Here is a 72,089-nt window from a genome sequence, read left to right as displayed (position 1 = left end):
CACTGCTGCTACTCTCCCTAGGAGTGGCCATCCTGTAAAGATGACTGCAAGAGCACAGCGCAGACTGCTCAATGAGGTGAAGAAGAATCCTAGAGTATCAGATAAAGACTTACAAAAGTCTCTGGCATATGCTAGCATCCCTGTTAGCGAATCTATGATACATAAAACACTAAATAAGAATGAATTTCATAGGAGGATACCACAGAGGAAACCACTGCTGTCCAAAAAAACATTACTTCACGTTTACAGTTTGCACAAGAGCACCTGGATGTTCCACAGCAGTACTGGCAAAATTTTCTGTGGACAGATGAAACCAAAGTTGAGTTGTTTGGAAGAAACACACAACATTATGTGTGAAGAAAGAGAGGCACAGCACACCAACATCAAAACCTCATCCCAACTGTGAAGTATGGTGGTGGGGGCATCATGGTTTGGGGCTGCTTGGGGCTGCTTTGCTGCATCAGGGCCTGGACGGATTGCTATCATCGAAGGAAAAATGAATTCCCAAGTTTATCAAGACATTTTGCAGGAGAACTTAAGGCCATCTGTCCACCAGCTGTTGCCCAGTCAGAGTCCTGACCTCAACCCGATTGAGATGATGACCTCAATAAAGAGATTCACACCAGACATCCAAGAATTTTGCTGAACTGAAACAGTTCTGTAAAGAGGAATGGTCAAGAATTACTCCTGACCGTTGTGTACATCTGATCTACAACTACAGGAAATGTTTGGTTGAAGTTATTGCTGCCAAAGGAGGCTCAACCAGTTATTAAATCCAAGGGTTCACATACTTTTTCCACCTGCACTGTGAATGTTTATATGGTGTGTTCAATAAAAACATGGTAACATTTAATTCTTTGTGTGTTATTAGTTTAAGCAGACTGTGATTGTCTATTGTTGTTACTTAGATGAAAATCAGATCACATTTTATGACCAATTTGTGCAGAAATCCATATCATTCCAAAGGGTTCACATACTTTTTCTTGCAACTGTACATTTGGGTTAGATTCAGAGAATTGAAATACCGCCATTTGGTGCACCAATCTTTAATTCAGGCTTAATGTGAGTCAGGCCGTGTGAGATACACCCTGTATATACAGGGCTTATATTCTTTAATTAATAAAGCACCCCTTTTGGGTCAAAATACACACTATTTCAGGCCTTGCAGCATAAGCACGTTTGAAATTCCTGGGTTATATACTGGTGCCATATTGAGTTACTCAACAAACACCCGTTTGGGCAAAAAAAGTTTATTTGGCAGCCTTTGCTGCATATGTCATTGTGAGATACACCCTTAAAACATTTGGGTTAGATTCAGAGATTTGAAATACCGCCATTTGATGCACCAATATTTAATTCAGGCCTACAGTGGTTCAGGCAATGTGAGAAACACCCTTTACATACAGGGGTTTGATTCAGGCATTTGAAATACAGCCATTTTGGGCAAATACATCTTTTACTCAGGCCTACAGTGGGTCAGGCCATGTGAGATACACCCTGTATACACTACGTGCAGAATTATTAGGCAAATGAGTATTTTGACCACATCATCCTCTTTATGCATGTTGTCTTACTCCAAGCTGTATAGGCTCGAAAGCCTACTACCAATTAAGCATATTAGGTGATGTGCATCTCTGTAATGAGAAGGGGTGTGGTCTAACGACATCAACACCCTATATCAGGTGTGCATAATTATTAGGCAACTTCCTTTCCTTTGGCAAAATAGGTCAAAAGAAGGACTTGACAGGCTCAGAAAAGTCAAAAATAGTGAGATATCTTGCAGAGGGATGCAGCACTCTTAAAATTGCAAAGCTTCTGAAGCGTGATCATCGAACAATCAAGCGTTTCATTCAAAATAGTCAACAGGGTCGCAAGAAGCGTGTGGAAAAACCAAGGCGCAAAATAACTGCCCATGAACTGAGAAAAGTCAAGCGTGCAGCTGCCAAGATGCCACTTGCCACCAGTTTGGCCATATTTCAGAGCTGCAACATCACTGGAGTGCCCAAAAGCACAAGGTGTGCAATACTCAGAGACATGGCCAAGGTAAGAAAGGCTGAAAGACGACCACCACTGAACAAGACACACAAGCTGAAATGTCAAGACTGGGCCAATAAATATCTCAAGACTGATTTTTCTAAGGTTTTATGGACTGATGAAATGAAAGTGAGTCTTGATGGGCCAGATGGCTGGATTGGTAAAGGGCAGAGAGCTCCAGTCCGACTCAGACGCCAGCAAGGTGGAGGTGGAGTACTGGTTTGGGCTGGTATCATCAAAGATGAGCTTGTGGGGCCTTTTTGGGTTGAGGATGGAGTCAAGCTCAACTCCCAGTCCTACTGCCAGTTTCTGGAAGACACCTTCTTCGAGCAGTGGTACAGGAAGAAGTCTGCAAGGTAAGAAAAACATGATTTTCATGCAGGACAATGCTCCATCACACGCGTCCAAGTACTCCACAACGTGGCTGGCAAGAAAGGGTATAAAAGAAGAAAATCTAATGACATGGCCTTCTTGTTCACCTGATCTGAACCCCATTGAGAACCTGTGGTCCATCATCAAATGTGAGATTTACAAGGAGGGAAAACAGTACACCTCTCTGAACAGTGTCTGGGAGGCTGTGGTTGCTGCTGCACGCAATGTTGATGGTGAACAGATCAAAACACTGACAGAATCCATGGATGGCAGGCTTTTGAGTGTCCTTGCAAAGAAAGGTGGCTATATTGGTCACTGATTTGTTTTTATTTTGTTTTTGAATGTTAGAAATGTATATTTGTGAATGTTGAGATGATATATTGGTTTCACTGGTAAAAATAAATAATTGAAATGGGTATATATTTGTTTTTTGTTAAGTTGCCTAATAATTATGTACAGTAATAGTCACCTGCACACACAGATATCCCCCTAAAATAGCTAAAACTAAAAACAAACTAAAAACTACTTCCAAAAATATTCAGCTTTGATATTAATGAGTTTTTTGGGTTCATTGAGAACATGGTTGTTGTTCAATAATAAAATTAATCCTCATAAATACAACTTGCCTAATAATTCTGCACTCCCTGTATACAGGGATTACATTTTTTCATTAATAAAACACCCTTTTTGGGTGGGCCAAAACACCCTTTTTGGTGTGAAGTTCGGCCGAACCTGTTGAACTCGAACATCCAGGTGTCCGGTCAACTATAACTGCAAACTTTTTGCATATTCATAGGAGGTGGAGCTGAGCTGCAGAAGCAAGTAACAGGAAGCAGGAGAGCAGACATCTTGCAAGAGACTGTGTAAAATGAATCTGCTCGCATCCAGGGTGTCAGTGTGTCCTAGAGCTTCAGGAACGGCAGCTGACTAATCACCAGAGAAAAAGGAATTGTTTTTCAGGAAGGCTGATAGGAGCTGAGGAACAGAGAACTACCTCACCTGCAGTACCTCATGGCTGCTGAAAGGACTTGTCATTTTTCAGTTGAAAGGCATCATCGGATACAGATCAAGACCTGGGTCAGTAATATCGTGCATGCACCGCTTTGTGATGTTTGGTGCCTAAAGATTAGGCCTTTAGTTAGTCATTTAGGGTCATTGCAGTGCATCAGGCCAAAAGTGTTGCTACTGTTAGTACAAGGATTTAAAGAGACATTGAATACTGAAAGCAATCTACAAACCTGTTTAGTGTCTTCATTAACCACTTCAGCCCCGCTAGGTGAAACCCCCTTCATGACCAGAGCACTTTTTACACTTCGGCACTACACTCCTTTCACCGTTTATCGCTCGGTCATGCAACTTACCACCCAAATGAATTTTACCTCCTTTTCTTCTCACTAATGGAGCTTTCATTTGGTGGTATTTTATTGCTGCTGACATTTTTACTTTTTTTGTTATTAATCAAAATGTAACGATTTTTTTGCAAAAAAATGACATTTTTCACTTTCAGCTGTAAAATTTTGCAAAAAAAACGACATCCATATATAAATTTTTCGCCAAATTTATTGTTCTACATGTCTTTGATTAAAAAAAAATGTTTGGGCAAAAAAAAAAAATGGTTTGGGTAAAAGTTATAGAATTTACAAACTATGGTACAAAAATGTGAATTTCCGCTTTTTGAAACAGCTCTGACTTTCTGAGCACCTGTCATGATTCCTGAGGTTCTACAATGCCCAAACAGTAGAAAACCCCCACAAATGACCCCATTTCGGAAATTAGACACCCTAAGGTATTCGCTGATGGGCATAGTGAGTTCATAGAACTTTTTATTTTTTGTCACAAGTAAGCGGAAAATGATGATGATTTTTATTTTATTTTTTCTTACAAAGTCATATTCCACTAACTTGCGACAAAAAAATAAAAAATTCTAGGAACTCGCCATGCCCCTCACGGAATACCTTGGGGTGTCTTCTTTCCAAAATGGGGTCACTTGAATGGAGTCCATCCGTCTGAATGGAGCCTTACAGGGGGGTTATCAATGACAGGGGGTGATCAGGGTGATCAGGGTGATCACCCCCCTGTCACTGATCACCCCCACCTGTAAGGCTCCATTCAGACATCCGCATGATTTTTTACGGATTCATGGATACATGGATCGGATCCACAAAACACATGCGGACGTCTGAATGGAGCCTTACAAGGGGGTTATCAATGACAGGGGGTGATCAGGGTGATCAGGGTGATCACCCCCCCTGTCACTGATCACCCCCCCTGTAAGGCTCCATTCAGACATCCGCATGATTTTTTACGGATCCATGGATACATGGATCGGATCCACAAAACACATGCGGACGTCTGAATGGAGCCTTACAGGGGGGTTATCAATGACAGGGGGTGATCAGGGTGATCACCCCCCTGTCACTGATCACCCCCCCTGTAAGGCTCCATTCAGACATCCGCATGATTTTTTACGGATACATGGATACATGGATCGGATCCACAAAACACATGCGGACGTCTGAATGGAGCCTTACAGGGGGGTTATCAATGACAGGGGGTGATCAGGGTGATCAGGGTGATCACCCCCCTGTCACTGATCACCCCCCCTGTAAGGCTCCATTCAGACATCCGCATGATTTTTTACGGATCCATGGATACATGGATCGGATCCACAAAACACATGCGGACGTCTGAATGGAGCCTTACAGGGGGGTTATCAATGACAGGGGGTGATCAGGGTGATCAGGGTGATCACCCCCCTGTCACTGATCACCCCCCCTGTAAGGCTCCATTCAGACATCCGCATGATTTTTTACGGATCCATGGATACATGGATCGGATCCACAAAACACATGCGGACGTCTGAATGGAGCCTTACAGGGGGGTGATCAATGACAGGGGGGTGATCAGGGAGTGTATATGGGTGATCACCCGCCTTTCATTGATCACCCCCTGTAAGGCTCCATTCAGACGTCCGCATGATTTTTTACGGATCCATGGATACATGGATCGGATCCACAAAACACATGCGGATGTCTGAATGGAGCCTTACAGGGGGGTGATCAATGACAGGGGGGTGATCAGGGAGTGTATATGGGTGATCACCCGCCTGTCATTGATCACCCCCTGTAAGGCTCCATTCAGACGTCCGCATGTGTTTTGCGGATCCGATCCATGTATCCATGGATCCGTAAAAATCATGCGGACGTCTGAATGGAGCCTTACAGGGGGGTGATCAATGACAGGGGGGTGATCAATGACAGGGGGTGATCAGGGAGTGTATATGGGTGATCACCCGCCTGTCATTGATCACCCCCCTGTAAGGCTCCATTTAGACGTCCGTATGCGTTTTGCGGATCCGATCCATGTATCCGTGGATCCGTAAAAATCATACGGACGTCTGAACGGAGCCTGACAGGGGGGTGATCAATGACAGGGCGGTGATCAATGACAGGGGGGTGATCAGGGAGTTTATATGGGGTGATCATGGGTGATCAGGGGTTTATAAGGGGTTAATAAGTGACGGGGGGGGGGTGTAGTGTGGTGTTTGGTGCGACTTTACTGACCTACCTGAGTCCTCTGGTGGTCGATCCTAACAAAAGGGACCACCAGAGGACCAGGTAGGAGGTATATTAGACGCTGTTATGAAAACAGCGTCTAATATACCTGTTAGGGGTTAAAAAATTCGGATCTCCAGCCTGCCAGCGAGCGATCGCCGCTGGCAGGCTGGAGATCCACTCGCTTACCTTCCGTTCCTGTGAGCGCGCGCGCCTGTGTGCGCGCGTTCACAGGAAATCCTGGCCCTCGCGAGATGACGCGTATATGCGTCGTCGTGCGCAGGGCTGCCACCTCCGGACCGCACATCTGCGTTAGGCGGTCTGGAGGTGGTTAAGGAAGTAACATTTGCACACGTGTTATGATACCGGGGGGAGGGGGAAAATATTGTATAGAAGTGATAAGTTTGTAAGCTGCTGTGCTGTACCGCAGATGACCCGAACTAAGCATACACACAATCGTTCACGTTCTGCAGAGGGTAATAACAGGTATGGTGGGACAGTTCTAGTTGTGTATGCCAATAGGCAAATTATCGGTATCCACCAGAGGCATCTTGCTGTGCAGCACAGGGGTTCTCAGCTGCGGCTGTGTGCATGTAACGTGATTCTTTGTTCATTTTTTTTTTTTTTTTTTTTAATACCTTGTTACAGTAAAAAGAAATCTGATTCACAAAATCTGGTGTCAAAGTTGCTTTCCTTGTTTGTGACTTTGCTATATCCTGGGAAGACAACCCCGATACACGGCTTACAACTTGGCGTAGTCAGCAGGATACAGCGACCATTATGGACGGGAACACGGTGGGAGACCTTCCTCCGGCGCCAGAGTGAGAACCCAGCTCAGGGTGTACCAGAGGAAGGCCAGATTGCCCCCAATACGATGCCCGCCCCAGTTGGATACATCTCCGTAGGGGCGCTGCTGCATCATCTGCCAAAGTTTCATGGCCGAAACATGATGTTGCAGGACTGGACTGAAAGGGTGTGGAGCGCAGTTAGAATGTGTAACCTGACCCCCGAGCTGTAAGCAGAGGTTGCGTTGGGAGCTTTAGAGGGTGACATTAGACGGCCCAAATCTGAGAGGGACACCCTAGAGAAAATATTCTCCCTGCTGGAAGGAGAACTGGTGGGGAATGTTAAAGTAGTGCAACTGTGGAGCCACTTCTTCAACCGACCACAGCGAGAGGGTTAGACCCTGATGCAGTACTCCAATGCCCTACAGGAGACGCTCAATGAAATGCAGCGGCAGGACCCAGAGGCCATGGGAGTCTTCCGGGAGGTGGCTCGGCAACTAAGAGATCAGTTCATAGTGGGGCTATGCAACAAGTTCTTACAGGACAAGCTGCAAGATGACCCGGACAGCGGCCGACATGACATTCTACAGCGTCTACCTAGCCGCCATGGAGAGAGAGGAAGAGCACATGCCTGTAACGGCGAGAGTAGTGAGTAGCACCCATGTGTCACGGCGGACGTGCACTCTGTACAAAAGATAACACACCAACCAGGCTCTGGACGAGAGACAGGGGAAGGGTCACCTCCTAGCTTCTCCCTGACCTCTTTCCCTGCACTGCTCAGCCCACAGCAGACCTTGAAGGTAGGTGTGCTTGTGTCCACCAGCCTGGGCTGACAAAACCCTGAACTCCCTAAGATGGTGAAGTGGGGAGAAAGGAGCAGTCTGCTCGCACAGAACCTGGATGGAATAGAAGACACAAACAAACAAACTAGAAATGACACTTATCTCTGAGAGCAGGAACAGACCAGACCAAAATGAACAGTATAATCCGCTCGGGGCACTGGGCAGTGTTCTATTTAAACTAATGACCCCACCCAGTGCACCTGATGAGAGGCAGATCCAGCATGGCTCCAAAGCAACCACTAAACTCGTGCTGCTATCCTGGCTGACCACCGCACATCGTCAGAGTGGGGCATGACAGTACCCCCCCTTCTACGGGTGACCTCCGGACACCCCGGACCAACCTTATCCGGATGGGACCTATGAAAGGCCCTCACCAGTCGGCTGGCGTTGACATCTGACGCTGGAACCCACATCCTCTCCTCAGGATCGTATCCCCTCCAGTGCACCAGGTACTGGAGGGAGCCCCGATGAACTCTTGAGTCGAGAATCCTGGAGATCTCGAACTCCAAGTTTCCCTCGACTAGAACAGGAGGAGGAGACAATGGCGATGGTACCACCGGTTTAACATATTTTTTTTAGCAAAGACCTGTGAAAGACATCATGGATCCTCCAAGTCTGCGGAAGATCCAGCTGAAATGCCACCGGATCGATCACCGCAGAAATCTTATACGGACCAACAAATCTTGAACCCAGTTTCCAAGATGGCACTCTCAACTTGATATTCTTAGTGGACAACCACACCAGATCATCCACACACAGGTCCGGACCAGTCACACGTCTCCTGTCAGCAATTCGTTTATACCTCTCACCCATCCTCTCCAAATTACCTTGAATCCTCCACCAGATAGAGGACTCCTCCTCTGGCATCCCGAAGGAACCAGACCCAGAAAAGGTACCAAATTCTGCTAAGGACAAGAATGAGGACCAGTCCTTCTGATTCTCAGCCACAAAGCACCTCAAGTAGGTCTCCAGGTTTTGATTGGTACGCTCCGTCTGACCATTCGACTGTGGATGAAAAGCCGACGAGAAAGAAAGTTGAATGCCAAGCAGAGAGCAGAATGCCCTCCAAAACCTGGAGACAAACTGCGTGTCCCTATCAGAGACCACATCCGAAGGAATACCGTGCAATTTCACAATATTATCCACAAAGATCTGCGCAAGAGTCTTAGCATTAGGCAGACTCGTTAGTGGTATAAAGTGAGCCATTTTACTGAAACGGTTGACTACCACCAAAATCACTGTTCTACCGGAGGAACTCGGCAGGTCCGTAATAAAGTCCATGGACAAATGCGTCTAAGGACGAGATGGAATAGACAATGGAAGAAGTGAACCAGGCGGTCGAATATGAGCAAACTTTGACCGAGCGCAGGTTTCACAAGCTGTCACGTAATTCTCTATACTCTTACGAAACCCTGGCCACCAGAACCTCCGGGACACCAGATCACAGGTGGACTTACCACCAGGATGTCCAGCGAGAACAGTATCGTGATGTTCCTTGAACACCTTGTATCGTAGGCCCTCAGGAACAAACAACCTTCCTGGGGGACACGAACCAGGAACCCCCTCCTGAGCTCGCCAAAATCAGCGCTGGATCTTCTGAATCACCTCCCCAAGGGAGGCTGCGATACAAGGCATCTGCCTTGACGTTCTTAACCCCTGGGCGAAAGGTAACCATGAAATTGAACCTGGTAAAAAACAATGACCATCTGGCCTGTCTAGGGTTCAGACGCTTGACAGATTGCAGGTAGGCCAAATTCTTATGGTCTGTATACACCGTAACGGGGTGAGACGCCCCCTCTAACCAGTGACGCCATTCCTCAATTGCCAACTTGATAGCCAACAACTCCCTATCTCCAACATCATAAATCCTCTCAGCGACCGAGAGCTTCCTGGAGAAGAAGGCACACAGGACCCACTTGCGAGGAGAAGAACCCTGCAAAAGCACCGCCCCAACCCCCACCTCTGATGCATCAACCTTCACCACGAATGGCTGAGATACATCCGGCTGCACCAGAATGGGAGCAGACGCAAAACTCTCCTTAATAGCCGAAAAGGCCTGCAATGCCTCATCTGACCAGACAGAGACATCATCGCCCTTCTTGGTCATATCAGTAAGGGGTTTGACTAGGGTGGAATAATTTGAAAAAAAAATTCTATAATAATTTGTAAACCCCAAGAACGGCATCAAACCTTTCTGATTCTCCGGTCGGTCCCACTCCAGAACTGCCCGGACCTTTTCAGGGTCCATACGAAAACCGGAATCAGAAAGCATGTATCCCAAGAACGGAAGCTCTTGCAACGCAAACAAACATTTCTCCAGTTTAGCATATAACTTATTCTCCCGAAGGATCGTCAAAACCTGTGGCACATGATCCTGATGGGTCTTCAGATCAGGAGAATAAATTAAGATGTCATCTAGGTAAACTACTACGAACCTCCCCACCAAGTGATGAAAAATATAATTGACGAATCGCTGAAATACCACTGGCACATTCGTCAACCCAAAAGGCATTACCAGGTTCTCAAAATGACCCTCGTGCGTATTGAAGGCCGTTTTCATCCCCCTCCTTGATCCTGATCAGATTGTGTGCTCCTCTCAAATCCAACTTGGAGAACACCTTGGCTCCAACAATCTGATCAAAAAGATCAGAGATCAAAGGCAGGGGATATGGATCCCGGACTGTAATACGGTTCAACTCCCAGAAATCCAAACACGGTCTCAGTGATCCATCTTTCTTCTTCACAAAGAACAAACCTACTGCCACTGGAGACTTAGATGGTCTGATATGACCCTTTGCCAAACTCTCGGAAACATACTTTCGCATGACCTGTGTCTCGGGTTGAGAGAGGTTGTAAAGCCGAGACTTAGGCAACTTAGCCCTCAGAATGAGATTCACTGGACAATCATAGTCTCGATGAGGGGGCAATTCCTGAGCCCCACCCTCCGAAAAGACATCCGAAAAATCTGAGAGATACTGAGGCAAAGCCGTAATGGACACTTTAGCGATAGATGTGACAAGACAATTATCTGAACAAAACTTGCTCCAACCTATGATTTGTCTTGCTTGCCAGTCTATAATTGGGTTATGTCTAGACAACCATGGCAACCCCAACACTATTGGAGCTGACAAATCCTTCATGACAAAACAAGAAATAATCTCAGCATGTGAATCACCCACCCTTAAATGAATACCATGAACAATGTGAGTAAGGCTCCTTTGAGAAAGAGGGGAAGAATCAATAGCAAAAACACAAATCTCGTTCTCTAACGTGCAAGTACTTAGTCCCAGGCCCTGAAGAAAAAGAAAGTCAATTAAATTTACCCCAGCACCACAATCAAGGAAAACATCAACAAACAAATTTCTAGACTCTAGCGCCACCATAGCTTAAAGGAGAAAACTGGAACTGCAGGGAGCTTGCATACCCGTCTGCTCCACCACACCATTCATACTACCAAGTGTGAGGGGAGTTTTTTTTTAATTTTTTATTTTTCTCTTCCACCTGTGGTTTAACATAAGGACAAGAAAAAATAAAATGACCCTTCTTCCCACAATAGAAACATAGATTGTGCACTTTTTGAAAGTCTCTACTATCAGAATGGCCAGATATCTGACCTAACTGCATGGGTTCCTCCCCTACCCCAGAGTAACAAGCAATATCACTATGGGCAGCTGGTGAAACTAAACCACACGCGGGAGGAATCCCTTGCACAGAGGGACCCTTACACCTCTCTCTGATACGTCTATCCAAACGTATAGCCAAAGACATTGCATTCTCCAAAGTATCTGGGTATTCATGAAAAGCCAGGGCATCTTTCAACCTTTCAGATAACCCCTGACAAAACTGACTACGTAACGCGGGGTCGTTCCACCCGACTCTGTAGCCCACCTCCTAAACTCTGTGCAGTAAACCTCAGCCCTATGTTTACCCTGTAGTAAATTACGTAATTTTGATTCTGCCATCGAAACTCGATCTGGGTCATCGTAAATCAATCCCAGGGCTTTAAAAAAATTCCTCCACCGACCTAAGGGCCAGAGAACCGGGCGGCAGAGAAAAAGCCCAGGATTGCGCGTCCCCTTTAAGCAAAGACATGATGATACCCACCCTCTGATCTTCATTGCCTGAAGAAAATGGGCACAATCGAAAGTACAAATTACATGACTCTTTGAAACGGAAAAAAATCATCAGTACCCCCTGCAAATTTCTCAGGAAGAGCGACTTTAGGCTCCCCAACAATTTGACCTGTACCTGCTGCCAGCACCCTCTGACACTGTGTGACCGAACTACGCAGATCCGCAACCTCTAGGGATAAACCCTGCATGCGGTCAACCAGTGCATCAATTGACGCCATCACAAAAGCGCTGAGCAATGGCCGTCACAGTATGGCGATTATAATGTCACGGCGGACGTGCACTCTGTACAAAAGATAACACACCAACCAGGCTCTGGACGAGAGACAGGGGAAGGGTCACCTCCTAGCTTCTCCCTGACCTCTTTCCCTGCACTGCTCAGCCCACAGCAGACCTTGAAGGTAGGTGTGCTCGTGTCCTCCAACCTGGGCTGACAAAACCCTGAACTCCCTAAGATGGTGAAGTGGGGAGAAAGGAGCAGTCTGCTCACACAGAACCTTGATGGAATAGAAGACACAAACAAACGAACTAGAAATAACACTTATCTCTGAGAGCAGGAACAGACAGCCAACCTTCCCTCCAAGCTTCCCAGACCAAAATGAATATAGTATAATCCGCTCAGGGCACTGGGCAGTGTGCTATTTAAACTAATGACCCCACCCAGTGCACCTGATGAGAGGCGGATCCAGCACGGCTCCAAAGCAACCACTAAACTCGTGCTGCTATCCTGGTTGACCTCCGCACATCGTCAGAGTGGGGCATGACACCATGCTATGGGACGTCAGTCTGCATCTGAAGACTCTGATTCCTTAAAGGATATGGTCCAGGCCCTGCGGACAGAATTGAAAGAACTCTGGCTGAAAGTGTCACAAATGAAGGGAGGATCGCCTGGCCTCCAGAAATGATGCCAGGGCCCACGCCACTTCTCCCAGGATAACTCTGGTGTGGGGGCACGTCAAAAGAGCCCTCTGTTGGGCTTGTGTACAGTAAGGCCATATAGCCAGAGAGTGCTCTCTTAAACTTCTAATCGCCACAGTAGCTGGGCATACTGCGGCGGTACAAAGCTAGGTCCTATGCATGTGGAATATGACCTGTATACCAGCAGCCCCGTTATTGAAGCCGAGTTGGAAGGCCAGAAGGCATGCTGCCTAGTTGATACAGCGTCAGAGTGCACCCTTATGCCCCTGGAGTTCTTCAAAAGGATCTTCCCGCATATGATGGAGCCCGAAGACAGGAGCGGCTGACGGCTGACGATAATCGAGACATGGACGTCGGAGGAATAGTCTGGATGCGGGTCTGACTGTTTGGGTAAGACGTTGGCAAGAAGAGGGTCGTGCTGGTGGACCATCAGTCCCAGAAAGTAATGGACGTGACCCTAGGTATGAATGTACTGAGGGACCTAGACCAACAACTCTATGCCAAAGAAGGGCTGAAGTATTGGCAATGGACCCCGGTAAAGATCCCACCTCGGCATAAACGAATATTGATGCTGCCAGTGAGGGTTGGACGATGACTGAATGGACTGGAGGTCCTGATCCAGCCCTCTTATGAAGAGGAAACACAGACTCGCCGACTGGTAGCCCGGGCCCTCGCCATTGTGAAGAACGGGTGTGTGCCTGTACGCTGCCTCAATGTTTAAGACTGTGAGCTGACCATTCCCGAAAACACCCTGCTGGCCAAAGTCTATGTGTTCGAAGGGGATGTCTCTCGACAACGGAGTTTTATGCTACAGCCTGAAGGGAAATCAGCCTGGACCTATGCTATAGAGGCTCATCAAAGGGAGACCCCAAAAGCGGAGTGGAATGGTTGAGTGATCATGGCCCGAATGGAGGTGAACTGCAAGACTCTGACTCCCGGACAACAGAAGTTGCTGGAAGACACCCTCTGGGAATTTCAAGAGGCATTCTCGCGACATGATGAGGACTTCGGGTGTGCTTTCGCCATTCAACATGAAATCCCTACCGGCAATGAGGCACTGATCAGGGAATGTTACTGGCAAATACCACCTAAAATGTACCAGGAGGTGAAGGATATAGTAGCCGGCATGTTGGAAAACCGGGTGATCCAAGAGAGTCAAATTCCTTAGGCTGGTCCAGTACTCTTGGTGCGAAAGAAAGATGGGAGTCTCCGGTTCTGCGTACATTATCGGAACCTGAATGCTCAGACCATCCGGGATGCTTACCCACATCCTTGGATTGAAGAGTCGTTGTCAGCTCTGAGCCACGCAAAATTCTTCTTTACTGTTGACCTGGCCAGTGTATATTGGAAGGTACCGGTGGCCAAGAAGAACAAAGTGAAGACTGCTTTTATTCTACCTATAGGACTCTACAAGTTCAACCGGATGCCATTCGGCCTGTCCAATGCCCCGGGAACATTCCAGCAGCTGATGGAGCACTGCTTGGGAGATCTCAACTTCGAGTCAGTATTGATATAACTGGACAAAATAGTAGTGTTTAGGGCCTCCTTTGAAGACCACCTCCAGAAGATGCGACAGGTCCTAGGATGGCTACAAGACCATGGGCTCAAGATGAAGCCAAAAAAGTGCCAACTGTTTCTGCAATGGATCGAGTATTTGGGACATGTGGTCATCCAGGAGGGGGTACAGCCAGGCCCAAGTAAGGTGGAGGCCGTCCAGAAGTGGCCCCAGCTGCGTTCACTGAGAGAGGTGCAGGCATTCATGGGACTGGCCAGCTACTACCGGTTCATACCCAAATTTGCTAATTTGGTGGGGCCGTTAAATTAATTATTAAGGGTCACTGCGGAGGGCCCAAAGAATCACCCCAGAGAGACCTCTGAAGCAGTGAAGGAGGCACTGATCATTCCCCCCGATTCTAACTTATGCACAGTTCGACACCCCATTCCTGTAGGTTTAAAGAGCACACCAAATGCTTGAAATAACCTCTTTATTAACTTAAACTTTTCTTCATATATAACATTGCCACCTCCGCAGCAGATAGTCCATGTAAATAACACGTGTTGAAAAGGTATCACAAAATGGCGATATGCCTAAGATGGTGGTTCAACTGTTCAATCTTGTCATTTAACATAAAATGGTAGATATATTTATCTCTTGAGTATCTGTACTTTAAGTTATTTAAGTACTTTCTCTCTGAGAAGTATATCTGAGGTCTAACTAATATTCCCATTGCTGAATTTGGTCGCAGTTTGGTAGAGCATGATCTATTACCTATTCTGTAGGTAAATATAACACACACACACAGACTTCATGAGTTGATTAGATGAAGCCATTGTCTTCCATTGCTCCAAGATACGGTTAAAATGCTCAAATGGTCATTGTAGCCCCTCCAGCAATATCAAGGGGTCAGCATAAGCAATCAAGCTGTGATTCACTCTGCATTATTTTCTGTGGTATCAGATTAGTTGGGTCAGGCTTTTCTCTCCATATTCATCATTGAGCCTTGAGAACCCATGACCTTGTTACTAGGGATGAGCGAACCCGAACTGTATAGTTCGGGTTCGTACCAAATTTTGGGGTGTCCATGACACAGACCCGAACCCGAACATTTTCGTAAAAGTCCGGGTTCGGGTTTGGTGTTCGTCGCTTTCTTGGCGCTTTTTGAAAGGCTGCAGAGCAGCCAATCAAAAAGCGTCATACTACTTGCCCCAAGAGACCGTCACAGCCATGCCTACTATTGGCATGGCTGTGATTGGCCAGTGCAGCATGTGACCCAGCCTCTATTTAAGCTGGAGTCACGTAGCGCCGCACGTCACTCTGCTCTGATCAGTGTAGGGAGAGGTTGCAGCTGCGACGTTAGGGCGAGATTAGGCAGTGATTAACTCCTCCAAAAGACTTCATTCAGAGATCGATCTGCAGCTGTGGATGATTGAACTGCTGATATTCAATTGCTCACTGTTTTTAGGTTGCCCAGAGCGTTTTTCATTCACTTTTTTCTGGGGTGATCGGCGGCCATTTTGTGTCTTGTGGTGCGCCAGCACAAGCTGCCACCAAGTACAGTTAACCCTCAATAGTGTGGTTATTTTTTGGCTATATCCTACATCAGGGTGAAGCTGTCACACCAAGTGCATTTAACCATCAATAGTGTGGTTATTTTTTGGCCATATACTACATCAGGGGCAAGCTGTCACCAAGTGCTTTTAACCCTCAATAGTGTGGTTGTTTTTTGGCTATATCCTACATCAGGGTGAAGCTGCCACACCAAGTGCATTTAACCATCAATAGTGTGGTTATTTTTTGGCCATATACTACATCAGGGGCAAGCTGTCACCAAGTGCATTTAACCCTCAATAGTGTGGTTGTTTTTTGGCTATATCCTACATCAGGGCAAAGCTGTCACACCAAGTGCATTCAACCATCAATAGTGTGGTTACTTTTTGGCCATATACTACATCAGGGTCAAGCTGAGCCTGTCACCAAGTGCATTTAACCCTCAATGGCGTGGTTGTTTTTTGGCTATATCCTACATCAGTGTGAAGCTGTCACACCAAGTGCATTTAACCATCAATAGTGTGGTTATTTTTTGGCTATATCCTACATCAGGGTCAAGCTGTTACACCAAGTGCATATAACCATCAATAGTGTGGTTATTTTTTGGCCATATCCCAGTCTAATTATGTCTGTAAACGTATACCTGTCACCCAGCGCCTAAATAATAGGCCTCAAATTTATAGTCAGCTAAATCTGTGGTTATTGCTGTAGCTGGGCAAGTTATTTAGTGTCCGTCAAAGCACAGTTTTTGTTCTGGGTTAAAATACAATTCCCAATTTAGCAATTCTCTAAATTAGTGGTTTCTGCTCTATCAGGCCTACTTTAAATTTATCCCTAAAAGGGTATATAAGATTAAAGGTGCACATAGGGTCATTCTCTATAACTTCACACACACGCTACTGTGCATATCCCAGTCTGATTCTGTCCATAAACGTATACCTGTCACCCAGTGCCTAAATAATAGGCCTCAAATTTATATTCCTCCAAATCTGTCATTATTGCTGTAGCTGGTCAAGTTATTAAATGTCCGTCAAAGCACAGTTTTTGTTCTGGGTTGAAATACAATTCCCAATTTTGCAATTCTCTAAATTAGTGGTTTCTGCTGTATCAGGCCTACTTTAAATTTATCCCTAAAAGGGTATATAAGATTGAAGGTGCACATAGGGTCATTCTCAATAACTTCACACACACGCTACTGTGCATATCCCAGTCTAATTCTGTCTGTAAACGTACACCTGTCACCCAGCGCCTAAATAATAGGCCTCAAATTTATAGACAGCTAAATCTGTGGTTATTGCTGTAGCTGGGCAAGTTATTTAGTGTCCGTCGAAGCACAGTTTTTGTTCTGGGTTGAAATACAATTCCCAATTTTGCAATTTCCTAATTTAGTGGTTTCTGCTGTATCAGACCTACTTTAAATCTATCCCTAAAAGGGTATATAAGATTCAAGGTGCACATAGGGTCATTCTCAATAGCTTCACACACACGCTACTGTGCATATCCCAGTCTAATTCTGTCTGTAAACGTATACCTGTCACCCAGCGCCTAAATAATAGGCCTCAAATTTATAGTCAGCTAAATCTGTGGTTATTGCTGTAGCTGGGCAAGTTATTTAGTGTCCGTCAAAGCACAGTTTTTGTTCTGGGTTGAAATACAATTCCCAATTTAGCAATTTCTCTAAATTAGTGGTTTCTGCTGTATCAGGCCTTCTTTAAATTTATCCCTAAAAGGGTATATAATATTCTAATATAATAGGCCTCAAATTTACAGTCAGCTAAATCTGTGGTTACTGCTGTGCCTGTATTAGTGTAATACGGTACCTAAATATATAGCCAGATAGTGTTAGGTGTCTGTAAAAAAAAGGCCTGAATTTGAATTCAATACATTGGGCCAAATAATATTTTTGTTGTTGTGGTGAATGATAACAATGAGGAAAACATCTAGTAAAGGACATGGTCGTGGTGGTGTTAGTGGACCCTCTGGTGCTGGGAGAGGACGTGGCCGTTCTGCCACAGCCACACGTCCTAGTGTACTAACTACCTCAGGTCCCAGTAGCCGCCATAATTTACAGCGATATTTGGTGGGGCCCAATGCCGTTCTAAGGATGGTAAGGCCTGAGCAGGTACAGGCATTAGTCAATTGGGTGGCCGACAGTGGATCCAGCACGTTCACATTATCTCCCACCCAGTCTTCTGCAGAAAGTGCACAGATGGCGCCTGAAAACCAAGCCCATCAGTCTGTCACATCACCCACATGTATACCAGGGAAACTGTCTGAGCCTCAAGTTATGCAGCAGTCTCTTATGATGTTTGAAAACTCCACTGGCAGGGTTTCCCAAGGGCATCCACCTAGCCCTTCCCCAGCGGTGGAAGACATAGAATGCACTGACGCACAACCACTTATGTTTCCTGATGATGAGGACATGGGAATACCACCTCAGCATGTCTCTGATGATGACGAAACACAGGTGCCGAATGCTGCATCTTTCTGCAGTGTGCAGACTGAACAGGAGGTCAGGGATCAAGACTGGGTGGAAGACGATGCAGGGGACGATGAGGTCCTAGACCCCACATGGAATGAAGGTCGTGCCACTGACTTTCACAGTTCGGAGGAAGAGGCAGTGGTGAGACCGAGCCAACAGTGTAGCAAAATAGGGAGCAGTGGGCAAAAGCAGAACACCCGTCGCCAAGAGACTCCGCCTGCTACTGACCGCCGCCATCTGGGACCGAGCACCCCAAAGGCAGCTTCAAGGAGTTCCCTGGCATGGCACTTCTTCAAATAATGTGCTGATGACAAGACCCGAGTGGTTTGCACGCTGTGCCATCAGAGCCTGAAGCGAGGCATTAACGTTCTGAACCTTAGCACAACCTGCATGACCAGGCACCTGCATGCAAAGCATGAACTGCAGTGGAGTAAACACCTTAAAAACAAGGAAGTCACTCAGGCTCCCCCTGCTACCTCTTCTGCTGCTGCCGCCTCGGCCTCTTCCGCCGTCTCTGGAGGAACGTTGGCACCTGCCGCCCAGCAAACAGGGGATGTACCACCAACACCACCACCTCCGTCACCAAGCATCTCAACCATGTCATACGGCAGCGTTCAGCTCTCCATCTCACAAACATTTGAGAGAAAGCGTAAATTCCCACCTAGCCACCCTCGATCCCTGGCCCTGAATGCCAGCATTTCTAAACTACTGGCCTATGAAATGCTGTCATTTAGGCTGGTGGACACAGACAGCTTCAAACAGTTCATGTCGCTTGCTGTCCCACAGTATGTTGTTCCCACCCGGCACTACTTCTCCAAGAGAGCCGTGCCTTCCCTGCACAACCAAGTATCCGATAAAATCAAGTGTGCACTGCGCAACGCCATCTGTGGCAAGGTCCACCTAACCACAGATACGTGGACCAGTAAGCACCGCCAGGGACGCTATATCTCCCTAACTGCACACTGGGTAAATGTAGTGACAGCTGGGCCCCAGGCGGAGAGCTGTTTGGCGCACGTCCTTCCGCCGCCAAGGATCGCAGGGCAACATTCTTTGTCTCCTGTTGCCACCTCCTCCTACTCAGCTTCCTCCTCCTCTTCTTCCACCTGCTCAAACAGTCAGCCACACACCTTCACCACCAACATCAGCACAGCCCGGGGTAAACATCAGCAGGCCATTCTGAAACTCATATGTTTGGGGGACAGGCCCCACACCGCACAGGAGTTGTGGTAGGGTATAGAACAACAGACTGACGAGTGGTTGCTGCCGGTGAGCCTCAAGCCCGGCCTGGTGGTGTGCGATAATGGGAAAAATCTCGTTGCAGCTCTGGGACTAGCCGGTTTGACGCACATCCCTTGCTTGGCGCATGTGCTGAATTTGGTGGTGCAGAAGTTCATTCACAACTACCCCGACATGTCAGAGCTGCTGCATAAAGTGCGGGCCGTCTGTTCGCGCTTCCGGCGTTCACATCCTGCCGCTGCTCGCCTGTCTGCGCTACAGTGTAACTTTGGCCTTCCCGCTCACCGCCTCATATGCGACGTGCCCACCAGGTGGAACTCCACCTTGCACATGCTGGACAGACTGTGCGAGCAGCAGCAGGCCATAGTGGAGTTTCAGCTGCAGCACGCACGGGTCAGTCGCACTGCGGAACAGCACCACTTCACCACCAATGACTGGGCCTCCATGCAAGACCTGTGTGCCCTGTTGCGCTGTTTTGAGTACTCCACCAACATGGCCAGTGGCGATGACGCCGTTATCAGCATTACAATACCACTTCTATGTCTCCTTGAGAAAACACTTAGGGCGATGATGGAAGAGGAGGTGGCCCAGGAGGAGGAGGAGGAGGAAGAGGGGTCATTTTTAGCACTTTCAGGCAAGTCTCTTCGAAGTGACTCAGAGGGAGGTTTTTTGCAACAGCAGAGGCCAGGTACAAATGTGGCCAGCCAGGGCCCACTACTGGAGGATGAGGATGAGGAAGAGGTGGAGGAGGATGAGGACGAAGCATGGTCACAGCGGGGTGGCACCCAACGCAGCTCAGGCCCATCACTGGTGTGTGGCTGGGGGGAAACACAGGACAATGACGATACGCCTCTCACAGAGGACAGCTTGTCCTTACCCTACTGAGAGCATTCCCAAATGTCACAGGGGAACAAGTGGAAGCCCAAGGCCAAGGCAGAGGAGGAGCAAGAGGTCGCCAAGGCAGCTGTGTCACGGCCAGCTCCTCTGAGGGCAGGGTTAGCATGGCAGAGATGTGGAAAGGTTTTGTCAACACGCCACAGCTAACTGCACCACCACCTGATACGCAACGTGTTAGCAGGAGGCAACATTTCACTAACATGGTGGAACAGTACGTGTGCACACCCCTCCACATACTGACTGATGGTTCGGCCCCATTCAACTTCTGGGTCTCTAAATTGTCCACGTGGCCAGAGCTAGCCTTTTATGCCTTGGAGGTGCTGGCCTGCCCGGCGGCCAGCGTTTTGTCTGAACGTGTATTCAGCACGGCAGGGGGCGTCTTTACAGACAAACGCAGCCGCCTGTCTACAGCCAATGTGGACAAGCTGACGTTCATAAAAATGAACCAGGCATGGATCCCACAGGACTGGTCATCCCTTGTGCAGATTAGACATTAACTACCTCCCCTTAACCATATATTATTGTACTCCAGGGCACTTCCTCATTCAATCCTATTTTTATTTTCATTTTACCATTATATTGCGAGGCAACCCATAGTTGAATGAACCTCTCCTCTGTCTGGGTGCCGGGGCCTAAATATATAACAATGGACTGTTCCCATGTTGGGTGACGCGAAGCATGATTCTCTGCTATGACATGCAGACTGATTCTCTGCTGACATGAAGCCAGATTCTCTGTTACGGGACCTCTCTCCTCTGCCTGGGTGCTGGGACCTAAATATCTGAGAATGGACTGTTCCAGTGGTGGCTGACGTGAAGCCTGATTCTCTGCTATGACATGCAGACTGATTCTCTGATGACATGAAGCCAGATTCTCTGTTACGGGACCTCTCTCCTCTGCCTGGGTGCCTGGGCCTAAATATATGACAATGGACTGTTACAGTGGTGGCTGACGTGAAGCCTGAATCTCTGCTATGACATGCAGACTGATTCTCTGCTGACATGAGGCCAGATTCTCTGTTACGGGACCTCTCTCCTCTGCCTGGGTGCCTGGGCCTAAATATATGACAATGGACTGTTACAGTGGTGGCTGGCGTGAAGCCTGATTCTCTGCTATGACATGCAGACTGATTCTCTGCTGACATGAAGCCAGATTCTCTGTTACGGGACCTCTCTCCTCTGCCTGGGTGCTGGGACCTAAATATCTGAGAATGGACTGTTCCAGTGGTGGCTGACGTGAAGCCTGATTCTCTGCTATGACATGCAGACTGATTCTCTGCTGACATGAAGCCAGATTCTCTGTTACGGGACCTCTCTCCTCTGCCTGGGTGCCTGGGCCTAAATATATGACAATGGACTGTTACAGTGGTGGCTGACGTGAAGCCTGAATCTCTGCTATGACATGCAGACTGATTCTCTGCTGACATGAGGCCAGATTCTCTGTTACGGGACCTCTCTCCTCTGCCTGGGTGCCTGGGCCTAAATATATGACAATGGACTGTTACAGTGGTGGCTGGCGTGAAGCCTGATTCTCTGCTATGACATGCAGACTGATTCTCTGCTGACATGAAGCCAGATTCTCTGTTACGGGACCTCTCTCATCTGCCTGGGTGCTGGGACCTAAATATCTGAGAATGGACTGTTCCAGTGGTGGCTGACGTGAAGCCTGATTCTCTGCTATGACATGCAGACTGATTCTCTGCTGACATGAAGCCAGATTCTCTGTTACGGGACCTCTCTCCTCTGCCTGGGTGCCTGGGCCTAAATATATGACAATGGACTGTTACAGTGGTGGCTGACGTGAAGCCTGAATCTCTGCTATGACATGCAGACTGATTCTCTGCTGACATGAGGCCAGATTCTCTGTTACGGGACCTCTCTCCTCTGCCTGGGTGCTGGGACCTAAATATCTGAGAATGGACTGTTCCAGTGGTGGCTGACGTGAAGCCTGATTCTCTGCTATGACATGCAGACTGATTCTCTGCTGACATGAAGCCAGATTCTCTGTTACGGGACCTCTCTCCTCTGCCTGGGTGCCTGGGCCTAAATATATGACAATGGACTGTTACAGTGGTGGCTGACGTGAAGCCCGAATCTCTGCTATGACATGCAGACTGATTCTCTGCTGACATGAGGCCAGATTTTCTGTTACGGGACCTCTCTCTTCTGCCTGGGTGCCTGGGCCTAAATATATGACAATGGACTGTTACAGTGGTGGCTGGCGTGAAGCCTGATTCTCTGCTATGACATGCAGACTGATTCTCTGCTGACATGAAGCCAGATTCTCTGTTACGGGACCTCTCTCCTCTGCCTGGGTGCTGGGACCTTAATATCTGAGAATGGACTGTTCCAGTGGTGGCTGACGTGAAGCCTGATTCTCTGCTATGACATGCAGACTGATTCTCTGCTGACATGAAGCCAGATTCTCTGTTACGGGACCTCTCTCCTCTGCCTGGGTGCCTGGGCCTAAATATATGACAATGGACTGTTACAGTGGTGGCTGACGTGAAGCCTGAATCTCTGCTATGACATGCAGACTGATTCTCTGCTGACATGAGGCCAGATTCTCTGTTACGGGACCTCTCTCCTCTGCCTGGGTGCCTGGGCCTAAATATATGACAATGGACTGTTACAGTGGTGGCTGGCGTGAAGCCTGATTCTCTGCTATGACATGCAGACTGATTCTCTGCTGACATGAAGCCAGATTCTCTGTTACGGGACCTCTCTCCTCTGCCTGGGTGCTGGGACCTAAATATCTGAGAATGGACTGTTCCAGTGGTGGCTGACGTGAAGCCTGATTCTCTGCTATGACATGCAGACTGATTCTCTGCTGACATGAAGCCAGATTCTCTGTTACGGGACCTCTCTCCTCTGCCTGGGTGCCTGGGCCTAAATATATGACAATGGACTGTTACAGTGGTGGCTGACGTGAAGCCTGAATCTCTGCTATGACATGCAGACTGATTCTCTGCTGACATGAGGCCAGATTCTCTGTTACGGGACCTCTCTCCTCTGCCTGGGTGCCTGGGCCTAAATATATGACAATGGACTGTTACAGTGGTGGCTGGCGTGAAGCCTGATTCTCTGCTATGACATGCAGACTGATTCTCTGCTGACATGAAGCCAGATTCTCTGTTACAGGACCTCTCTCCTCTGCCTGGGTGCTGGGGCCTAAATATCTGAGAATGGACTGTTCCAGTGGTGGCTGACGTGAAGCCTGATTCTCTGCTATGACATGCAGACTGATTCTCTGCTGACATGAAGCCAGATTCTCTGTTACAGGACCTCTCTCCTCTGCCTGGGTGCCTGGGCCTAAATATATGACAATGGACTGTTACAGTGGTGGCTGACGTGAAGCCTGATTCTCTGCTATGACATGCAGACTGATTCTCTACTGACATGAAGCCAGATTCTCTGTTACGGGACCTCTGTCCTCTGCCTGGGTGCCTGGCAGAGGAGAGAGGTCCCGTAACAGAGAATCTGATTTCATGTCAGTAGAGAATCAGTCTGCATGTCAGACATTGCAAAAATTGGTGCACTACAATGATTAATGCAATTGACAATATATGGCTAAGCCCTCATTCTGATATTAAAAATGAGACATTTGCCAATATATTCTTATATCAAGAACATACCGGAGCCCGTGCACCTGTGTCAAGGTCTCTCATAGTGGCACGGCACCTAACGCTAACCTAACTGTGCCATATGAGCAATCATAGGGGCTCTATGGGCAATTATAAGAGCATAAGGTCAAACACACAGTGAACAGCTCCCAGGTTACCTCCAGCAGGAAATCACACATACATTGGGAGGAGGGAGGAGGTTATAAGTCCCAGTAACCTAGGCATCACAAATTCTGGCCCATATTTAAGACCCCCCCTTCCCCCTGTAGTTAACACATTGGTGGCCAGTGCGGCCGCCCCCCCCTCCCTCCCCTGTAGTTAACTCATTGGTAGCCAGTGGGCCCCCCCTCCCTCCCCTGTAATTAACTCGTTGGTGGCCAGTGGGCCCCCCCTCCCTCTCCTGTAGTTAACTCGTTGGTGGCCAGTGGGCCCTCTCCCCTCCCTCCCCCTCCTAATTAAAATCCCCCCCATCATTGGTGGCAGTGGAGAGTACCGATCTGAGTCCCAGTTTAATCGCTGGGGCTCCGATCGGTAACCATGGCAACCAGGACGCTACTGCAGTCCCGGTTGCCATGGTTACTTAGCAATTTGTAGAAGCATTATACTTACCTGCGAGCTGCGATGTCTGTGTCCAGCCGGGATCTCCTCCTACCGGTAAGTGACAGGTCTGTGCGGTGCATTGCCTAATGATCTCTCACTTACCAGTAGGAGGAGCTCCCGGCCGGTCACAGACATCGCAACTCGCAGGTAAGTATGATGCTTCTACAAATTGCTAAGTAACCATGGCAACCGGGACTGCAGTAGCGTCCTGGTTGCCATGGTTACCAATCGGAGCCCCAGCGATTAAACTGGGACTCCGATCGGTACTCTCCACTGCCACCAATAATAGGGGGGGAGATTTTAATTAGGAGGGGGAGGGAGGGGAGAGGGCCCACTGGCCACCAATGAGTTAACTACAGGGGAGGGAGGGGGGGCTGGCAACCAACGAGTTAACTACAGGGAAGGGAGGGGGGCCACTGGCTCCCAATGAGTTAACTACAGGGGAGGGAGGGGGGCCCACTGGCCACCAATGAGTTAACTACAGGGGGGGGCCGCACTGGCCACCAATGAGTTAAAAACAGGGGGGAAGGTCTGCCCCCTGCTGCCTGGCAGCACCTGCCAGGCAGCAGGGGGCAGTCATGTACACAGTTTTTTTGTATATTCTAACCTGAAGCGTCCCCATCACCATGGGAACGCCTCTGTGTTAGAATATACTGTTGGATCTGAGTTTCACAATCTAACTCAGATCCGACAGTATATTCTAACACAGAGGCGTTCCCATGGTGATGGGGACGCTTCAAGTTAAAATATACCATCGGATTGGAGAAAACTCTGATCCGATGGTATAAAAGAGACTCCTGACTTTACATTGAAAGTCAATGGGGGACGGATCCGTTTGCAATTGTACCATATTGTGTCAACGTCAAACGGATCCGTCCCCATTGACTTGCATTGTAATTCAGGACGGATCCGTTTGGCTCTGCACGGCCAGGCGGACACCAAAACGACTTTTTTTTCATGTCCGTGGATCCTCCAAAAATCAAGGAAGACCCACGGACGAAAAAACGGTCACGGATCACGGACCTACGGACCCCGTTTTTGCAGGACCGTGAAAAAATACTGTTGTGTGCATGAGGCCAAAGGGTGTTGTCATACATTTTCATGAAATTTTTTAGGTATTTTTTGGTATAGCTTTTTTTTGTCACACAAAGTTTTTATTTACCCATTTTTTCCCCCAGACTTTTTTGTTTCCAGTAATGAATTTTAATTTCCTATTGGTCAACATGTAACATTATTTATTTATTTTTTTAAACAAAAAAGCTGACAAAAAATGCTTAATTTTTTAACAAAAAAGATTAAGTGTGAAACCACCCTTAAACAGCATTAGACACCATACCATTGCACACAACACCATTTAGATTTAAAAGATCAGAAATTAAGGCTTGAGAGTTTGGTATAACCTTGATTCATTCTTCATACTCTCCTAATAGATGACAAAGGTGTGATTAGTATTGTAGCAGCACTGGGATTATGAGTCCAAAATGTGATAACTTCTTGAAGTTTGTGTGTTCTCATGATAAATAGATGTGCTTTCACAAGCCTCGTCCCACACAAACTCATATAATAAGTTATTTACTAGGACATTGGCTTTTGTAATGAAAGTGCTTAGTTTTGTTCCCTTTTTCTTGTTTACATAATAAAAAAAATATATATATATTGTTGTGCCTAATGATAGGAGTAAGTTCTGTTTTATAAATATTACTTATCTGGAGATCCTTATTACTGAAATCTTAAAGGTTTTTTTTCTGTTTACCATGCTCTAAGGAGATGTTATATGTAATTTTCCAAACTCTGTGAAAATTTATGCCCCCCCCCCAAGTAAATAAATAAATAAAATGTATTGCCTGAAATATAATAGCAAATACATAACTACAGTAATTGGAGTGAGATATCATATATTTTAAATAAAGTTGCAGCAAAGTATAAACATGAAGCAAATATACTTTTTGGTGTGTTAAAGGACAAACAAGGCATATTACTAATTTGATGTATTACTAAATGTTGCATTTGTCATCAGAAAGACAAAATAAAGCCATCCCTCTTTGTTCTTATTAGACTGAAAAGAAAATAATGAGAAACTGGAAACTTCTATATTGATATCTTTCCATCAGTAATAACATTCAGAGGCATACGGAGCTGTAAAGTGAAGATGAAAAGCATAAAATTAATGCTGCATCTATCTATGTGGGTTTATTTATATTATTATGTAGAATATTTGTACCGATGCTGCATGAAAAGACCCTTTGTTTAATTTTTCTATGTATATGATTATTATTCCCTTGTGTTACTTCCTCCAATTTCCTGCCTGGATTTGTCATTGAATAGTCATAGGGAAGTTACCAGTCTTTACTTAGTGAAAGACCTCTTATTTTTCCAGCTTAAAAATATTAATATGTTGTAAGGGATCTGACTCATTTTAGTTGAAATAATGCAAACAATGAACAAAGTGAGTTGCTGCAATATATCAAGTGCACTATTTTATATAAAGAAATATACCATAAAGCTTTCAGACTGGTTAGCAAATATTGTTTATTTAAATGCCAATAAAATATATACCATATTTTTCGCCCTATAAGACACACCTGCCCATAAGACGCACCTAGGTTTTTGAGGAGGAAAATAAGAAAATAAATATGTTGAACCAAAAGGTGTGCTTTTGATGGGTTTTGAACTAATGGTGGTCTGTGTTTGATACCATTTTATGCGGGGATCTGGGGATGACACACTGTTATGGGGATCTGTGGATGACGCACTGTTATGGGGATCTGTGGATGACACTGTTATGGGGATCTGTGGATGACACTGTTATGGGGGGATCTGTGGATGGCACTGTTATGGGGGGATCTGTGGATGGCACTGTTAAAGGAGGGATTCTGTGGATGACACTGTTGGGGGGATCTGTGGAAGGCACTGTTATGGGGGATCTGTGGATGTAACTATTATGGGGGCATCTGTGAATGGCACTGTTATGGGGGAATCTGTGGATGGCACTGTTATGGGGGAATCTGTGGATGGCACTGTTATGGGGGCATCCACAGATATTTCCCATAACAGTGCCCCTGTGTACGGTAAATAGTGACCCTGATACAGGGGGTGGAGGCTAGCAACTGGTGTTGAAATATCGACGGGGCCCAGTGTAGTCACTGTACTCGATTACACTGGGCCCTGCACACACACCAGTATTCATATGTAAACTGTAGGCAATCGATATGTAAACGGTAGGCAATCCATGTGTAAACTGCAAGGTAGCGCAATACAAATAGTACTCACTATGAAACTCCCGTACTAACAGGCACTACAGGCTGGCCGGTCACTCACTTCCTCACGCGCCTGCTTCATTAATGAAGGGGGAGGAGCATGCTCGTGAGGAAGTGAGTGACTGGCCAGCCTGCTGCTTGTACGGGTGTTTTATAGTGAGTACTAAGTGGATTGTGCTACCTTGCAGTTTACATATGGATTGCCTACAGTTTACATATCGATTGCCTACAGTTTACATATGAATACTGGTGTGTGCAGGGCCTGGTGTATTAGAGTACAGTGACTTCACCGGGCCCCGCCGCGAGTTGACAGCCTCCAGCCCCTTCTCACTCTCAGCTTATACATCGCAGCTGGCGATGTATCAAGCAGAGTACAAAAAAAAAAAAAGGGGGGGGGGGGAGTGTGTCTTATGGGGTGAAAAATCCAGTACATTATACTTATAGAATTATATATCAAAGCCTAACTGCTATATTGTTCATGTGTTTGTTCATTAACAGTTTGAAAACCTCTATAATTTCTGTAATGCATACAGTACAGACCAAAAGTTTGGACACACTTTCTCATTCAAAGAGTTTTCTTTATGTTCATAGTATAAATTAGTATATGATGCACAGGAGTGGTGAAACCTGGAAAAGGTGCTCTCAGTAAAGAGGATTTGCCCTTCCTCTGAACAAAATGCAATCAAATGAGAAAAATACTGGGCACTCTGGTTAATGGAAAACCATATGTTTTATTAGTTAATAACAATATTGGTAAAATACCATAAAATCGTAGTATAAATAACAGTACACCAGTACAAAAAGAGATATTGATGTTAATACATACTAAATAAAATGGCTAAAATAATCTAATACACACTATACAGTACAGACCAAAAGTTTGGACACACCTTCTCATTCAAAGAGTTTTCTTTATTTTCATGACTATGAAAATTGTAGATTCACACTGAAGGCCTCAAAACTATGAATTAACACATGTGGAATTATATACATAGCAAAAAAGTGTGAAACAACTGAAAATATGTCATATTCTAGGTTCTTCAAAGTAGCCACCTTTTGCTTTGACTACTGCTTTGCACACTCTTGGCATTCTCTTGATGAGCTTCAAGAGGTAGTCACCTGAAATGGTTTTCACTTCACAGGTGTGCCCTGTCAGGTTTAATAAGTGGGATTTCTTGCCTTATAAATGGGGTTGGGACCATCAGTTGCGTTGTGGAGAAGTCAGGTGGATACACAGCTGATAGTCCTACTGAATAGACTGTTAGAATTTGTATTATGGCAAGAAAAAAGCATCTAAGTAAAGAAAAACGAGTGGCCATCGTTACTTTAAGAAATGAAGGTCAGTCAGTCAGAAAAATTGGGAAAACTTTGAAAGTGTCCCCAAGTGCAGTCACAAAAACCATCAAGCGCTACAAAGAAACTGGCCCACATGCTGACCGTCCCAGGAAAGTCACCTCTGCTGCGGAGGATAAGTTCATCCGAGTCACCAGCCTCAGAAATCGCAGGTTAACAGCAGCTCAGATTAGAGACCGAGTCAATGCCACACAGAGTTCTAGCAGCAGACACATCTCTAGAACAACTGTTAAGAGGAGACTGTGTGAATCAAGCCTTCATGGTAGAATATCTGCTAGGAAACCACTGCTAAGGACAGGCAACAAGCAGAGGAGACTTGTTTGGGCTAAAGAACACAAGGAATGGACATTAGACCAGTGGAAATCTGTGCTTTGGTCTGATGAGTCCAAATTTAAGATCTTTGGTTCCAACCACCATGTCTTTGTGTGACGCAGAAAAGGTGAACGGATCGACACTACATACCTGGTTCCCACAGTGAAGCATGCTGGTGACACTGCTTTGCTGGTGATACTGTTGGGGATTTATTCAAAATTGAAGGCATACTGAACCAGCATGGCTACCACAGCATCTTGCAGCTGCATGCTATTCCATCCGGTTTGCGTTTAGTTGGACCATCATTTATTTTTCAACAGGACAATGACCCCAAACACACCTCCAGGCTGTGTAAGGGCTATTTGACCATGAAGGAGAGTGATGGGGTGCTGCACCAGATGACTTGGCCTCCACAGTCACTGGACCTGAACCCAACGAGATGGTTTGGGGTGATCTGGACCACAGAGGGAAGGCAAAAGGGCCAACAAGTGCTAAGCATCTCTGGGAACTCCTTCAAGACTGTTAGATGACCATTTCAGGTGACTACCTCTTGAAGCTCAACAAGAGAATGCCAAGAGTGTGCAAAGCAGTAATCAAAGCAAAAGGTGGCTACTTTCAAGAACCTAGAATATGACATATTTTCAGTTGTTTCACACTTTTTTGTTATGTATATAATTCCACATGTGTTAATTCATAGTTTTGATGCCTTCAGTGTGAATCTACAATTTTCATAGTCAAGACAATAAGAAAAGCTATTTGAATGAGAAGATATGTCCAAACTTTTGGTCTGTACTGTATATAGTTGCAAGAAAAAGTATGTGAACCCTTTGGAATTATATGGATTTCTGCACAAATTGGTCACAAAATGTGATCTGAATTCATCTAAGTCACAATAGACAATCACAGTCTGATTAAACTAATAACACACAAAGGATTAAATGTTACCATGTTTTTATTGAACACACCATGTAAACATTCACAGTGCAGGTGGAAAAAGTATGTGAACCCCTAGACTAATGACATCTCCAAGAGCTAATTGGAGTGAGGTGTCAGCCAACTGAAGTCCAATCAATGAGATGAAATTGGATGTGTTGGTTACAGCTGCCCTACCTTATAAAAACACACACACACCAGTTCTGGGTTTGCTTTTCACAAGAAGCATTGCCTGATGTGAATGATGCCTCGCACAAAAGAGCTCTCAGAAGACCTATGATTAAGAATTGTTGACTTGCATAAAGCTGGAAAGGGTTATAAAAGTATCTCCAAAAGCCTTGCTGTTCATCAGTCCACTGTAAGACAAATTGTCTATAAATGAAGAAAGTTCAGCACTGCTGCTACTCTCCCTAGGAATGGACATCCTGTAAAGATGACTGCAAGAGCACAGTGCAGACTGCTCAATGAGGTGAAGAAGAATCCTAGAGTGTCAGCTAAAGACTTACAAAAGTCTCTGGCATATGCTAACATCCCTGTTAGTGAATCTACGATACACTAAACAAAAATGGATTCCATGGGAGAATACCACAGAGGAAGCCACTGCTGTGCAAAATAAAACATTGCTGCACGTTTACAGTTTGCACAAGAGCACCTAGATGCTCCACAGCAGTACTGGCAAAATATTCTGTGGACAGTTAAAACCAAAGTTGAGTTGTTTGGAAGAAACACACAAAACTATTTGTGGAGAAAAATTGGCACAGCACACCAACATCAAAACCTCATCCCAACTGTGAAGTATGATGGTAGGGGCATAATGGTTTGGGGCTGCTTTGCTGCTTCAGGGCCTGGACGGATTGCTATCATCGAAGGAAAAATGAATTCCCAAGTTTATCAAGACATTTTGCAAGAGGACTTAAGGCCATCTGTCCACCAACTGAAGCTCAACAAAAGATGGGTGTTGCAACAGGACAACAACCCAAAGCATAGAAGTAAATAAACAACAAAATAGCTTAAACAGAAGGCCTCAACCCGACTTAGATGCTGTGGCATGACCTCAAGAAAGCGATTCACACCAGACATCCAAGAATATTGCTGAACTGAAACAGTTCTGTAAACAGGAATGGTCAAGAATTACTCCTGACCGTTGTGCACGTCTGATCTGCAACTACAGGAAACGTTTGGTTGAAGTCATAGGCGTGCGCAGCCTATTGCATTAGGGTGTGCACCCTTAACCACCTCCCGACCGCCTAACGTAGGGATGCGTCCTGCGGGCGGCTGGGTTATTCCTCTGTCACGTATCTATGCGTCATCTCGCGAGAGCCGCATTCACAGCGACGTGCAGCTGAGAAGTTGATCTACAGCCTGCCAGCAGCGATCATTCGCTGGCAGGCTGTAGATGCGATTTTTTAACCCCAAAAAGGTATATTAGACGCTGTTTTGTTTAGATCATCTAATATACCTGCTTCCTGGTCCTCTGGTGGTCCCTTTTGCTTGGATTGACCACCAGAGGACACAGGCAGCTCTGTAAGTAGCACCAATCACCACACTACACCCCCCCCCGTTACTTATTAACCCCTTATTAACCCCTGATCACCCCATATAGACTCCCTGATCACCCCTCTGTCATTGATCACCCCCCTGTAAGGCTCCATTCAGACGTCCGTATGTGTTTTGCGGATCGTGGATCCGCGGATCCGCAAAACACGGACACCGCCAATGTGCTTTCCGCATTTTGTGGATCTGCACATTGCATTGCCAGAACTATATAGAAAATGCCTTTTCTTGTCCGCAATTGCGGACAAGAATAGGACATTTTCTATGGGCTCTACAAAAAAGTGTTCATCTGATCAGGCCTGATCTTGTGCTCACACTTGCGTTCAGTCCGCCCCACCGCAGTGACAGAAATTATATTTTTTCTGATCACTGCAAAAACACTGTAAAATCGCTGCAGCGCTATAAAGATCACTTTTGAGGGGCATGGCGAGTTCATAAAAGATTATTTTTTTTTGCCACAAGTTAGCGGAAATTGCTTTTCTTTTTTTTTTTTCTTACAAAGTCTTATATTCCACTAACTTGTAAAAAATACCTAAACGGTCAGAAAAGTAGTAACTATGCTGTTACTGGGGTACTCAGAAATATCAATAAACACCCTTAACAAATGAGTACAATGAAACCCATATAATCTTAAAATTTATATAGTCTTTATTAGAAAATCAGAATGAACATGATTACAAAACTTTATAACAATATTTCGTAAAAGTTGTACCAAGCCATGAAAGTGAAAGTAACTAATAACTACAGAGCCGGTTCATATAATGTGACTATTCTCATAGAAAGGGATCATCTGGGTCTAAAACACTGCACAATGGTGGGCTCTATTAAGAATTGTATCTGGGGTGTACTAGAATCTGTGTACTAGTAGCAAACACCCATTTAGCTATATAAAAGAGACTGACACCAAGGCGGTGGACAAAGTGCTAATTAGTGAAGCTAAATTCTAAAGCTACTGACCGTCAGATGAAAATGTAAAACCAGTCAAGAGGGGTCAAAGAATGAGGCTCTGGATCTCCCCGACGTACGTTTCGCCGTTCTGCGTCCTCAGTTTTACGAAATATTGTTATAAAGTTTTGTAATCATGTTCATTCTGATTTTCTAATAAAGACTATATAAATTTTAAGATTATATGGGTTTCATTGTACTCATTTGTTAAGGGTGTTTATTCCACTAACTTGTGACAAAAAATAAAATCTTACATGAACTCACCATACCCCTCACGGAATCCAAATGCATAAAAATGCCCTGTGAAATCCTAAAGGTACTCATTGGAAATTGTGCCCCTTTGTGCATCTTGGCTGCAAAAAAGTGTCACACATGTGGTTTCGCCGTACTCAGGAGAAGTAGGGCAATGTGTTTTGGGGTGTATTTTTACATGCTGAGTGAGAGAAATATCTCTGTAAATTGACAACTTTTTACATTTTTTTATACAAAGTTGTCAATTTACAGAAATATTTCTCTCATCCAACATGGGTATACATAAAAATACACCCCAAAACACATTGTCCTACTTCTTCTGAGTATGGCGATACCACATGTGTGACACCTTTTTGCAGCCTAGGTGCGTGAAGGAGCCGAAAGTCCAACGAATACCTTTAGGCTTTACAGGGTTGCTCACAATTTAGCCCCGCCCAAAATGCCAGAACAGTAAACACACCCCACAAATGACCCCATTTCGGAAAGTAGACACCCCAAGGTATTCACTGAGGGCACAGTGAGTCCGTGGGAGAGTTTTTTTTTTCAGAAGTTAGCAGAAATGGAAACTTTATTTATTATTTTTTTTCCGCAGGAAGTGTCATTTTCCGCTAACTTGTGGAAAAAAAATTAAATCATACATGAACTCACCATGCCCCTCCGCGAATACTTTGGGGTGTCTTCTTTCTAAAATGGGGTCATTTGGGGGGTATTTGTACTATCCTGGCATTCTAGCACCTCAAGAAACATGACAGGTGCTCAGAAAGTCAGAGCTGCTTCAAAATGCAGAAATTCACATTTTGTACCATAGTTTATAAACGCTATAACTTTTGCGCAAACGAATATACACTTATTGGATTTTTTTTTTTTTTATCAAAGACATGTAGCACAATAAATTCTGACACAAACTTGTATAGAAATGTAATTATATTTGAACAATTTTACCAGAACAATTTTAAAATACATTTTTTTTTGAAAATTGTGGTCTATTTTGATTAATATCAGAAAAACTAAAAATGTCAGCAGCAATCAAATACCACCAAAAGAAAGCTGGGTGCCAAGTTGCATGACCGAGCAATAAACCGTTAAAGTTGTGAAGTGCCGATTTGTAAAAAAGGGCCTGGTCACTAGGGGGGTATAAACCTGTGGTCCTTAAGTGGTTAAGCACAAACAAAAGCCGCGAGCGTATGTATGTATGTGTGTGTATATATATATATATATATATATATATATATGTGTGTGTGTGTATGTATATATATATATGTATATATATATATATATATATATATATATACAGTCATGTGAAAAAATTAGGACACCCTTTGAAAGCATGTGGTTTTTTGTAACATTTTTAATAAAAGGTTATTTCATCTCCGTTTCAACAATACAGAGAGATTAAAGTAATCCAACTAAACAAAGAAAACTGAAGAAAAGTCTTTTCAAGATCTTCTGTAAATGTCATTCTACAAAAATGCCTATTCTAACTGAGGAAAAAGATAGGACACCCTCACATGTATTCCCTCTTAAATTGGCTCAGATCTCACACAGGTATATCACACCAGGTGTAGATCGTTACTCTGCATGTTGAATGAGGCTTGCCCTATTTAAACCTCAGACATTTAGTTTGGTGTGCTCCTGACTGTTGAAGTGAGAGTGAGCACCATGGTGAGAGCAAAAGAGCTGTCAGAGGACTTCAGAAAAAAGATTGTAGCAGCCTATGAGTCTGGGAAGGGATTTAAAAAGATCTCAAAAGATTTTGAAATCAGCCATTCCACTGTCTGGAAGATAGTCTACAAGTGGAGGGCTTTCAAAACAACTGCCAACATGCCCAGGACTGGTCGCCCCAGCAAGTTCACCCCAAGAGCAGACCGCAAGATGCTAAAAGAGGTCTCCAAAAACCCTAAAGTGTCATCTCGAGAACTACAGCAGGCTCTGGCTACTGTTGATGTAGAAGTACATGCCTCTACAATCAGAAAGAGACTGTACAAGTTTAACTTGCATGGGAGGTGTGCAAGGAGGAAACCTTTGCTTTCCAAGAGAAACATCGAGGCCAGACTGACATTTGCCAGAGATAAAGTTGACAAAGACCAGGACTTCTGGAATAATGTTCTTTGGACAGATGAGTCCAAAATTGAATTATTTGGACATAACAGCAGAGGACATGTTTGGCGTAAACCAAACACAGCATTCCAAGAAAAGAACCTCATACCAACTGTGAAGCATGGAGGTGGAAGTGTCATGGTTTGGGGCTGCTTTGCTGCAGCAGGACCTGGTCAGCTCACCATCATAGAATCCACGATGAATTCTACTGTGTATCAGAAGGTGCTTGAAGAACATGTGAGACCATCAGTTAGAAAATTAAAGCTGAAGCGGAACTGGACCATGCAACATGACAATGACCCAAAACATACTAGTAAATTAACCAAAGATTGGCTGAAAAAGAAGAAATGGAGAGTCCTGGAATGGCCAAGTCAAAGTCCAGATTTGAATCCCATTGAGATGCTGTGGGGTGACTTGAAAAGGGCTGTACGTGCAAGAAACCCCTCAAACATCTCACAGCTGAAAAAGTTCTGCATTGAGGAGTGGGGTAAAATTTCCTCAGACCGATGTCGAAGACTGGTAGATGGCTACAAGAACCGTCTCACTGCAGTTATTTCAGCCAAAGGAGGTAACACTCGCTATTAGGGGCAAGGGTGTCCTATCTTTTTCCTCAGTTAGAATAGGCATTTTTGTAGAATGACATTTACAGAAGATCTTGAAAATACTTTTCTTCAGTTTTCTTTGTTTAGTTGGATTACTTTAATCTCTCTGTATTGTTGAAACGGAGATGAAATAACCTTTTATTAAAAATGTTACAAAAAACCACATGCTTTCAAAGGGTGTCCTAATTTTTTCACATGACTGTAGAATCCAGAAAAAGGACGGCACTCCAGTAAGATGAAAAGAAAATGATACCTTTATTCAACCATCCAGTGCAACGTTTCGGCTCTGAATGAGCTCATTCAGGCTCATTCAGAGCCGAAACATTGCACCGAATGGTTGAATAAAGGTATCCTTTTCTTTTCATCTTACTGAAGTGCCGTCCTTTTTCTGGATTCTACTTGTGGGGTGAGAAGTCTATACCCTAGGATCGTCCACCCTATCTTCATCTAATTACAGCCAGTGCCGCCATTTTTCCTTTGTATATATATATATATATATATATATATACAGTACAGACCAAAAGTTTGGACACACCTTCTCATTCAAAGAGTTTTCTTTATTTTCATGACTATGAAAATTGTAGATTCACACTGAAGGCATCAAAACTATGAATTAACACATGTGGAATTGTATACATAACAAAAAAAGTGTGAAACAACTGAAAATATGTCATATTCTAGGTTCTTCAAAGTAGCCACCTTTTGCTTTGATTACTGCTTTGCACACTCTTGGCATTCTCTTGATGAGCTTCAAGAGGTAGTCACCTGAAATGGTCTTCCAACATTCTTGAAGAAGTTCCCAGAGATGCTTAGCACTTGTTGGCCCTTTTGCCTTCACTCTGCGGTCCAGCTCACCCCAAACCATCTCGATTCGGTTCAGGTGCGGTGACTGTGGAGGCCAGATCATCTGGCGCAGCACCCCATTACTCTCCTTCATGGTCAAATAGCCCTTACACAGCCTGGAGGTGTGTTTGGGGTCATTGTGTGAATGGACCCTAATGGTAATGCCCTCTGTATAATTACAATATATACTGGCCCCTCTGTGTAATTATTCTTAATATTATAATGGCCCCCTCTGTATTAGGCTCCATTCACACGTCCGCAGAATGTTTCTGCATCCATTCCGCAATTGTGCGGAACGGCTGTGGACCCATGCATTCTCTATGGGGACGGAATGGATGCGGAAAGCACACAGTGTGCACTTCACATCCGCATTTCCGGAGCGGCCTGCAGAACTTCCGGTCCGCGGCTCTGGAAAGAAATAGAACATGTCCTGTTCTTGTCCGCAGCTGCCGACAAGAATAGGCTGTTCTATGAGGGTGCTGGCCGAGTGTATTGTGGATCCGCAAAACACTATGGACTTGTGAATGGACCCTAATGGTAATAATTGTGTCACTTTTCAGCCCCTTCAGCATACAGTCCCATGTAAAATACATCACTCCTTGCGTTCAGCCCCTCCAACAAACAGTCCCATATAAAATACAAAACTCCCCCTGCCTTCAGCCCCTCCAGCATACAGTCCAATGTAAATAATATCACCCTGGCTCTCTTTGCCGCCTGCCTTCAGCCCCTTCAGCATACAGTCCCATGTAAAATACAAAACTCCCCCTGCCTTTAGCCCTTCCAGCATGCAGTCCCCATGTAAAATAATATCTCCCCTCCTGCCTTCAGCCCCTCCAGCATACAGTCCCATGTAAAATACATCACTCTCTATGCCTTTAGCCCCTCCAGCATACAGTCCCCATGTAAATAATTTCACTTCACCCCCCTCTCTTCAGATCCCTCTATCATAAAGTCTTCAGTACACGGATTATTCCTCTTCCCTTCAGCCCCTGCAAAAAGCCCCCCAAGTAAAAATAACAGTCAATCTTCTCCACATACTGACCTATAGCTTCTGCTCCTCTCTCCAACAACGTGCTCTGTTGAATCTCCTGCACATCTTGACGCCCCCTGTATGATGAGACTCCGCCTTGTCCTCCAATCATCATACCTCCCTGGAGCAAATCCATTCTAGTGCTGTACTGTCTCATAGGCTTCAAACCACTCGCCTGAAGCCTATGTGAAGGATGGGATCGGGAGTTGGCAGATGGCAGTGCAGCACGGAGGTGATGATTAGGGTGTACCCAGGCACACCCGGCACACCCCGTGTACACGCCTATGGTTGAAGTTATTGCTGCCAAAGGAGGTTCAACCAGTTATTAAATCCAAGGGTTCACATACTTTTTCCACCTGCACTGTGAATGTTTACATGGTGTGTTCAATAAAAACATGGTAACATTTAATTATTTGTGTGTTATTAGTTTAATCAGACTGTGATTGTCTATTGTTGTGACTTAGATGAAGAGCAGATCACATTTTATGACCAATTTGTTCAGAAATTTATATCATTCCAAAGGGTTCACATACTTTTTCTTGCAACTGTAAGGCCCCTTTCACACGGGCGAGTTTTCCGTGCGGGTGCGATGCGTGCGGTGAACGCACTGCACCCGCACTGAATCCTGACCCATTCATTTCTATGGGGCTGTGCACACGAGCGGTGATTTTCACGCATCACTTGTGCGTTGCGTGAAAATCGCAGCATGCTCCTCTTTGTGCGTTTTTCACGTAACGCAGGCCCTATAGAAATGAATGGGGTTGCGTGAAAATCGCATGCATCCGCAAGCAAGTGCGGATGCAGTGCGATTTTCACGCATGGTTGCTAGGTGACAGTCTATTCACTGTATTATTTTCCCTTATAACATGGTTATAAGGGAAAATAATAGCATTCTGAATACAGAATGCATAGTATAATAGTGCTGGAAGGGTTAAAAATAACAAAAAAGTTAACTCACCTTCTCCTCTTGTTAGCGTAGATCCCGGTCTGTTCTTTAGCTGTGGACTAAAGGACCTTTGATGACGTCAGATCACATGCTCCATCACCATGGTGATGGACCATGTGATTGGAGCATGTGATCTGACGTCACCTCAGGTCATTCAGTCCACAGCTAAAGAACAGACGTGGAATCTACGCTAACAAGAGGAGAAGGTGAGTTAACTTTTTTATTATTTTTAACCCTTCCAGCACTATTATACTATGCATTCTGTATTCAGAATGCTATTATTTTCCCTTATAACCATGTTATAAGGGAAAATAATACAATCTTCAGAACATCAATCCCAAGCCCGAACTTCTGTGAAGAAGTTCGGGTCTGGGTACCAAACATGTGCGATTTTTCTCACGCGAGTGCAAAACGCATTACAATGTTTTGCACTCGCGCGGAAAAATCGTGCATTTTCCCGCAACGCACCCGCCTCTTATCCGGGCAAAAAACATGACGCCCGTGTGAAAGAGGCCTAAATTAGATATTAGTTGGAGAATAGTACAATACTTTTTCTGTTAATACCAATAGAAAAAAAAAATATGTACAGGATATATTTGAAAATTATTTTATATATGTTTACTATTATGTAAATGATATCAACATGTTCCTGAGTACTGTACAGGGAATATACTCATATAAGTTCTCATCCTCACATGGGTACCAGGTCATTTTGGAGTGTTGGTGACAACTAAAAAACCTAGGGACCCCAGCCATTGTGGGCCAATCTGTCTGATGGATACATGGGCCTTGTTGCCCATGACCGGTTTTCCAGAGCAATGAAAGCTGAGTTCTAATTGGGATAAGGTCATACAGACTGGTTAATTTGTTAGACGGTTCTAATGAGGCTACACATCTATTCAATAATTTATGATCCTTGTTTGAATTTTAAATAGACTCTATCCCCAGCAACCTCCCTGTCCAACTTTTTGTATAGAGGCATACAGTGAGGTACATATATATTTGGACAGAGACAATGTTTTTCTAATTTTTGTTCTGTATATTACCACATTTGAACAAAACAATTCAGATGCAGTTGAAGTTCAGACTTTCAGCTTTAATTTAGTGGGTTGAACAAAATGTTTACATAAAAATGTGAGGAAGTAAAGCATTTTTTAAACACAATCCCTTCATGTCAGGGGCTCAAAAGTAATTGGACAAATTAAATAATTGTTGGCAATGACTGTCTGAAGTCTTGAACTCATGGACATCACCAGACGCTGTGTTTCCTCCTTTTTCTGCCAGGCCTCTACTGCAGAGGTTTTCAGTTTCTGCTTGTTTGTGGGCCTTTCTGTATGAAGTTTAGTCTTTAACAAGTGAAATGCATGCTCTATTGGGTTCAGATCGGGTGACTGACTTGGCCATTCAAGAATATTCCACTTCTTTGCTTTAATAAACTCCTGAGTTGCTTTGGCTTTATGTTTTGGGTCATTGTCCATCTGTATTATGGAACGCCAACCAATCAGTTTGGCTGCATTTGGCTGGATTTGAGCACACAGTACGTATCTGAAAACCCCAGAATTAATCCGGCTGCTTCTGTCCTGTGTCACATCATCAATAAACACTAGGCACCCAGTGCACTGTCAGCCATGCATGCCCAAGCCATCACATTGCCTTTGCCATGTTTTACAGATGATGTGGTATGCTTTGGATCATGAGCTGTAGCATGCTTTTGCCATACTTTTTTCTTTCCATAATTCTGGGAGAGGTTGATCTTGCTTTCAACTGTCCAAAGAATGTTCTTCTAGAAGTGTGCTTTTTTTAAAGATGTTTTTAAGCAAAGTCCAATCTAGCCTTCTTAATCGCAAGGTTTATGATTGGCTTGCACCGTGCAGTGAAGCTCTGTATTTACTTTCATGCAGTCTTCTCTTTATGGTTAGATTTGGATATTGATATGCCTATATCCTGAAGAGTGTTGTTCACTTGGTTTGCTGTTGTTAAGGGGTTTCTCTTCACCATGGTAATTATTTTGCGATCATATACCACTGTTGTCTTCCTTGGGCGTTCATGTCTTTTTGGATTGTTGAGGTCACCAGTGCTTTCCTTCTTTCTCAGGATGTATCAAACTTTAGATTTTGCCACTCCTAATAGTGTAGCAATTTCTTGGATGTTTTTTTTTTCTGTTATCACAGATAAAGGATGGTTTGTTTCACCTGCATGGAGAGCTCCTTTTACCACATGTTTACTTCTTAGCAAAATCTTCAAAATGCAAGCACCACACCTCAAATCAACTCCATGCCTTTTATGTGCTTAATTGAGAATTAATGAAGGAATTTCCCACACCTGCTTATGAAACATCCTTTGAGTCAATTGTCCAATTACTTTTGGTCCCTTTAAAAACAGGGTGTCATATGTAAAGGAGCTGAAATTCCTAAACACTTCATCCAATTTTAATGTGGATACCCTCAAATGAAAGCTAAAAGTGTTGACCGTATGTCCGTGTCCATTATATAACTATGACTTGAATATGTTTTAGTAAACAAGTGATAAAAACAATATTTGTGTCAGTGTCCAAATATATATGGACCTAACTGTAGCTGTAGTTCACCTGATTAAGGCACAGATTTTCTTTGCTGATCCAAGGCTCCATTCCCAAGTTACATTAGGCATCTGGTGAACCGAGGGTGTCACCCTTTGTTCTTATTACAGCAGCAAAGGAGGGACTGGCCACAGAAAGAAACAGAGCTTGTAGCAAAAGGAACAGTGACACGCTAGTTTCACCTAACTCCTAATTTACTTTAGTCAGTTGAACTACATCTATGTGTCTGTCTTTCTATACAGATGTGTCCACCCTTAACTGATCTTCAGTCTAGTTAAGGAATGCAGTTTGTAATGAAAACAGTCCAGTACAATATCATAACATCTTATCTAAACTCTGGACATGCTGCAGTTCACACCACAACCACTGGGTGTCAAGTGTACCACATTTTGCTCAGTTACTCATCCAGCTACATGTCCTAATTAGTTTGTTTGGAGAACAGTTTGTGGTGGGGTCATCTCAGCGGTATCTTTTTAATATGCGCTACATACTACATTTTATGATTGCCCCTTCAAACCATTGGCAGAGAAATAAATTACATTGCTCCCTGCCATACAGTGCCCAAATAATTTTACCATACATTGCCCATACAATAGTGCCATACAATATTCACATACTACTGCCATACAACACCCACATAATAGGGCCATCAGTATCCACACAATAGTGCCATAGAACACCCACATACTGCTGCCATACAGAACCCATATAATACTGTCATACACAGCTCCGAATAAAAGTACAATATAGAACACACATAATAGTCCCATATAGTACCAGCCTAACACTGCCATACAATGCCTACAATATAGTGTCATAAAGTACCAACATAATACTGCCATACAGTACTCATATAATACTGCCATACAGTACCTACCAAACATTACAAAACCGTGCCCACATAATAGTGTCATATAATACCCACATAATACTGCAATACATTACCCACATAATAGTGCCATAGAGTCCCCACATATAGTACTATACAGTACCCACAAAGCACTGATATACAGTGCACACCAAACACTGCCATAATGTGCCCAAATACAGTACCCACATTATGCTACCATATAGTGCCCAAATAATAGTGTCATACAGTAATCACCTAATACTACCATAGAGTGCCCACATAATAGGGCCATACAGCACTCACATAATACTGCCATACAGAACTCACATAATAGTGCCATATAGTACCAACTTAATACTGCTATACAGTATCCACATAAAAGTGCTATATAGTGCCCATGGTATGCTCCCATACAGTACCCACATAATAATGCCATACAGTACCAATATAATACTGCCATTCCATGCCCCATAATACTGCCATAGAATACCCACATAATACTACAATACAGTGCAAATAATAGTGCCATACAGTACCAACCTAATACTACCATACAGTAACCACTTAATACTGTCATACGGAACTTACATAATATTGCCATACAGAATCCACACAATAGTGCCATCTAATCACGTACGGGGACAAGCAATGGCATTACCGATTGCTCCTCCCCATACTGTGGAAGAGATAGCTGCATGTAATAGGAGCTGTCTCCTTCCCTGATGAATCTGCCAGTGTAATACAGCCCTAAGTTTATGAACGTGGCTGTTCTTATGAACGTTCATTCCCAATAATCGGTGCATAGAAAATGTCTATGAGCTCAAATGATAGATAATAGGATGTGATAAAATGAACTTAGAACCCAAGAAATACAGCCAGGTCCATAAATATTGGGACATCGGCACAATTCTAACATTTTTGGCTCTATACACCACCACAATGGATTTGAAATTTAACAAACAAGATGTTCTTTAACTGCAGATTGAGCTTTAATTTGAGGGTATTTACATCCAAATCAGGTGAACGATGTAGGAATTGCAACAGTTTGCATATGTGCCTCCCACTTGTTAAGGGACCAAAAGTAATGGGACAATTGTTTTCTCAGCTGTTCCATGGCCAGGTGTGTGTTATTCCCTCATTATCCCAATTACAAAGAGCAGAGGTCCAGAGTTCATTTCAAGTGTGCTATTTGCATTTTGAATCTGTTGCTGTTCCACTCTCAAGATGAAATCCCAAAAAGCTGTCACTATCAGTGAAGCAAGCCATCATTAGGCTGAAAAAACAAAACAAACCCATCAGAGAGAGAGCAAAAACATTAGGTGTGGTCAAAACAACTGCTTAGAACAGTCTTAAAAAGAAGTAATGCACCAGGGAGCTCAGCAACACCGCAATAATATTACAGGCTATAGCTACAAGAGAGGGGTCGTTGATCCAGGGAGTTAGTGTAATTGCCTGATTGGAGTCGGGAAGGAATTTTTTATTCCCCTAAAGTGGGGAAAATTGGCTTCTACCTCACAGTTTTTTTTTTTTTTTTTGCCTTTCTCTGGATCAACTTGCAGGGTAACAGGCCGAACTGGATGGACAAATGTATTTTTTCGGCCTTATGTACTATGTTACACCAAAAGACCAGGAACACCACGGAAAACAACTGTGGTGGATTACCGAAGAATTCTTTCCCTGGTGAAGAAAACACCCTTCACAACAGTTGGTCAGATCAAGAACACTCTCCAGGAGGTAGGTGTATGTGTGTCAAAGTTAACAATCGAGAGAAGACTTCACCAGTGAATACAGAGGGTTCACCACAAGATGTAAACCATTGGTGAGACTCAAAAACAGGAAGGCCAGATTAGAGTTTGCCAAATGACATCTAAAAAAGCCTTCACAGTTCTGGAACAACATTGTATAGAAATATGAGACCAAGATCAACTTGTTCCAGATTGATGGGAAGAAAAGAGTATGGAGAAGGAAAGGAACTGCTCATGATGCTAAGCATACCATCTCACCAGTGAAGCATGGTGGTGATAGTGTCATGGCGTGGGCATGTATGGCTGCCAATGGAACTGGTTCTCTTGTATTTATTGATGATGTGACTGCTGACAAAAGCAGCAGGATGAATTCTGAAGTGTGTTGGGCAATATTATCTGCTCATATTCAGCCAAATGCTTCAGAACTCATTGGACCACGTTTCACAGTGCAGATGGACAATGACCCAAAGTATACTGCAAAAGCAACCAAAGAGTTTTTTAAGAGAAAGAAGTGGAATGTTATGCAATGGCCAAGTCAATCACCTGACCTGAATCCGATTGAGCATGTATTTCACTTGCTGAAGACAAAACTGAAGGGAAAATGCCCCAAGAACAAGCAGTAACTGAAGAAAGTTCCAGTAGAGGCCTGGCAGAGCATCACCAGGGATGAAACCAGGCGTCTGGTGAAGTCTATGCGTTCCAGACTTTAGGCTGTAATTGACTGCAAAGGATTTGCAGACAAGTATTAAAAAGTGAAAGTTTTATTTATGATTATTATTCTGTCCCATTACTTTTGGTTCCTTAACAAGTGGGAGGCACATATGCAAACTGTTGTAATTCCTACACTGTTCATCTGATTTGGATGTAAATACCCTAAAATTAAAGCTGACAGACTGCAGTTAAAGCACATGTTGTTTGTTTTATTTCAAATCCACTGTGGTGGTGCATAAAGCCCAAAATGTTAGAATTGTGTCGATGTCCCAATATTTATGGACCTGACTGTATTTCTTGTAGTGCATCAAAAATACAAAATCTAAGACAGAGCAAATGGATACATTGAAATTAAATTATGTCTTACTATTATACTTGCAAGACTACAGTGCAATTAATGGATATGATCAAGCATTATGTAGAAAATCTAGCCACTATAAATTAATCACTCTGACTCAAAGAGTTAGCATAGACATTTATTTCTACTTATAAATGTTCAGAGAGATGAACAATATAAGAAATCACTTGTGTCTGCAAAGTGTCTTAACTATTTTGAAGATTATTTAACTCAGTGTCATTGTTGACTGACAGCTTTAATAAATTCCTACATTTTAAGCAAACTTACATTTCATATGCATTTGCTTTCCACTAAAGAGCAGAGAAGAACATCCATTGTCAAATGCATAAAATAACATTGGAAATGCAAACTTAATGTGGCCAATGGTAATGTATTATTTAAGACTTATGGGCCTGAATGAGGCCTTATTTTCTCCAAATTGAAATTTATAGTTTCATTTTAGAGTGCTAACTTGAATATTGATGGAGTTTAGGGACAATGCTATAAAATAAGACTGAGAGAAAACAAAGTAACTACTTTGCACACAACAGCAATTATGGTAATATATGGAAGCTTAAATAGATGTTGGGCCTTTTACCTGGATTAATAGCACACTATAGTCAATATATGAGCAGAGGCCTTACCAAGCACACTCAAAGCATTATGCTTGTACACTGACTTTTGTCTCCTGAGATTTAGTTCTTAATACAGTTTGTTTTGCTTAAAAATTTAAATGCTGCCATGAAATAAATAACTAAAGAAAAAGTATATTTTTATTTATTTAAAGTCAGTCCTTAATTGTTTTTATTGTTATTTATTTGAAAGCACCATTAATAGAGTGCTGTACACAGTAAAAAGGTTTACATCATAATAATATATCATACATATATAATATACATATATATTATCATACAAAATAAGTATAATAAAAATAAACTGAATGACAGACTGGTACAAAGGGAGAGAAGACCCTACCTACCCACAAGGACTTATTATTTATATGCATTTGAAATCTGTCGGCAAATGCAGATAAATGTATTCAGTGGGCAGTAATGTAGATATGAATGTATATATGTATGAACCCATACATTGTCTTCAAAAACTGCATTAGAAAACCTGAATGTATTAGCCCAGTCAGCATCTACTGACTGATTACAGGAAATGTGTTGCAAAAGATTTTATCTGCCAGTTAAAAACAGAGAGTAACTCATTTTCTTTTTTGTCTAATCTTTGTTTATTTTTTCATTGTAGATCTTTATTTATTTTTTTCCAGATCATGACTATGGGGGCTGCCATCTTGCCTGAGCTTCTCTTAACAGCATTTAGAAAGCATTAAGAAAATTGCTTTACAGCAGCCCCATGGGCCGTAGACACAAAGGTCAGGAGCGGACCTCATTGACTTCTATATGGGAGAGTTTTCTGGACATGCTCTGTGACCTGTGCAGAGGCCCTTGTACAAGGAAAGAATAGATAAGCTCTGACAATAACCTATTGTGAATGGAGGATCCTGTCTTATCTGTCATTCTAATCCTGCCTGTAATGATGTTACATCTGTGTTTAGTTAAGCATCAAACTGCAGTGAAAGGAATCTTGTCACAGCCTTTGCTGTGTGCACCTTGACACTGGTGCCATGCTTGCTGCTGCTGGTGGCAATGTGTTGTTGTTGTGGCATGTGGTGGCAGTGTCTCGGCTTTGGCTGTGTGCGCCGTGACATGGTTGCCACGCATGCTGTTGCCGGGGGCAACTTTGTGGCTGGTGTGTGCACTTCCCCTTTAAGTTGTAGACTTCCCCTGTCTGGTGCTGTAAAGGTTAACTACCTTGTTGGGTGTGGTCACTAGGTGCTTCTTATACCTGTGGTCTTTGGCCAGGAGTCAGTTGTACTCCAGCCTTGGTGTGTGCTGGAGTTATGCTCCTTGTCTGGATGTTCCATCTCCCTATGTGAGGGCCACCTAGTGGGACATCGATGTCTCCAACAATGTCTTCCTTATGTATTCTCCTTGTTCCCCTACCTTACCTGTGTGGTTGTTTGGTGTGGGTTGTTCGTCTAGTTGTTGTTCTGTGTCTGGTCAGTGTTTGGTGTATTATTCTGTCAGGAATGGATGCTAGATTTTCCCCTGTTTGTCTGTCGTGGCCTCCGGAAGGGGGTCTCATGGTTTCCCGGAGGGGTTCAGTGGTTATCCTTGGCACTGGAAATTTACCTGCTGTTCCACTTGGCATTTCTTTGCAACTAGGCCGGTTGAGACTCCTGTTCATCTGAGTCATGGAAGAACAGGTCGTATCTCCCCTGCTCCTATGTGAGGGATTATCAGGGCGACTCAGTGTCCTAGGTATCCTGGGTATGAGCTGTCCTACCATCCAGGTCCGCTCATACGGTCAGGAGTTAGTGCAAGGATTATGGACTCTTTATGAGGTGACCTGCTCCCTGATTCCGGTATCCTGGCCTAGTTGCTTTCATTATCCCCATTCATCGTACTGTGGGGGGTTTTCCCTACTCCCCACCGTGACAGATCTGTACAGAACAAGAAGTTGTGACTATTATTAAGTAGTGATGAGCGGCAGTAGCTATATTCTAATTTGCGATATTTCACGAATATTTGTCATATATTCACAAATTCGCTATCTCCATTCATAATTTTTTATCAATGTGAAAATTGCAATGTAAAATTTGCTAACTGTGCATGCAAAAAAAGGTTGTGGCCTAGTTTAGCAACAGTTTTCAAACTACCCAAAGGTTGAGGAGATTAAAAAACATGGTTGGCAGCAATGTTCATGACAGTGAGGAAGAACTACTGATCACTGTAAGTAATTTGACATTACAGCAGTGTGTTTGATTACACTTTACATGCATGTCAGAACAATCTTGCGAAAATCATCACTTGTGAAGGAAATGTTTTTCGCAATACATAAAACTTCACATTTTATCAGGTCTAAGTAGACATTAATGATTGGTGCACTAAGTACTGTTATGACATCACAGCACTATGTCTGTAGCATATATGTATGGAAAGCATAGCATATATGTATGGAAAGCATAGCCATGAGTATATATATATATATATATATATATATATATTTATATTTATACACACACCAAGGTACAGATGTATGATGTAAACTGCTGATTTTGTGCATTTAACACACACACAAATATATATATATATATATATATATATATATATACAGTACAGACCAAAAGTTTGGACACCTTCTCATTCAAAGAGTTTTCTTTATTTTCATGACTATGAAAATTGTAGATTCACACTGAAGGCATCAAAACTATGAATTAACTTATGTGGAATTATATACTTATCAAAAAAGTATGAAACAACTGAAAATAAGTCATATTCTTGGTTATTCAAAGTAGCCACCTTTTGCTTTGATTACTGCTTTGTACACTCTTGGCATTCTCTTGATGAGCTTCAAGAGGTAGTCACCTGAAATGGTTTTCACTTCACAGGTGTGCCCTGTCAGGTTTAATAAGTGGGATTTCTTGCATTATAAATGGGGTTGGGACCATCAGTTGCGTTGTAGAGAAGTCAGGTGGATACACAGCTGATAGTCCTACTGAATAGACTGTTAGAATTTGTATTATGGCAAGAAAAAAGCAGCTAAGTAAAGAAAAACGAGTGGCCATATTTACTTTAACCCCTTAGCGCAGAACGCCGTGCATGTACGGCGGGGAAAACTGTGCCAGAACGCAAAACGCCGTACATGCACGGCGTTCATTTAAATGCTCCCCTGCCGAGATCGCGCACCTGATGCGCATATTACCGTGCTGTATCGGGGACCAAACATCTCCCCCTTGACAGCCAGGGAACGATCAGCTGTGGTCCCGGCCGCAGATCACCGCCGGAGATCCCGTTCGTTCATACGAGCGATATCATGCGTGTGCGCATGCGCGCACACATCTCCTCCTCTTCAGGCACCCGGCTGTCGCTGAAATGAGAGGATCGGAGATGAGAAATAGCACTGTCTGAACATAATTCATTGTGATTGGTCCTGACTGTGGACCAATCACAATGAGTTATGTACAGGACGCTATCTCTCAACTTCGATCCTGTCATTTCAGTCAGAGAAGTTGGAGGCAGTGCAGTTAGACCTGTGATAAAACACACACACACACCAAAAGTGCCCCTCATCTGTCCCTGTGATCCTCATCACCCCTCATTTGTTTCCTGTGCCCTTCATCACCCACTTATTAGTCCCCTGTGACCCTGTGCCTGTGTGCTGTCTGCCAATAGTGACAGTACATCAGCACCCCAGTCCCTGTCATCCATACCTGTTTTTGGCAAATCATAAGGGTTAGTTAGGGTTAGAGCTCTTATTTTAGGGTAAGTTAGACGTTTATTGAAAAAAAATAAAAAATATAAAAAATATAAAAAATAAAAATAATAATAAAAAAATTATAAAAAAATATTGGGGACGTCCGTACTTGTCCCCGATTATAAATACTCTGTTTCAACCCCCCCCCCCATACCTCCGAACCTCTATCTTTTACCAGTAATATAAAGCTCCACAATTTTATTTTTCAATTTTTTCCTGAATATATATTTATATAAATTTTACAAAATGTCTCAACGGGTGTACAGCGCTGAGGAGGCTTATGAAATACTTGCCTCAGAGTCTGACGCTGACAGTGGAGAAGAAGAATCTTTTCTTGTGTATAGCTCTTCTTCTGATTCATCAATTGACGAACCCTCTCACAGACGCAGTAGAGTTAGCAGCGCATCAGCTTCTACAAATGACCCCAGCTGGACTTCTGCTACTAACTTTGTACCTCAGTTGCCGGACTTTACGGCCACTACAGGCATTCATGTGAACACTGCAGGGTTCACGGAAGCTGATTTTTTCCACCTTTTTTTTTCTGATGAATTGATAGACATGATGGTGGAGCAAACTAATATTTATGCCAATCAATTTTTAGCCGCCCACCCCAACTCATACTATGCAAGACCCCTTCAGTGGACTCCCACGACCCCTTTGGAGATGAAAAAATTTTGGGGTCTAATACTTAATATGGGGATAATTAAAAAACCATCACTACGGTCATATTGGAGTAATGACCTTCTACATCACACACCCCTATACCGCACCATTATGTCAAGGACCCGATTCGAAAGTCTCCTGAAATTTCTACATTATAACAATAATGCAGATTGTCCACCCCCTAATGATCCTATATACGATCGTTTATACAAAATTCGGCCCATTATAGATCATTATAATCTCAAGTTTGCCCAGGTCTACACCCCCCAAAAGCATCTGTCCATTGATGAATCCCTTGTGCACTTCAAGGGCAGACTGCATTTTCGCCAATACCTGCCCAACAAACGGGCCAGATATGGCATCAAACTCTACAAACTATGTGAAAGCCAAAGTGGCTATACCCATAAATTTAGAGTTTACGAGGGAAAAGATTCAAAAATTGAACCCCCAGAGTGCCCCCCTCTCCTTGGAATAGCAGGAAAAATAGTATGGGACTTGATTCACCCCCTGCTAGGTCAAGGGTACAACTTGTACCTTGACAACTTCTACACAAGTGTCCCACTACTGAAATGCCTGTTTTCCAGAGACACTGTTGCATGCGGTACTATCCGACGAAACCAAAAACATCTGCCTAAAAATTTTATAGACCAAAGGATAAGAGTGAGGGAAAGCAGGGCAGTTTGCAATGATAACATGATGCTTGTTAAGTACAAAGACAAGCGTGACGTCTTTGTACTTACTACCATACATGCCGACAGATCAACCCCTGTTCCAGTTCGTGGATCCACAGAATTAGTCCCCAAACCTGTGTGCATCCAGGACTATAATAAGTTTATGGGAGGGGTGGATTTGTCAGACCAGGTACTGCAACCATACAGTGCCCTCCGCAAAACTCGGGCATGGTATAAAAAATTGGCATTGCACCTGACGCAAATTGCCCTCTATAATGCCTTTGTAATTTACAGAAGTGCAGGAAACAGAGGAAAATTCCTGCACTTTCAAGAAAAAGTAATAAATAACTTTTTATTTGGGGAACAGGAAGGGGAAGGGAGCAGGGCCACAGGAAGTTAGAGCAGAATAATACGAGGACAGCATTTCCCTGGGGTAGTTCCCCCCACAGAGACACGGAGAAGGCCACAAAAAAGGTGTCGGGTATGCTCCAGAAATGGAATCAGGAAAGACACAATTCATCATTGTGAGACGTGCCCCTCAAAGCCGGGTCTTTGCATAAAAGATTGCTTTAGAATCTACCACACCTCTGTTGACTTTAACTAAACCCCCTTTGATCATTTTATAAAACACCCCCTTGAAACTGTATGCTGGTAAAAATTCTAGTTTCCCGTTTCTCCACATCTCAATTGGCATTCTAATAAAACCCATAACAAAGCTAAAAATTCTCATTACACCCCTAGATGAATACCTTGGCGGGTGTTATTTTACAAAAGGGGACTAGAACTTTGCTTATATATATAAAATTTGTAGGATACGGAATACATCAGGTGATGCTTATCAGTACACTGAACTTTACAGTGTGCCCATACAGCAGTTTACGGCCACATATGAAGTGTTGCCATATTCAGGAGAGAATGGGTAACAAATTGTGGGTGTAATTTAGTCTGTTACCCCTCGTGAAAATAAATAATGTGGGCCTAAAGAGACATTTTCTTGTAAAAAATTAAGATTTTCCTTTTTACAGCCAAATATTTCTAAATTCTATGAAACGCTTGTTGGGTGCTCGCTACATGCCTTGAAAAATTCCTTGGGGGTGTAGTTTCCAAAATGGGTTCACTTCTTGGGGTTTTCCACTGTGGAGGTACCTCAGGGTGTCTTCAAATGTGACATGGCACCTGAAAATTATTCCAGCGAAATCTGCCCTTCAAAAGCCATATAGCAGTCCTTTCCTTCTGCGCCCTGCCGTGTTACCATACAGCAGTTTACGGCCACGTATGGGGTGTTTCTGTAAACGGCAGAGTCAGGGCAATAAAGATACAGTCTTGTTTGGCTGTTAACCCTTTGTTAGTGGAAAAAATGGGTTAAAATGGAAGATTAGGCAAAAAAATTAAATTCTCAAATTTCATCCCCATTTGCCAATAACTCTTGTGCAACACCTAAAGGGTTAACAACGTATGTAAAATCAGTTTTGAATACCTTGAGGGGTGTAGTTTCTTAGATGGGGTCACTTTTAGGGAGTTTCTACTCTAGGGGTGCATCAGGGGGCTTCAAATGGGACATGGTGTCAAAAAAACTGTCCAGCAAAATCTGGCTTCCAAAAACCATACGGCGCACCTTTCACTCTACGCCCTGCCGTGTGCCCGTACAGTAGTTTACGGACACATATGGGGTGTTTCTGTAAACGGCAGAGTCAGGGCAATAAAGATACAGTCTTGTTTGGATGTTAACCCTTGCTTTGTTAGTGGAAAAAATGGGTTAAAATTGAAAATTAGGCAAAAAAATGAAATTCTCAAATTTCATCCACATTTGCCAATAACTCTTGTGCAACACCTAAAGGATTAACGAAGTTTGTAAAATCAGTTTTGAATACCTTGAGGGGTGTACTTTCTTAGATGGGGTCACTTTTAGGGAGTTTCTACTCTAGGGGTGCATCAGGGGGGTTGAAACAGGACGCGGTGTAAATAAACCGGTCCATAAAAATCAGCCCTCCAGAAACCAAACGGCGCACCTTTCACTCTACGCCCTGCTGTGTGGCCGTACAGTAGTTTACGGCCACATATGGGGTGTTTCTGTAAACGGCAGAGTCAGGGCAATAAAGATACAGTCTTGTTTGCATGTTAACCCTTGCTTTGTTAGTGTAAAAAATTGGTTAAAATGGAAAATTAGGCAAAAAAATGAAATTCTCAAATTTCATCCCCATTTGCCAATAACTCTTGTGCAACACCTAAAGGGTTAACGAAGTTTGTAAAATCAGTTTTGAATACCTTGAGGGGTGTAGTTTCTTAGATGGGACACTTTTAGGGAGTTTCTACTCTAGGGGTGCATCAGGGGGGCTTCAAATGGGACATGGTGTCAAAAATCCAGTCCAGCAAAATCTGCCTTCCAAAAACCAAACGGCGCACCTTTCACTCTACGCCCCACTGTGTGGCCGTACAGTCGTTTACGGACACATATTGGGTGTTTCTGTAAACAGCAGAGTCAGGGCAATAAAGATACAGTCTTGTTTGGCTGTTAACCCTTGCTTTGTTAGTGGAAAAAATGGGTTAAAATGGAAAATTAGGCAAAAAAAATTAATTCTCAAATTTCATCCCCATTTGCCAATAACTCTTGTGCAACACCTAAAGGGTTAACGAAGTTTGTAAAATCAGTTTTGAATACCTTGAGGGGTGTAGTTTATAGAATGGGGTCATTTATGGGTGGTTTCTGTTATGTAAGCCTCGCAAAGTGACTTCAGACCTGTAGTGGTCCCTAAAAATTGGGTTTTTGTAAATTTCTGAAAAATTTTAAGATTTGCTTCTAAACTTCTAAGCCTTGTAACATCCCCAAAAAATAAAATATCATTCCCAAAATAATTCAAACATGAAGTAGAGATATGGGGAATGTAAAGTCATCACAATTTTGGGGGGTATTACTATGTATTACAGAAGTAGAGAAACTGAAACTTTGAAATTTGCACATTTTTCCAATTTTTTTGTAAAATAGGTATTTTTTTATGCAAAAAAAATAAACTTTTATGACCCAATTTTCGCAGTGTCATGAAGTACAATATGTGACGAAAAAACAATATCAGAATGGCCTGGATAAGTCAAAGTGTTTTAAAGTTATCACCACTTAAAGTGACACTGGTCAGATTTGCAAAAAATGGCCTGGTCCTTAAGGTGAAATAAGGCTGTGTCCTTAAGGGGTTAAGAAATGGAGGTCAGTCAGTCGGAAAAATTGGGAAAACTTTGAAAGTGCCTCCAAGTGCAGTCACAAAAACCATCAAGTGCTACAAAGAAACTGGCTCACATGCGGACCGCCCCAGGAAAGGAAGACCAAGAGTCACCTCTGCTGCGGAGGATAAGTTCATCCGAGTCAACAGCCTCAGAAATCGCAGGTTAACAGCAGCTCAGATTAGAGACCAGGTCAATGCCACACAGAGTTCTAGCAGCAGACACATCTCTAGAACAACTGTCAAGAGGAGACTGTGTGAATCAGGCCTTCATGGTAGAATATCTGATAGGAAACCACTGCTAAGGACAGGCAACAAGCAGAAGAGACTTGTTTGGGCTAAAGAACACAAGGAATGGACATTAGACCAGTGAAAATCTGTGCTTTGGTCTGATGAGTCCAAATTTGATATCTTTTGTTCCAACCACCATGTCTTTGTGCGACGCAGAAAAGGTGAACGGATGGACTCTACATGCCTGGTTCCCACCGTGAAGCATGGAGGAGGAGGTGTGATTGTGTGGGGGTGCATTGCTGGTGACACTGTTGGGGATTTATTCAAAATTGAAGGCATACTGAACCAGCATGGCTACCACAGCATCTTGCAGCGGCATGCTATTCCATCCGGTTTGCGTTTAGTTGGACCATCATTTATTTTTTAACAGGACAATGACCCCCCCAAACACACCTCCAGGCTGTGTAAGGGCTATTTGACCATGAAGGAGAGTGATGGGGTGCTGCGCCTCCACAGTCACCGGACCTGAACCCAATCGAGATGGTTTGGGGTGAGCTGGACGGCAGAGTGAAGGCAAAAGGGCCAACAAGTGCTAAGCATCTCTGGGAACTCCTACAAGACTGTTGGAAGACCATTTCAGGTGACTACCTCTTGAAGCTCATCAAGAGAATGCCAAGAGTGTGCAAAGCAGTAATCAAAGCAAAAGGTGGCTACTTTGAAGAACCTAGAATATGACATATTTTCAGTTGTTTCACACTTTTTTGATAAATATATAATTCCACATGTGTTAATTCATAGTTTTAATGCCTTCAGTGTGAATCTACAATTTTCATAGTCATGAAAATAAAGAAAACTCTTTGAATGAGAAGGTGTGTCCAAACTTTTGGTCTGTACTGTATAAATATATATATATATATATATATGAATAACCTGCAATCATCATTCTGTATTCCAGTAAAATGCCCAGCCAATCATTACATTAGATACATCCCACGCTAAATTTGCATTTGTACTGAGTTGTTTGTCTAAATTCTGAACATTGCACAATTACATGGGTTCCTGTTCCCACCGTCTGCCGCAGGCCTTTGACAGAAGATCTGGAGGTGCTGGTGTTGTCTGCCGAGGAGGAGGAAGAGGAGAGAGAGCAGGCAAGACCCTCCCAGCAGCAGCAGCATTAGACACCAGCCCCACCTGATGTGGGAGAAGAGGTGGAGGTGTAAGAGGCTGGACCCTCCCAGCAGCCATATTCCCCCTCCTCCTCGGTCCTGATGATGATGAAGTGGAGGAGGATGTCACCAGCCTCCACCAGGAGGGTAAATATGCGCGCATAGCAATATAATTCTGTATCCATGCCACTTAATCTGAATTGCAAGTAATTTTCAATTTTTTTTTTATCCTAACAGAACCGATTAATAAAAAATAAATAAAAATGTAGCAGATGCAACAGAAGCATGAAGCATGAAGGCATGCATAAGATGCAGAGGCTGATGTGCAAGCTGATTCGGAAGATTTTGGCGCTGCACCTCAAACAGATGCAGGAGATGTTGGTACTTAATGACCAACTAAAAAAGTTGCCATAGAGGCATGTTTGTAAATAAATAAAAATTATGTTGCAACATGCTCTTCCATTTTTTTTATATTGTTTTGTTTTCATGTATTTTTGAACGATAAGGTTGCAGTAAGTCCCCTTTAGTCCAGGGTCAAACTCATCAGAATCAGGACAGACAGTAGCAGCAGCAGGTAAATGGTAATGATGTAGTATAAGGCCTACACATAGCTGGAACTAAACTTTAAACACCTTCCCACTTGTATAAAATATAACTTTTAATAAATACTTTTAAAATGTAAGCTCAACTAAAGCCCAAATCAAGTGGGTCTTATAGTACATACAGATGGTACACTTGTTATCAAAAACTGTAAAACTGATTATTTCATTGATATTACTCATGGTTTGTTGAAATTTCAACACTTTAATACTGACGTCTGGCCCCTGAGGATTGCGAATGAAGGTCGGGGGTAAGTAAAATCTTCAAAATGCAAAGAGGGGGCCGGGAAAAAGCGGACGGATAGTTATCTATACTCCCTAGAAGCCCCTCCCTAAACCTCAGCCCAGGGACACCCCTTGGTGGTAGGGGTTACCTGTACTCGTGCAAATCCCTGTATGACCCTATGTGGCAGATTCCCATGGGCAGATAGGGAATAGTAGGCTAATGTAAACTGCTGAAAAGATTAACAGTGTACCAAAAAATAAATCAAATGGTATGAACAGATATACACTGAGACAAAATCCCGACGCAGTGTTTCCCCAGTCACTAAGAAGACAGGGCTTATATCACATAAAATACTTAACTAGAATCTCAAGGTAAAGACTCTCACAGTGGTGCCTACAAGCAGGACCCACTAGGAGACTTGGGCTAGGATAGAGGCTTCTTAGATGGCAGGTGTCTCAATGCTAGATTCAGCACTGGTGCGTTTTATACCACACTCCCCCTCTAACTCCACCCCTCTACTTTCCCCAATCGTACTGACTGCATATCAATCCAAAAGCTTCCCTATACTTTCCGCAGGGCTCTAATTTGGCCAAAGGCCTAGCACCCTATCAGTAGTTCATCATGGATGTCCTTCGATTTGATCATCATATGTTTTAAATGCTGAATAACCGAAAGAACGCCACTGTGAAAAGCATATGTGTTCCACAGACCGGAACATCCGTGCGCTCCACAGCCGCCAGGCCGGAAGTATGAGCATCAGAAGTGTCGTCTGGAATGCATATGTGTTCCACAGACGGACAATCAAGCAGCACAATCGCACGGTTGCCATAGATAACAAATGGAGAGTGATATGTGCTCCAACTGTCAGACTCGGCCAACCGGTATACATATGGGATTTTTTTTTTTAAGATAGTAATATCCATTACTAAACAGATTTTATGTAGCAACCTGAGGTTAGTATTATTTACCAAAGGCCAAAATCAAAAGGACAGACAGCAGCAGCAGATAAATGGTAATGGGGTGGTATAAGGCCTACATATAGCTCAGCCAAAATCATCAGGATAGACAGCAGCAGGTAAATGGTAATGGTGTAGTATAAGGCTTACACTTAGCTTGGCCAAAGTCATAAGGACAGACAGCAGCAGCATGTAAATGGTAATGGTGTAGTATAAGGCCTACACTTAGCTTGGCCAAACTCAACAGGACAGACAGCAGCACATAAATGGTAACGGGGTAGTATAAGGCCTACACATAGCTGGGCCAAACTCAGTCAGAACAGACAGACGCTGGTTCTTTATTTGCAACAGGAATATGATCACAGGAATTAGCCCCCGCCAGTCCAGGGCAACATCAAAAATGAACTTATACACCTCTGACAGCAGCAGGTTCTTTGTCTACAGCAGGAATATGTTTCTATGCATGCAAATTGCAATATATTCCTTTGACAATTTATATTTCAAAGGATTTTTTAGATTGTAAAGCCCACAAGAAATAAATTATTTACACATGCAACGGCACAGCCTCCATAAAATGTGTGTTTATTCACTCCAAAGCGACTATTCGGTCCACACAATGGGACCTTTCTCTAGCAGTGACAAAAGTGAATGGTGCCAAGTACAAATACAAACTCAGGTGATTATTTAATAAAAACGATTAATAATTGAATTCCAATTAATTAGTTTGATTAGTATTGGGTCTAAAAATAAAAAATCCTGTTTAAAAAAAAGAATTACATAATATACAAGTATCCATACTGTGAAGGGATTAATAACTTCAAATAAACAATGTGAATTCATAATATGTGCTTAATGCATCAAAATTACATTTAAAAAAAAAAAATGTCCAAAACCAATTGTGTCATTACAATATCAGGTGTACCGATTAAAAACATAATGGAGGAGGCCGGAAATTAACCAGCATGGATCCGATATAGTGTCTCGTTTGGTTAACTGTTCATGTTAGCACATTGCTTCTGCATAGCATAAAAAAAAACCACATGTGATGCAATCACATGATCGCATCGAAGGAGGAACACACAGAGGCCGCAAGTGTCCATAGACAGGGCGTTCACATGATAACAGATCACGCGTTCGCACCTGAAATTGAACGCAAGCTGAGCCACAAACGCATCCTGTCTATGTGGTCACATGATAGCAACCATGGAAATGAGAAGAATAACTCCTAAAATGGTGACATGGCTTCAAGAATAGTATATATACCACAGTTTATATTGCAAAGTGAAAAACTGTGATTATATAAAAATTGCATGTGCAAATTATCATTACATAGTTGTCAAGAAGTCACATAAAATGTAAATGTATATATAGATATATACATGTGGCAATAACACTTCATTCCCAAAACTGGATTACCACACGGATGAGTATCACACCAGTCACACCCAACAATGTGGAGAGGTCAACATGGAAGTCAGGCATCCTGTTCAGGACGACAGACAACACCATGTTCGAACTTAAATCCTAATTAAAACAAACAAGAAAATAATAAAATATTTAAATAATAAAAGGTAATTAGGTTCCTCAACCACTCCTGTACAATGTTAACTGCACAAGACCATTTGACAAGTGAAGCTCAGATGCGGTCCATACCTAGTTTTAGTAAGAACCACCCCAGGGCCGCCCAAAACCCAAGTAAAAGCAAAATTATAAAATATAAAATGAAATAAAGTAAAAAAAAAAAAAGTTTTGGGGTAAATGAAGCGTAACACTGTATGATTGAATTTTATTCAAACAAATCTATATACATAGTACACATTATGATTGGCACTCTCTCTGGATTCACAACAAAAACTTTTGTACTTCAAATGTAGTCAATTTATTAGTAAAAGCAATCCCACTATAACAGTAAATAACTAGGGTTGAGCGATCCCGAACTGTAAAGTTTGGGTTCGTACCAAACTTTAGAGCAGCCAATCAACAAGTGTTTAACTCTGTGCCCTTAGAAGCCATCACAGCCATGCCTACTAATGGCATGGCTGTGATTGGCCACTGTAGCATGTGACCCATATAAATCACAGAAAAAAATGCACCAAACGGATATGCCACTGACTATAATAGCTAGTCATACAAGCAGATATTAAAAGCTGAGACTTTTGCCAATATATTCCTGTCAGGAACATATCGGAGCCTATCATGCACCACGTCACGGTCTCTCAGCATGGCAAGGGTCCTATCACTATGCTAACTATGGTGTGAACACGGTCTGAGGTGATGAAATCCAGCTCACAGCCAAGCATGTAATCCAGCCTCTATATAAGCTGGAGTCATGTAGCGCTGCACGTCACTCTGCTGTGCTTAATGTAGGGAAAGGATGTGGCTGGTGATTTCAGGGAGAGACTAGAAGAGAATCTTTGCTCAAAATGTGAATATAACTCAGCAATCTACATACATTGTGTAGGGCACAATTTTTTTATCCTGACCTGAGCCCAGTAACAGAAAAAAAATTACTTTTATAAGTCAGTTAGGTGGGTGGCGGTGGCCATTTTATGCAAGCTCAGTGCACCGGCACTGCACTGAGCTTTTGGGACATTGAAATCCAAGCTTTAAAAACAGCACATTTTCTTGCAATTTACAACATCTGGTGCATTTGCAGGCTTAGTCAGTGTGCAATTTAAGCTAGAAATACAGCCATAATGTTCTGGGTTTTTAAAAACACACTTTTTTTTGCCAAAAAACACTATTTTACAGATCTGCAAGTTTTAAATTCAAGTTTAATATCTACAGCTTTCATATTCTGTTACCAAAAAAACACTTTTTTTTTCAATATACAACTGGATTAGTCAGTTTGCAATTTAAGCTAGAAATACAAACATAATTTTCTTGGTTTTTAAAAACACACTTTTTTGCCAAAATCCACTATTTTTCTGGCCTTGCAGCATCAGCATGTGTGAAATTCAAGGGTTATATAATGCTGTCATATTTAACAAACATGAGTTTGGAGGAAAAAAACGTTTTTTTTGCAGCCATTGCTGCATATGTGATTGTGAGATAAAGCCTTTACATAGTGTGGTTCTATTCACTTATTTTAAATAAAGCCATTTTATGCACAATTCTTTAATAGCGGCCTAGTGTGGGTCAGGGCGTGTGAGATGCACCCTTTATATACAGGTTTTCTATTCAGTTATTTAAAATACAGCCATTTTGTGCACAAATCTTTAATTGCAGCCTAGTGTGTGTAAGGGCGTGCAAAATACACCCTGTATATACAGGGATTATAATCTTTTATTAATAAAACACCCTTTTTTGGGCAAAATACTAAATTTTTCAGGCCTTGCAGCATCAAGATGTTTGAAATTCCAGGGTCATATACTGTTGTCAAATTCAGTTATTAAACAAACACCAGTTTTGACAAAAAAAATTGTTGCAGCCTTTGCTGCAGATGTCATTTTGAGATACACCCTTTATATATTTGGGTTATATTCAGGTATTTGAAATACAGCCATTTTGGGCAGAAATATTTAATTTTGGCCTAGTGTGGGGCAGGGCGTGTGAGATGCACCCTTTAAATACAGCCTTTCTATTAAGGTATTTGAAATACAGCTATTTTGGCCAAACAAAATTAAAAGAAGGCCTAGTCTGGTTGAGGGTGTATGAGATACTCCCTTTAAATACAGGGGTTTTATTCTTTCATTAATAAAACATAATTTTTTGTGCAAAATACACAATTTTTCAGGCCTTGCAGTACAAAGACGTTGAAATTCCAGGGTTATATACTGCTGTCATATTCAGTTATTAAACTAACAAAAAATAATAATATTTAGCAGCCTTTGCTGCAGATGTCATTGTGAGATACACCCTTTAAATACAGGGGTTTGATTCAGGCATTTGAAATACCGAAATTTTGTGCACAAATCTTTAACTGCGGCCTAGTGTGGGTCAGGGCGTGTGAGATACACCTTTTAAATACAGGGCTTCTATTCATGTATTTGAAATACAGCCATTTTAGGCTACTTTTCACACTTGCGTTCAGAGCGGATCCGTCTGCATTTTATTGTAAAAAAAATTCTAAGTGTCAAAGTAGCCTCAGACGGATCCGTCCAGACTTTACATTGAAAGTCAATTGGGGACGGATCCGTTTGAAAATTAAGCCATAGTGTGTCATATTCAAACTGATCCGTCCCCATTGACTTACATTGTAAGTCTGGACGGATCCGTTTGCCTCCACACGGCCAGGCGGACACCCAAACGCTGCAAGCAGCGTTCAGGTGTCCGTCTGCTGAGCGGAGCGGAGGCCAAACGCTGCCAGACTGATGCATTCTGAGCGGATCCGCATCCACTCAGAATGCATTAGGGCTGGATGGAAGCGCTCGGGGCCGCTTGTGAGAGCCTTTGAACGGAACTCAAAAGCGGAGCCCTGAACGCTAGTGTGAAAGTAGCCTAAGGCACAAATCTTTAATTGTGGCCTAGTGTTTGTCAGGGCGTCTGAGATACACTCTTTATATACAGGTGTTCTATTCAGTTATTTAAAATACAGCCACTTTGGGCACAAATCTTTAATTGTGGCCTAGTGTGTGCCACGGCATATGAGATACACCCTTTAAATACAGGGCTTCTATTCAGGTTTTTAAAATATAGCCATTTTGGGCAAATAAATTTAATTGAGGCCTAGTCTGGTTCAGGGCGTGTGAGATACACCCTGTATATACTGTCGTTCTATTCTACTATTAATTAAACACCTATTTAGGGCAAGATCCTAAATTTGAGAAATATGAGGAGACGTCAAATAAGGGACGTGGCCCAGGTCGTGGTGCTGCTGGTGGAGCTCCTGTTGCAGGGAGAGAATGTAGTCGATCTGTGCCACCTACACGCACAAGTGAAACCCCTTCCTCAGGTGCGAGTAGGCGACAGAACCTGCAGCGGTATTTTGGTCGGGCCTAATGCCCCACATGGAATCAAGGTCATGCGAGTGACCTATGTAATTCGGAGGAAGAGGCAGTGGTTGCACAGAGCCACCAGCACAGCAGAAGAGGGAGCAGGGTGCAAAAGCGGAGTGGCCGTCCTCTAGACAGTACGCCTGCTACTGCCCACCGCAGCAAGGGACCAAGCACACCAAAGCCAGCTCCAAGGAGTTCCCTGGCATGGCAGTTCTTCAGACAATGTACTGACCACAAGACACGAGTGGTTTGCACACTGTGCAATCAGAGCCTGAAGCAAGGCATAAACATTCTCAACCCGAGCACAATCTGCATGACCAGGCATTTAAGTGCAAAGCACGAGCTTCAGTGGACTAGACACCTCAAAAACCAAGAAAGGTCTCTGGCTCCTTCTGCTTCCTCTTCTGCTGCAGTCTCGGACTCTTCATCCACCTCTGGAGTGACAGTGCCACCTGCCACCCCGCAAACAGAGGATTTTCCAGCAACACCACCACCTGAGTCACCAAGCATCTCCACAATGTTCCACTCAAGCATTCAGCTCTACATCTCCCAAATGCTGGAGAAGAAGAGGAAGTACCCCCCTACCCACCCGCGATCACTAGCTCTGAATGCCAGCATTTCTAAATTACTGGCCTTTGAAATGCTGTCATTCCGTCTGGTGGAGATGGATATTTTTAAAGGCCTTATGGCTGTCCCACAGTATGTCGTGCCCAGCCGCCACAACTTCTCCAGGCGAACCATCCCTTCCCTGCAAAACCAAGTAGAGGACAAAATCAGGTGTGCACTGCGCAACGCCATCTGTGGCAAGGTGCACCTCACTACGGATATGTGGACCAGTAAGCACGATCAGGGACGTAATATCTCCATAACAGCACACTGGGTAAATGCAGTGGTGGCTGGGCCTGAGGCGAATAGCAGTTTGGCACATGTCCTTCCACCACCGAGGATTGCATGGCGCTTCAGTTTGCCTCCTTTTGCTTCCTCTTTCTACTCTGCTTCCTTATCCTCTACTAGCTCCTGATCCGGTCAGTGTAACACCTTCACCACCAACTTCAGCCCAGCCAGGGGTAAACGACAGCAGGCAGTTTAAAAACGTATCTGTTTGGGGGACAAACCCCACACTGTGCTGGAGCTGTGGACAGGCTTTGAACAACAGACCGATAAGTGGTTGGTGCCAGTGTGCCTCTAGCCTGGCCTGATAGTGTGTGATAATGGGCAAAATTTCGTAGCAGCTCTGGGACTAGCCGGTTTGACGCACATCCCTTGCCTGGCGCATATGCTGAATTTGGTGGTGCAGAGATTCCTAATAAAGATATATTATCCCGATATGTCAGAGCTTCTGCATAAAGTGCGGGCCATCTGTGTGCGCTTTTGACGTTCTCACCCTGCTGCTGCTCGCGTGTCAGCGCTGCCCACAAGGTGGATCTCCACCTTGCACATGCTAGCTAGACTGTGCGAGCAGCAGCAGGCGATAGTGGAGTTTAAGCTGCAGCACGCACGGGTGAGTCACTCGGTGGAACAGCACCACTTCACCAATGAAAGGGCCTCCATGCGAGTCCTGTGTTCCTTGTTGCACTGTTTCGAGTACTCCACCAACATGGCCAGTGCCGATAACGCCGTTCTCAGTTTAACTATCCCACTTCTATGCCTCCTTGAAAAAAAGCTGCTGGCAATAATGGAAGAAGATCTGGCACAGGAGAAGGAGGAGGAAGAGGGATCATTTTGAAGGGTTTCCAGCCAGTCATTCACAAGTGGCTCCGAGGGTGGGTTCCTGCACCAACAAATGCCAGTTACACAATTGTACAGCCAGGGCACAGTTCTGGAGGATGAGGAGGAGGAGATGGAGGAGGAGGAACCAGCTCAGCTCATGGCCATCATTGGTGCGTGGCTGGGGGGATACAGAGGACACAGACGATACACCTCCCACAGAGGACAGCTTTTCGTTGCCTCTGGGCAGCCTGGCACACATGAGCTATTACATGCTGCAGTGTCTTCGCAATGACCGCTGAGTTGCCCACATTCTAACTTCTGCTGATTACTGGGTGGCCAGGCTACTGGATCCCCGTTACAAGGACAATGTACCTTCCTTAATTCCATCACTAAAGCGAGATCGTAAGATGCGCGAGTACAAGCGCACGCCGGTAGTCGCGCTGCTGGTGGCATTCCCACCTGACAGTGGGGGCACAGTGGAAGCACAAGGCGAAGGCAGGGGACGAGGAAGAGGTCGCCAATGCAGCTGGGGCACCGCCAGCACCTCAGAAGGCAGGTTTTGCATGGCTGGAATATGGAAAAGCTTTGTCAGCACGCCACAACAACCAGCACCACCAGCTGATATGGAACGTAGCATTTCACCAACATGGTGGAGCAGTATGTGTGCATATGTCTACACGTACGGAATGACGGGTCTGCCCCCTTCAACTTCTGGGTCTCCAAATTGGGCACATGGCCTGAGCTTGCCCTTTACGCCTTGGAGGTGCTGGCCTGCCCTGCAGCCAGTGTATTATGTGAACACGTGTTTAGTACGGCAGGGGGCGTCATCACATACAAGCGCAGCTGCTTGTCCACAGCCAATATGGACAAGCTCACGTTCGTTAAAATGAATCAGACATGGATCCTACAGGACTTGTCCGTACCTTGTGCAGAATAGACTTTCTTGTATTTTTGATGTTTTACACTCTTTTGGAGCGTACCCTAATTTAAAAAAATAAAATTAAAACCAAAAACCTGTGTTGGCTACCTCGTCCTCCGCCACCACCGCTTCCACCTACACCGCTACGTCCACCGCCTCCTCAAACTCCTACTCCATATAGAACTTCACCTCATAAATATATATTTTTATAAATTTGTATGTATTTTATTTAATGTAATTTCACTACTTTGTCAGTTACATTTTCGGGTGAAATTCACAAATTTTTGGGTGTATAGTACCACTGCTATAGCTAGTAGAGAGGTAAAAAAATTAAATAAATTGTCAGTTACATTTTTGGGTGAAATTCACAAATTTTTGGGTGTGACGTACCACTGCTATACCTAGTAGACAGGTTAAAAAAAACTAAAACGGGGGCGGAGCCTGCACCGGAGCTAAATGGCAGCCTGAAGTGCAGCTCTGCTGTATAAGAAGCCCTCACAGCCTTATTCCTCTAGCATTATGGACCCAGAATGGTCAAAATAGGTGGCCCCAGACCCGTGGACACACAGGGACACTTTAAAGAAGCGATCTCCACGGAATCTATTTATAAATTCATAAAGAAAGCCGCACATGTGGCTAAGGATTCCAAGATGGCGCCCGGAACGCAGAGAGCGGCGGGGAACAGTGTGAAAGCTGCAGCTGCCTCAGAGAAGGTAAGGGAGATCTCCCCTGGGGCCGATATCTTATCTATATCAAGATTGTTCCTAAAAGAAGCCCTGAGTGAAGCGCTGGATCCCCTCAGAACGGATCTTGCCTCCATTAAGGAAGACATGCGCCACATTGGGAGGAGGGTGCAAGTGTTAGAGGACACACAATCAGCGATTATATCGCATCAAAGTAAACTTCCTCCGCTCTGTCCCTGCACCAAAAGCATTTGAATTCCCTGTACACACTCCTGGAAGACCAGGAGAACAGGGCAAGATGCAATAATTTGCGATTTAGAGGCATTCAAGAGTCTGTGGGCACAGATGATATACATGAAGCAGTTACGAATATATGCATGCAGCTGCTGGGACCAGACTCCTCTCATGAGATCATTATTGAGAGAGCACACAGGGCACTGCGGCCTAAGCCTCAACCTACAGAACCACAAAGGGATGTGATCTGTAGATTCCTCCACTATCCTGTCAAGGACACTATATTGAACAGAGCTAGAAATGCCCCACAAGTGACTGTGGATGACTGTCCGATTTCTATATATCAGGACTTAGCACAAACCACCTAAAAGAAAAGGAGGGCCCTAAAGCCGCTAACTGAATGGTTACGCAATAACAAAGCAATGTATAAGTGGGTTTTCCTTTTGGACTGTCCTTTATATTTATCGGTCAAACATTTTCCATATCCACATTTCAAGACCTGACTAAAGCTTTTGATATCCTGCAAATTGACCATCTCCACATTGAAAATTGGGACGTTATCCAAGGAAACTTTTCATCAACCAACCTTCCTACAGTTGTCCCGTGGGAGAGTGCTCGCCAGGCCAAGCCTCAAAGGTCAAGAAGAGGTCGTAATTCCTCCACGCCAAGACGCCTTCCTCTCACTGAAGATTAAAGCTCTCTTGTCTTATGTCAGGGTCCAGCTATATCATATATATAATAGACCTCAAGTTCATGGTCTCAATAAGCAATTTAAGTTGGGACATTATGTCTTTAGTCTTATATATGTCCTATGTTTTTCCAATATAATGTTTTTTCTCTCCACCTATTTTGTATCTAACAGGGATCCAAATTGTAGATCCATATGAGGGTAACACACTGTGTCACAATATGTTGTGTACTATTCCCCCCCTACTCTTCCATTTGAGCGTAATTGCTCTAATCTCTGAATTGTTTACAACCATACGTTACCACGTTTTTCATTTTTGTTCTATTTTCTTTGTTATGATGACAGGCATTCTCAATTGTCTAGAATACAATCCCGTAGAAGAGGGGGAGGTCTTTGGAACCCAGATGCTCCGCCAAGAGAGGCTAAGTACCCTCACTTTGCACCCACACAAGATTTTCCAAAGCATACATCAGTTAGACATCCTTTTGACAAATGGCTGACCTATGTGTAGCTTCGTTTAATGTCAAAGGGTTCCATGCCCCTGCTAAACGTAGCCAAATATTTGCACAAATGAAAAAAGAAAATTGCTCGGTTCTGATGCTACAGGAGACACATTTTAAATTTAATAAATACCCTAACCTTTCCAGGTCTTTATTCCCACATTGGTATCACTGTGGTTCCAACTCGGCAGCATCTAGAGGCATGAGCATCGGATTCAGGAGGGGCCTCCCTTTCACTTATGTCTCACACATTCAGGACGTAGAGGGTAGATACATTCTTTTAAAAGGAACTATTGCTAACCAATATTATACTTTTGCTAATATATATGCTCCCAATGTTAATCAGGTATCTTGGCTGGTGGATGTGCTCTCTCTGTTGGAATTGTACAAGGAAGGTGTGGTACTGTTTGGAGGAGATTTAAATATTGCAATTTAACCATTATTAGATTCGACTTCTAAGAAGCCCACAATTTCTTTTAAGGCCCTCAAGCATCTCAAGAAAAAAATGCAACAAAGTGCCTTGCTAGACGTTTGGCGTATTTTTAATCCCTCCGGACGGACGGGACTACACCTTTTTTTCTTCACCCCATCATTCTTATCACCGACTGGACTACTTGTTAGTATCCAAAGAACATCTTGGCATATGTACTCGGGCATACATAGGCAACATGATCCTCTCAGACCATGCGCCTATATTCTTAAATATCCTGGCCCCATCGTTAGCACCCCGAGCATTTAGGTGGCGATTAAATGAACAACTTATAACAACTGAGGACAATTTAAAAAATATTCAGCCACTGCTAGAAGAGTTTTTCTCTCTTAACTCCCTCCCAGAAACTTCCCCACATATTTTGTGGGATACCCATAAGGCATACATGAGGGGCCAATTTATTAACTTGGGGGCAAGAATTAAAAAAGAAAGGAAAAAACAAGTTGAAGCCCTTTTGTCCCAGATTCAATGCTTGTAAATTTTGCATAAAAGATCCTTATCACAGATACACCTTGACGAACTTACGGAAATGAGGGCTAAGTTGAAAAACATCCTCAACACGTCCTCAGCGAAGTTTTATCTTCATATGCAGTTTAAATATTATGCACACGGGGATAAAGCGTCAAAATTTATGATGCAACGCATGAAACAAAGGAAAGCCCATAACTATATACATAAGATTAAAACCCCAGATAAAGGAGAAGTATATACTACCCCTGAAATAGCCATACAGTTCCAAAAATTCTATTATTCCCGGCCTTTCTAGAATCACTTTCTTTGCCAACTCTGTCTGATAGTCAATCTCATATTCTCCAAGCCCCCTTTGCACTAGATGAGATCATGGCTGAAATCAAACAACTACCGAATGGGAAAAGCCCTGGTCCAGACGTCTACCCAGTATTATTATCGTACCTTTCGAAACATATTAGGCGCATACCTACTTAAAGTGTACAACTGCTCCCTGTCTGGTGTCCCACTTACTACGGACATGACTAGGGCAAATATCACACTTATTCCAAAAGAAGGGAAGGATAGTTCCCTATGTGCTAACTACCACCCTATATCCTTATTAAATCTGGATTTAAAAATATTTGACAAAATGCTAGCTTCACATCTTTCCAACTTTCTTCCATCCCTAATCAAGGGAGACCAAGTGGGTTTTGTCCGTGGTAGGGAGGGCAGAGACAACACTGCCAAAGTCCTGAACGCTATATACTATGCTTAGAAGCATGGTCGTCCTCTGGTCCTCCTTAGCACGGACGCCGAAAAGGCGTTCAATAGAGTCAGCTGGGAATATATGGAAGAGGTTCTCCGAGCTTTCAAGTTTCCAGACCCATATATTAAAGCCATTCTATCATTATACACTCATGCATCAGCTGCCATTATCATTAATGACACCTTGTCCCCGACCTTCGTCATCCGTAATGGCACCAGACAGGGAAGCCCTCTTTCCCCACTAATTTTTTGTTGGTCATGGAAACATTATTGCAGTCGCTCAGAAGAGAGGAATGGATTGAAGGCATTAAAATTGGCCATCAAGAACATAAAGTAGCTGCGTTCGCAGACGACCTCATAATAATGAACACTAACCCAACTAAAGCCCTCCCCCTGATATACAGAACATTAGAACAGTTTAGTCTCTATTCTAATTTTAAGATCAATATGAGCAAATCCCACGTATTAAGCATAGACCTCCCTTCCCCAATTAGGAATTTATTGAAGGCTAGTTCCCCTTTTAACTGGGACACCCCCTATATTACTTATCTTGGATTTAAGATCGGGCCAGACCCTACCTCAATATTCCATATGAATTATACCCCCCTTTTAAAATCAATAACAGACCAACTGTTGTTGTTAAAGAACCCCTCGCTTTCGTGGTTTGGTAGAAAAAATATTGTCACCTCCCTAGTTCTGCCCAGACTGACCTACCTACAACAGGTTTTGCCCATTCCATTCCCAAAACATATTATGTGAAATCAGCTCATTTGTTTGGGATGGGAAGAGTGCTCGACTCGCTCGTTCTGTTCTCTGTAAACCTAAGGCTAAAGGAGGGATAGGTTTGCCGGATCCTGAGCTGTATGGGAATGCAGTAATATTATCAAGAGTAGTAGAATGGTTAACAAGTCCGATAAACAAGCCTTGGGATTCCATGGAGCAGAATGATATGGGCTAGTGCCTCTCAGGTCTCTTAGTGGGACAAGGAAAGTTTCCTACCCCGAATAAACCTCTCAACCCTATTGTAAAGTCGACATTGTCGACGTGGAACTGGTTTCAATCCTCGCAATATACAGTTCCCCTCCCGTCGCCTCTGCTTCAGATAAAAGATATAATGGCACATGCCTCTCCTGTTTTAAGAGATTGTTTACCTCTCTCAGTCAAGAACTCCACAATCCAGATTCTTTCCTTATATGGAGAAGAGGGTTCAGTATTAAGCAATGAGGAAATTCTACATATTTTTTCAGATTGTAAACCCTTCCCACACCTGCTTACTTTTGTCCGCTCCTTCATTACTAAAAACATTCCTATGGGGCCCTTTTACGCCCACTAATGTGATTTGAAAACCTACTAGTGGACCACTCTAGACACACCAAGCTGATATCCAGACTATACAAAAAACTAATTATGCCGATAAATATGGCCAAACCGGCTTTTATAGGGCACTGGGAGAAAGATTTGGGTGTTGTTTTTTCCCAAGACAAGGTCTCACAGCTTCTATTGCTACCCCATAGGTCGTCCAGATGTGTCCGAACCCAAGAAAACAGCTACAAGGTATTAACCCGTTGGTATAGGACCCCAGACATCACCTGTCTGTATAGTTTGAATGGGTCGGACAAAGGGGAACATTTTATCATATCTGGTAGCTTTGCCCAGCTATACAGAAGTGGTGGACTGAGATCTTTATTATAGCCAACAAAATATGTAAAGTGAAGATTTCAATGTCTCCCCAACTGGCATTATTGGGATCCAACCCCTCCACCTCTAGTGAGACTCCCACTCTCCTTTTCCACTGTATGATTAGTGCAGCTTGCCTCCTTATCCGGAAATTTTGGCTATCATCAGATGTCCCTTCCATATCTCAAAGGACGGAGAAATTGGATCTAATATACAGGTTTGAAGAGATCTCGGCTTGGGAAAACCGTAGGTTTAACTCCTTTGGGTTTACTTGGTGTGCCTGGGCCAATTATAGGAATTTTACCTACATACCTTAGTATATTAATTTAACTTACAACGCTAAGTGCTCTTAAGGTGATAAGAGAAGCCCACACATATTTGGATATGTATTTCAATTGATTGTGAGTCAATTACCCAATATGAGGCTTATTGTATCTTTGTATCCATGTAATGTAATGCAACTTGTCTGTATATCTCCTGTCATCCAATGTGTTATTTATTTATAACATGTACTTCATATGTATGTACTATAATATTCAATAAATATAAAAAATATATAAACTGTCAGTTGCATTATCCGGTGAAATTCACCAATTTTTGGGTGTGATGAACCACTGCTATACCTAGTAGACCGGAAAAAAATAAAAATTGTCAGTTACATTTTATGGTAAAATTCACCTATTTTTGTTTGTGATGTACCACTGATATACCTAGTAGACCGAAAAATAAAATAAAATTGTCAGTTACATTTTTTGGTGAAATTCAGCAATTTTTGGGTGTGAAGTACCACTGCTATACCTAGTAGACCGAGATAAAAAAAATTGTCAGTTACATTTTCAGTTGAAATTCAAAATTTTTGGGGTGTGAAGTACCACTGCTATACCTAGTAGACCAGTAAAAAAAAAAATATATATATATATTGTCAGTTACATTTTCTGGTGAAATTCTTTTTTTTTTACCTGTCTAATCGGTATAGCAGTAGTACACTGCTATACCTAGTAGAAATGTAAAAAATAAAATAAAATGTCTGTTACATTTTTGGGTGAAATTCACAAATTTTTGGGTGTAATATACCCCTCCTCTACCTAGTTGACAGTTTAATACATTTAAATAATTTTTATTTTACATTTTAGGGTGACAATAAACAATTTTATTTCTGTCATATACCCCTGCTCTACCAAGTAGACAGGCTAATAAATGTCTGTAATTTTTCAGTTCCATTCTTGGGTTGACATTGTATAATTTTAGACGTTAATATACCCCTGCTCTGCATAGGTGACAGGGAATAACATTTCTGAAATGCTTCTTTAATTGATGTGCGCCACCTCCTTTGATTCAATGCTTAAACTTTAACGTTGTACCTCATTTGCGCTTTAATAATTTGTCCCACATTTCCGCTTTACTTTTTTGGCCAACATTTTTGCCTCAACAACTTTTCCCATATTTCCGCTTTACTCTTTTGGCCCACATTTGGGCTTCTGTAATTTGGCCCACATTTGCGCTTTAACAGCTTTTCCCACATTTCTGCTTTACTCTTTTGGCCCACATTTGGGCTTCTGTAATTTGTCCCACATTTACGCCTTAACAGCTTTTCCCACATTTACGCTCGATCCCAACATTTTTTATAAATTTATCTTCCTTAAATTTGGTCTCTTTTTCTCACGCTTCCTTTCCAGCGTGGAACCCTGATTTGCTGATAACCGTGATCAACATGGTAGGCTCAGAAAAGAACATTCAAAGTTGATAGAGAAGATATCGAAATGGATGGTGGATGTCACTGGGGCACCTCTACATAGGTGACAGGAACATAAATTTAAAAAAATTGTCAATTACATCGTTAGATGAAATTTTTCAAATTTCGCCCCTGCTCTGCATAGTTGACAGGGAATAAAATGTAATACATTTTTTATTAATTAATGCGGCGCCACATCCTTTCATTCAATGCTTAACACCTTAAGGACTTAGGGTGTACCTGAGTCCTTAGGACCGAGGGCGTACCGGTACGAAATCATTCAGCGGGCATCTTGTCACAATGCCGGGTGGGAACCTGTGATCCCCCCGTATCGGTGACCGCCGCAAACCACAGGTCAATTCAGATCCAACCCCCTGGATCTCACAGGCCC

The sequence above is a fragment of the Bufo gargarizans genome, chromosome 5 (genome assembly GCF_014858855.1).
Source record: "Bufo gargarizans isolate SCDJY-AF-19 chromosome 5, ASM1485885v1, whole genome shotgun sequence".
Classification (NCBI taxonomy): domain Eukaryota; kingdom Metazoa; phylum Chordata; class Amphibia; order Anura; family Bufonidae; genus Bufo; species Bufo gargarizans.
Note: the sequence above shows the minus strand (reverse complement) of the source record.